This window comes from Loxodonta africana, chromosome 1 (genome assembly GCF_030014295.1).
Source record: "Loxodonta africana isolate mLoxAfr1 chromosome 1, mLoxAfr1.hap2, whole genome shotgun sequence".
In the NCBI taxonomy this organism is placed as follows: domain Eukaryota; kingdom Metazoa; phylum Chordata; class Mammalia; order Proboscidea; family Elephantidae; genus Loxodonta; species Loxodonta africana.
This window is the reverse complement of record NC_087342.1, coordinates 89,579,881-89,637,215: the sequence shown is the minus strand read 5'-3', so window position 1 is coordinate 89,637,215 and position 57,335 is coordinate 89,579,881. Positions and strand designations below refer to the sequence as shown.

Sequence of the window (57,335 nt, the reverse complement as noted above, 5' to 3'; positions counted from 1 at the left end):
CTATAGACCATGCAAATGAAATGACTATAGCCTACTATGCAAATAAAGTGCCTGTGGCCTACCAAGAGGGGTTTGGTCCATTTGTAGCCCTATGGGGAGGGCCATACCTTAAAATTGACAAGGAATTTTTATGTATATGCAGCCAACCCCACAGAGATTTTTCAGACAAGAAGCAAGAACACAGGAAGCAGGAAGAGGCAGAAAGGAACAAAGACAAGAGAGAAGAAGCAGTGCGCCTCCTACAAGAGTTGTAACACTGGTTAAAGGCTGTAACACTAAAGACAACAAAAGGCCCAGAATGGGCCCAGTGGCAGACCTGGTAGAGACAGATGGTAGGGCCAAGAGAAGCCTGTCCTGAGGAGGCTGAGAGAAGGCCTGCAAGGCTGAGAGGGGGCATGCACAGCAGAGAGAATGGCCTGCTTACTTGCAAGAGGAGCTGCCAAGAGGAGCTGAGAGAGCTGTCCTGCACTGAAGAAGGGAGACTTTGCCTACGTGCTTCCTGATCCTGATCCCAAGTTGTACCTCACCTGGTGGGACACATTTTTACTTCTCTTGTGGCCTGATGCCATCTTCACATCTGTGAGCTGAGAAGAGCATCACTCCTGGAGGAAGGTTTAGAGCTATAGGGAGAAAAGGGAGAAATGAACAAGAAGAACAGAAAACCACATTTAAGACTTTCTGTTAGTATCTGAGGAAGAAAGTCAGGAACTATATGCCAGTCTGAGCCTTCTCCAGCCTTGGCTATTGATCAGTGCTCCAGGCCTCTGCTGTGTCTGGAGCCCTCAGTGCTTTCATGGACATTGTTGTTGTTATCTGCCATTGAGTTAACCCTCACCTCAGGTGACCCCATGCACAACAGAATGAAAAGCTCCCTAGCCCTGTGCCATCCCCATGATCAGTTGTGGATTGCACCATTGTGATCCATAGGGTTTTTATTGGCTGATTTTTAGAAATAGATCACCAGGCCTTTCTTCCTAGCCTGTCTTTCTCTGGAAGCTCTGTTGAAATCTGTTCAGCACAATAGCAACATGTGAACATCTACCGACAGACAGGTGGTGGCTGCATATGAGGTGCATTGGGCAGGAATGGAACTTGGGTCTCCTGTATACAAAAAAACCAAACCTGTTGCCGTCTAGTCATAGCAGCCCTATAGTACAGAGTAGAACTGCCCCATAGTGTTTCCAAGGAGCAGCTGGTGGACCTTTTGGTCAGCAGCTGAGCTCTTAACCACCAGGGCTCCAAGGGGAGGCAAGAATTCTACAACTAGACCACCAATACCCTCCTTCATGGATATTCCAGTTACTGTCTGTTGCAACTCATGGTGACAGTGACTTCTTGTGTGTCTGAGTAGAACTGTGCTCCATAGGGTTTCAATGGCAGGTTTTTCTAAGGTGCCTCTGGGTGGACTTGAACCTCCAACCTTTCAGTTAGCAGCCAACCGCACCACTCAATGATTTCTTCACGGATATTACATTCCAGTAATTCTTTTCTTAGACAATATAGGGAGCTTATATATGGGGTATGTGTATGTGTGTGTGTATATATATATACATATACACACATATATATATAAGGTTGTGTGTCAACTTAGCACGACCATGAGTCTCACTGGTTTGGCAGTTATGTAATGATGTAATTTGGCAGTTATGTAATGATGTAGTCTTCCTCTGTTTTGTGATCTGATGTGGTCATCCTCCATTTTCACTTAATGCTGATTTTTGCGTAATGACCTGGTCTTTGGAAACTAACCATGTTGATGAGTGAGGAGTGTGTGTGTGTGTGTGCAAAATAAGACAAAGGATGGGGAAGGGAATGGAACTATGCTGGAGCAAGGAAATGACATCAGGTAGTAACTCAAATTCATAAGAAGGAATGAAGAGTACCAGAAATGCTAAGTAGGAAGTTTAATATAAAAGACTGTATTAAATATACTTTTTTCTCCTTTCTTTTCTTAACTTCTTTAAAAGACATTAAATTGTATAAAGCAACAATTATAATACTATATTGTTGGGTTTATAACACATATATATAATGTACAGGATAATAGTAGCACAAAGAAGGGGAGAGGTAAGAAAGCTATATTGGAGCAAAGTTTCTATGCTTACTAAAATTAAATTAGTGTTTATCTGAGGTTGATTGTGATAAGTTAAGGTACATATTGTAATTCCTAGAGAAACCACTATAAAAAAGCCACAATAAAAATAACTAAAAAATATAGTTAAAAAAATCAACAAAGTAATTTGTATGGTTCACTACAAAATATCTACTTAGTAGAAAAGGAACAGTGAAGAAAGAGCACAGGAACAAAAAAGACATGACACATAAAAAATGAAAAGAAAGATGACAGGCATAAATCAAGCATATCAAAAATAACATTAAATGTGAATAAATTAAGCATTGTAGTCAAAAGGCAGACATTCTATGACTGGATTAATTTAAAAACTAGATCCCACTTAATGCTCTCTGTAAGAGACACACTTAAAGATTCAGACACAAATAGGTTGAAAATAAAAAAATGGAAAAGGATATACTATGCAAACTGTAACCATAAGAGAACTGGAGTGGCTATACTAACATCTGATAAAAATAGGTTTTAAGATAAAACAGTTACTAGATAAAATGAAGGATTATTAACATAATAAAAGTGTCAATCCATCAGGAGGATATAATGATTATAAACATATAAGCATCTAACAACAGAGCCCCAAAACACATGAAGCAAAAACTGATAGAACTGAAAAGAGAAATAGACAGTTCAACAGTAATAGTTGGAGACCTCAGTATTCCACTCTCAATTATGCACAGAACACCTAGACAGAAAATCATCAAATATCACTAAGTATATAGAAGACCTGAGCAATAGTATAAGCTGACTTGACCTGACAACTTGTAAAAATTGTGTGGTGCTGGCCTCTGACCTCCTCTAACTTCACAAGGGGGAAGGAGAATTAAAATCAACAGCCCAAGGCTGATTCCTATGAAGTGGAGGTCAGACATGCCTCCTCTCTCCAACTTTTTTACCAATTCTGACACCAACTGCCTCTCCCACAGCACTCTCTACTTCTGTGCTATATTCAATAATTTATTGCAATGGCCATGCAGAACTCACAGACAATACTCAAAATTATGGAGTTTATTAGGAAAGTAACAGGTTATAATTCAAGATGAGGGAAGACTCAGAGTACAGTTCTTTGGTCAGGACAGCCTCTTCTCAGCCATGCCTGCAGGCAGGACTCTTCCTGGCCTTTGGTCACTTGGCCCTCGGGCCTCATCGGCTGGCCCATCCTCTGCCCTGCTTTGCCAAGTGTTACAGAGCTCTTTAGCTCCACGTGTAAGTGCCCAGGGGCACCCCACTCATCCAGCAAGCCTCAGCCCAAAGGCGCTCAGCTCTCTCACTTCATCTGCCAGGAAGCCTCCTGCCCAAAAGCTCTCAACTCTCTCTCACTCCATGGGTCAGCGAGCCTGGCTCTGACAAGTGTCCAGAAGTACCCCGCTCCACCAGCAAGCCTACTGCCTGAAGGCACTCAGCTTTCTTCCTCCATGGGTCAGAAATCCCACCACACCATCTCCTGCTGGTCTCCTGGTTCAACTGCCTCTGCTGCTGCCATTTCTCTGCCACTGCTTCTTGTTGTCTCTCATCGTCTCTGGTGTTACAGCTCTGTCTGTCTCCTGAGTCTAGGAGGTTTTGAGTGCAGGGATCCTGGGTCCAAAACACGCACTCCATTCCTGGCTCTTCTTTCTTGGTGGTAGATCCCCCTCTCTCTGCTCACTTCTCTCTCCCTTTATCTCTTTTAAGACAAAAGGTGTGACTCAAGCAAGGGTGGTGACTTGGGTAAGGGTGGTGACTTGGGTAACATTGGTAACTTGAGTAAGGGTGATGAATGCGACCCTAATCTTGCCTCATTAACGCATAACATAATCCTGCCTCATTAACATGTTGTTTTAGGTGCCTTCGAGTTGGTTCTGACTCATAATGACACCATGTACAACAGAATGAAACACTTTCTGGTCCTGTGCCATCCTCATAATTGTTATGCCCGAGCCCACCATTGTAGCCATTGTGTCAGTCCATCTTACTGGGGGGCTTCCTCTCTTTCGCTGACCCTCTACCAAGTGTGAAGTCCTTCTCCAGGGACTGGTCCTCCTGATGATATGTCCAAAGTATATACGAAGAGTCTCACCATCCTTATTTCTAAGGAGCATTCTGGCTGTACTTCTTCAAAGACAGATTTGTTCATTCTTCTGGCATCTGTGATATGTTCAGTATTCTTCACTCATTAACACAGTGGTCAGGATTTACAGCACATCACAAAATGAGGATAATTACATCAAATGACAAAATGGAGGACAGCCAGACAATACTGGGAATCATGGCTTAGCCAAGTTGACACACATCCCAACCATCACAGGTTCTATATAACTTATATGCATGATCCCACTCAATCATTACATGGTCCCATTCAGTCATCCCCATGCATCCGTCAGTTTGCCATACTGTGGAGAATTGTGTGTTGCTGTGATGCTGGAAGCCATGCCAACGATATTTGAGTACGAGTAGGATCACCCTTGGGGGACAGGTTTGAGCTTAGCTTCCAGACTAAGACACACAAGGAAGAAGGACCTGGCAGTCTACTTCTGAAAAGAATTAGCCAGTGAAAGCCTTATGAATAGCAGTGGAACATTATCTGATATAGTGCGGGAAGATGAGCCCCTGAGGTTGGAAGGCACTGAAAAGACGACTGGAGAAGAGCTGCCTCCTCAAGTAAAGTCAACCTTAGTGATATGGATGGAGTCAAGCTTTTGTGACCTTCATTTGCTGATGTGGCATGACTCAAAATGAGAAGAGACAGCTGCAAACATCCTTTAATAATCAGAATGTGGAATGTACGAAGTATGAATCTAGGAAAATTGGAAATCGTCAAAAATGAAATGGAACCCATAAACATCAATATCCTAGGCATCAATGAGCTGAAATGGACTAGTATTGGTCATTTTGAATCAGACGATCATATGATCTACTATGCAGGGAATGACAACTTGAAGAGGAATGGTATAGCATTCATTGTTAAAAAGGACATTTCAAGATCTGTCTGGAAGTACAATGCTGTCAGTGATAGGATAATATCCATACACCTACAATGAAGACCAGTTAATAAACTATTATTCAAATTTATGCACCAACAAATAAGGCCAAATATGAAGAAACTGAAGATTTTTACCATCTTCTGCAGTCTGAAATTGATCAAGCATGCAATCAGGATGCATTGATAATTACTGGTGATTGGAATGTGAAGGTTGGAAGTAAAGAAGGATTGGTAGTTGGAAAATGTGGCCTTGGTGATAGCAATGATGCTGGAGATCACATGATTGACTTTTGCAAGACCAATGATTTCTTCACTGCAAATACCTGTTTTCACTGACATAAATGGCAACTGTACACATGGACCTCACTGGATAGAATAAACAGGAATCGAATCGCCTACATCTGTGGAAGGAGACAATGGAAAAGCTCAATATCATCAGTCAGAACAAGGCCAGGGGCTGACTGCGGAACAGACCATCAATTGCTCATATGCAAGTTCGAGTTGAAACTGAAGAAAATTAGAACAAGTCCACAAGAGCCAAAGTACGACCTTGAGTATATCCCACCTGAATTTAGAGACCATCTCAAGAATAGATTTGACGTGTTGAACATTAATGACCAAAGAACAGACGACTTGTGGAATGACATCAAGGACATCATACATGAAGAAAGCAAGAGGTCATTAAAAAGACAGGAGAGAAAGAAAAGAGCTAAATGGATGTCAGAAGAGACTCTGAAACTTGCTCTTGAACGTTGAGTAGCTAAAGCAAAAGGAAAAAATGATGAAGTAAAAGAGCTGAACAGAAGATTTCAAAGGGCGGCTAGAGAAGACAAAGTAAAGTATTATAACGACATGTGCAAAGACCTGCAGATAGAAAATCAAAAAGGAAGAACATGCTCTGCATTTCTCAAGTTGAAAGAACTGAAGAAAAATTCAAGCCTCAAGTTGCAATAGTGAAGGATTCTAAGGGGGAAATTATTAAACAATGCAGGAAGCATCAAAAGAAGATGGAAGGAATACAGAGTCACTATACCAAAAAGAATTGGTTGACATTCAACCATTTCAGGAGGTAGCATATGATCAGGAACCGATAGCACTGAAGGAAGAAATCCAAGCTGAACTGAAGGCATGGGGGAAAAAAAAAAAGGCTCCAGAAATTGACAGAATACTAATTGAGATGTTTCAACAAACAAATGCAGCACTGGAAGTGCTCACTCATCTATGCCAAGAAATTTGGAAGACAGCTACCTGGCCAACTGACTGGAAGAGATCTACATTTATGCCTATTCCCAAAAAAGGTGATGAAACAATATCATTAATATCACACACAAGTAAAATTTTGCTGAAGATCATTCAAAAGTGGCTGCAGCAGTATATTGACACGGAGCTGCCAGAAATTTAAACCAGATTTGGAAGAGGATGTGGAACCAGTGATATTGCTGATGTCAGAGGGATCCTGGCTGAAATCAGAGAACACCAGAAAGATGTTTACCTGTGTTTTATTGACTATATAAAGGGATTTGACTCTGTGAATCATAACAAATTACGGGTAACATTGCGAAGAATGGAAATTCCAGAACACTTAATTGTGCTCATGAGGAACCTGTATATGGAGTGAGAGGCAGTCACTTAAATGGAACAAGGGGATACCGCATGGTTTAAAATCAGGAAAGGTGTGGGTCAGGGTTGTATCCTTTCACCATACCTATTCAATCTGTATGCTGAGCAAATAATCCAACAAGCTGGACTATATGAAGAAGTACAGGGCATCAAGATTAAAGGAAGACTCATTAACAACCTGCATTATGCAGGTGACACAACCTTGCTTGCTGAAAAGTGAAAAGGACTTTAAGCACCTCAACATAAAGAAAACAAAAATTCTTACAACTGGACCAATAAGCAATATCACGATAAATGGAGAAAAGATTGAAGTTGTCCAGGATTTCATTTTACTTGGATCCACAATCAACACCGATGGAAGCAGCAATCGGGAAATCAAAAGACACATTGCATTGGGCAAATTGGCTGCAAAAGACCTCTTTCAAGTGTTGAAAGGCAAAGATGTCACCTTGCGGACTAAGGTGTACCTGACCCAGGCCATGGTGTTTTCAATTGCCTCATATGCATGTGAAAGCTGGACAATAAATATGGAAGACCAAAGAAGAATTGATGCCTTGAATTGTGGTGTTGGCAAAGAATATTGAACATACCAAATATAACAAATGTCTTGGAAGAAGAACAAATAAATGTCTTGGAAAAAGTACAACCAAAACAAAGGTCTTGGAAGAAGTACAACCAGAATGCTCCTTAGAAGCAAGGATGGTAAGACTACATCTGACATACTTTGGAGATGTTATCAGGAGGGATCAGTCCCTGGAGAAGGATGTCATGCTTGGTAAAGTAGAGGGCCAGAGAAAAATGGGAAGACCCTCAATGAGATGGGTTGACACAGCAGCTGCAACAATGGGCTCAAGCATAGCAACAATTGCGAGGATGGTGCAGGACCGGGCAGTGTTTCGTTCTGTTGTGCATAGGGTCACTGTGAGTTGGAACCAACTCCATGGACCTAAAAACAGCAACAACTCAATCTTTGTGTGGGAGTCACAAAAACTATGGCTAGAAGGGCCATATTAAATAATTTGCTGCACCACACCTGTAGAAAAGTCCACCCAAGAAATAAAAAAATATGCATTCTTCTGAAGCATGCATGAAACATTCTCCAGGACAGCCCATAAATTACGTAATTAAAAAGTCTCAGTAGTTTGAAAATATTTGAAATCATACAAAGTGTATTCTCCAACCACAAGGAAATTAAATAAGAAATCAACAATAGAAGGAAATTTGGAAAATCCATACACGTTTGGAAATTAGATGACACACTTCTAAATAACCAATAGATCAAAGAAGAAATTACAAAAATCATTAGAATTTGAGTTGAAAGAAAACAAAAACACAACATACAAAAATATATGGAATACAACTAAGTAAGTACCTAGAGGGAAATTCATAGCTATAAATGTCAACATTGAAAAGGAAGAAATAAATAACCTACGTTTTTTCTCAGGAAAAGGTATCTTTCAGTGCAGTCAGAGAGAAAGAGGCATGACGTGCTGACCATGCTATCTAATTTTCATCTGGATTTCTAGACTAATAGCTATGTTTTTGAGAAAAACATACTTTTCCTCAGTGGTCAAAACCAGGATGTGAAACCATATGCCCTGAGGGGTCTCGACCAAGTGACCATCTACACCCCTCAAAATATATGTACTCAGGAAGTGCATCTGAGTGCTATCGCCAACAAGATATTTTTGCAAGATAGACAAAGAAAATACACCTCGTGACCATGATCTAAGCATCCTGTAAAACTATCTGTAATCACTAGCTATGCTATTAATAATTAGTAACCAATCAGTGTGATTATTACGATATGCATTGATTTTCCTGTAATTGCCCTCCTATGGTTTGGTCCTCTTTTTACCCCAAAGAATACTTGTATAATGAAACTACCCCAGGATGACCTGGTTCAATTTTCAATTGGCTTCGTGATTCCCCATTTGCAATTGTTTAAAACCCTTATTAAAGCTCTCTGTTTTAACTTGAAACAGCGTTCAAGTTTTTCTCTACAATATTTTGGTGTCAGAAGTAGGATCCAAAGGCATAACAGAATAACATAGAACCAAAATTATAATATACACTGTTAAATGTCACCATAATATACACTGTTAAATGTTATATAAAAATAACCACTCACATTTTGACCTCAAGACCTAATGTGATGCCCATGAAAAAGATATGTATAGAGAAACCATCCAGGTTATTGATGACCTTGATGAAACCCCACTTGAGGGACTGAAAGAATAAGTCAGCCCTTTATGCCTCTAGTCCATTGTACCTGACACTGTCACCTCTTTCCCTCCTCCTTTTGAGGCCCACCAGAGTGCCTCCATCTAACGCTTGGTGAAGCTAGGGAAAAGTTTGCAGAGAACAAGTTACTCCTTTGTAAGCGACATGAGGTCAGTCCGGTCTGAAGAGGAGAATTCCACTATGTCAAGGTAAAAGAAAAACACTCAGTGGTGCTCAGTCACAATTGGGGTGTTGCATCCGAGGTCTTAAATGCTTGACAATTCAAGTAGCCGCTAGACTAAACAATAATAGCAAGCATGTCCATGTGAAAGAGGTTACTCAATACATGGGTGATCAAAAGATGCTCTGTGAGGAAGCAGCTCTTCTCTAGACGTATTTTCAGTGCTTTCCAACCTGAAGGGCTTATGTTTCAGCACTACACCAGACAGTGTTCTGCTGTTATTCATAAGGTTTTCACTGGCCAATTTTCTTCAGAAGTAGACTGCCAGGTCCTTCTTCCTAGTCTGTCTTAGTCTGGAAGCTCAGCTGAAACCTGTCCACCAAATACCCTGCTGGTATTTGAAATACCAGTGGCATAGCTTCTAGCATCATGGTAACACACAAACCGCCACAGTATGACAAACTGACAGACTCACGGTGGATTCAATTTATAACACTCCCCAAATTGGCCTACAGACTCTCACAATCCCTATAAAAATCCCAGCCCACTTTGCAGAAAGTCATAAGCTGATCCTAAAATTCATATGGAAATGCAAGGGATCCAGAATAGCCAAAACAACCTTGAAAAGAACAAAGTTGGAAGACTTACTTCCTAATTTTAAAACTTAACTGCAAGGCTACAGTATCAACACAGAAAACACCTGCAGGAAATAATGCCTTAGCCTCAATATTTTGCTTTCTGCTGAGGGCCTGCCTGCACTTTCTTCCTTCTGCATCTCTGGCTTCACCTACAAGTTGCCAATTCATCAGATCCCCTGAATGGCCTTGCACTTAAGAATCGAAGTGATAAGAATTCTTCTCCTGTTGCTGTTCCAGGGAGTCCCTGAGGACATACTTGCCAGTGAGTACAGCATAGGCCTTGAGATAGGGTGGAGTCGGTGCGTGGTAATCGGGGGGAAGTAGGATCAAGGAGATCAGAGAGACGAAGATGAAAGGTGAGAAGAAGTCCTGACTTTTGGTTTCTACTGCCCTCCTAACTTGACCTTTGTCACCTAGGAAACATCATTTTCACTCTCTGGGCCTCAATTTTCTCTGTAACATTGGGACACTGCTCCTTTATGGAGGGTATCATTAGACTGGGTGAAATGACATGTGAGGCCACATGGTACCTGCTAGGGCTCCGTGCACATTAACCTATTTCTTTTAAAAGCTGTTTGGATAATGAGAATTTTGTTTATTTTGCTGAAGAACATTTGCCTTGGGGAGTCAAACAGGTTGTAATAGCAGAGGAAAGAGTACAAGTCAGGTCACTGGATATGAAGCCCAAGATTGTTTCTGTGAAAATCTCATTGTCCCCAAATTATTTCTTCTCTATATAAATGAGTTCATGCATGTGACGCTCTTAGAACAGTGCCTGACAGAGTGAGAGGTGAATAACTGTGAGCCTTGTGAATAACCCAAGAGGAAAAAAAGAAAAGTTTGGTGACTTTTCACATTCTGTTCCTTTACCTGGAAGGCTGCCTCACACCAGCTAGCTTCTAGAGCTAGTGTGTCTGCCCAAACTAAACACTTCATCTCAAGTTTGTCTTCTCAGAAAGCTCACTGTCACCCACACCACCTCTGCCTCAGTTTGATTAGGGCCACTCCCTGGACCCCCCTGACTTTCTTCATGGTACTGGCCACGTGTGTATCATCTCTTTGCAAACTCTCTCACAAGTCTTTGAAATTCTCGAGGCAGGAAGGAACCATTTCCCGGTCCTGAACCTTGCATAAAGTACCCCTGTATAAATGAAAATACATTTTACCCCTCAAAAGAGGCCTGGGAAACTCTGCACATATGATTCAGACTCTTCAGAGGGGGCTCTGCTCTGCTTGCCTTCCTTTTTTTTCTTCACATATTTCCCCACAGCAGGAGGAAATGAGCTAGCATGGCTAGTGCGGTCTGTGACAGAACCAGCCACAAGGGATTGCTAAGCCCCTATTAGGCAAAAAGGCAGCGACGGGTCGAAAGGAGAGGTTTAAAAAAAAAAAAACAAAAAACTTCCGGGTTTCACTTCTTGCCCCAGGCTTCAGTTGCACTATCTTCCTCCCACCACCTACAACCCACTGTGGAGGTTTGAGCCAGTCCCCTTGAACCCTAAGGCGGGGAGCTGAGCTTTCAGCCTAGAGCCCCTTGCTTCTTACTCAGCCCAGAGAAAATTCTCAGTGCGCAAGCCGCGCAGAGAGCCCCCTTTTCCCTATCTCGGAACCCCTATTTTAAGGGCGCTGTAGCTATGGAGGAGGACTCCCACTTTAAAAAATCCTCTTCCTCTGTGGAAAACTGCTTGAGAACCAACAGTAGCAGTCTCTCACTCCGGGGTTACTGTAGGTGGATCCTTGGCCAGAGTCCGCCCCAGATCGCAGATGAAGCCCGGGGTCTGCAGCCAATTATTCAAAAATAAACAAAGCAAACCAGTTTCACGCAGCGGTCAGGTCTGTCCATACCCTAACTCATCTAAGGAAGGACGTAGGAAGGCGCCTTCCAAAGTAACCACTTCAGACATCCATCCATCCACGCATCCATAAATGTTCAAACGTCATAGGAAGTAAATGTACCCAAATTTTACAATTACCTTTGCAAAAAAAAAAATTGTAAATGACCAGTTGAGAAAATTTAATGAGAAAATGTTGTGTCGGACGTTATTGTTGGGCTGTATCCATGTCCCTGTGTATACAGCAAGGCGCTTTCAGTGACAGCTGTGCACACGCCTAAGGGTTAGCTTCCTGCTTCCACAGCCCACGCCGAGCTCTAACAGTCTTCTCTCATTTCCCCAAGAAGTCCCCAGGTAACTGCTGATTCTGAATTCTGAGTTTCAGTGTTACTCAAACAACGGTTCTACTGCACTTTACTTTTTTATTGGACGTTTTAAACAGAGGGGGAAAAACAACGTAGTCAGAAGAGCCAAACAGCCTTTTCATTATTATTATTTGGAATCGCCAGTCTTCTATTCCTGCATATGTGATGTTTTCAAACATACCTACTATCTGTTTTAATAATACACCATCCTCAGTTAACGTGTTTGGTTACCTTTTTTCAGGTTGCTAATCATCCCTTTGGGGGCAGTGGTGGTTCAGTGGTAGAATTCTCGCCTTCTGTGCGGAAGAATGGGCTGGATTCCCAGCCAAAGCACCTTAGCACACCTATCCCCCACCTGGCCACCTGTCTGTCAGTGGAGGCTTGTGTGTTGCCATGCTACTGAACAGGTTTCAGCAGAGCTTCCAGACTAAGACGGATGAGGAAGAAAGGCCTGGAGATCTGCTTCTGAAAATCGGCCAAGCAAAACCCTTTGGATGGCAACCGTCTGATCCTCAACGGATTATGGGGATAGGGCAGGACCGGGATGTTAGATGATTCAGAAGTTGATTTAAGACTTTTGGGATGATGTGATGAGTCGGGAACAACTGGGCGGCAGGTAATGCAATCATTCTTTTAACAGCTCCAAGGTTTTTCATGTATAGCTTTAACATGTTAAAACAAAAATCAAGTCGAAAATAAGTTTTTAGTTTATTCGAACACAACAGCGGTCTGAATCAGGTAGCAACGAAACTGAAAGAAGCTGGAAACTCCGAAGGAAAACAGTGGAGAAAACCTTTTATAGAACGAACGCAGAAGCGAAGCAGCTTTAAAATCGCTTGGTTGGAACTGGGTGCTTAACTTTGAGTCGGGGAGCTTGGTGTTGTGAGTTTAGCTGAATTGTCATCCCTAATTAGCCCGTGATAAGTTTTGCTTATGTAAGGAGTCAGGCTCTAGAGTCCTGCCAGTCTTACTGGTCTATCGAATTTCTTTATCAAACATTATTTGCAATTTGGGGAAAGGAAGAAACCCAGGCTCTGAGGCTGAGAGACCCGCTCAGGGTAAAAAGTCCCTTAAAATGTGTACCGTCTGGACTATCCCTGGCTGCTGGCTGACTCGGTGTGGCACTGGGGTTGGGACAAGCAGCGTTTTCATGTTTTCCGGGAACCAACTCCAACTGAACCCTCCCAGACTTTACAACTGCAGTGTGCTGCCCTGTTCTTGGTTTCACTTCTCAGCCCTTTCAAGCTAAGCATCGGTTTCTATTCTTCCAAAGCCCCTCCCACAGGCCTACTTGCAAGAGCAGGTTTGAGAGTCAGGCTGTGCTGGCGTGTTTGACCGATTTTTGGCGGCCGCGGGAGTGTTGGTTGGCACAGTCTCAATGGCCGACGCGATGGTGTGGGCTCTTCTCGTTCACGTGTTCCTGAGCTTGATGCAGGAGGCGCGAACCAGTGAGTGCGGGCGCTGGGAGGCGGCATGGCTGGGAAGAAGAGCTGGAGAAGCCCGGGGGAGGGGGAAGGGAGAGAAGGTCTCCAAACTGCCATCTCCCGGATCAGGGACGACTTTCCACAGTCTTAGTGGTGACAGCCACTGGCCTCTGCTCACCAGGGGGCAACCTCTGGCAAAAAAAGGGCATAAGGTACAGACCATACGGGGCGGGGGGGGAAAAAACCCAAACCCACTGCCGTCGAGTCGATAGCGACCCTATAGGACAGAGTAGAACTGTCCCACAGTTTCCAAGAAGCGCCTGGCACATTTGAACTGCCAACCTCTTGATTAGCAGCTGTAGCACTTAACCTCTACGCCACCAGGGTTTCCAACCGTATGGAAGCTGGCAGATTTTCTGCAAATGTGGCCAGGAGTCGTGATTGCTGCTGCTTGCTCTGCTTGCAGTAGAGGCTCTTGGTGACCTTTTTTAGCAAAAGGAAGAAGGCCCTGGGTGGCACAGATGTTTGCGTCCCACTAATGGAGCCCCGGTAGCGCAATGGCTAGAGCTGGGTTGCTAACCAAAAGGTCGGCAGTTTGAATCCACCAGCCGCTTCTTGGAAGCCCTACGGGGCAGTTTTATTCTGTCCTATAGGGTCGCTATGAGTTGGAATCCACGCGACGGCGATGGGTATGGTTTTTTGGTTGACTAACCTAAAGGTTGGCTATTGGGACCTACATAACGGGGCTGCTGAATAAAGTCCTGGCGATCTGCTTCCATAAAGATTACAGCCAAGAAAACCCTGTAGAGCAGTTCTACTCTGTAACGTCTGGGATCACCATGCATAGGAATCCACTGGAGGGCAACAGGTTTGTTGTTTGTTTGTTCATTTGTCTTTTTAGAAAAGGGGAGATTTGTTGAACATTTGGAAGAATGAAGCTAGGTATCTGGGAATCAGTGGTCTCCAAGGTTTTAAAAATATGCACCCTTACCATTTAAACTCTATTCATGTTTAAAGTATATACATGTTCTGTTGTACTAATAATACATTATGTGCCTTATAAAACATTTTTTACAATGGAAATTCTAAAAAGATGGGAGAAAGATAAAATATTTTAAATAATGATCTTTCTTGCAAATAGAATATTTTTGCTCTCACAAAGTTAGTTGTAAGGTGTTCAAGTGAAAGCAATGTAATTGAATATGCTTGATTGTTTTGAAAATTATGCTCTGACAGTTTGTGATACAGCCATTTGATGGTCTAGTTCTAAGCTGAGTTCATTTTGATCATCCTGGGTTTTAATAACTGTCATAGCTGAAAGAGATAACATACACACACACACACCCCTCATACATTCAAGTGGACAAAATGCATCACTGATGTACTCATTAAAACATGATTCATTTGGGAAAATCTCACTCCAAATTATATAAAGTTTTTTTTTTTTTTTTTTACCAGCTACTGTATTTCTATCCTTTTATGTAAACTAATGACAAACCATTGACTCAAGCCTCACATCTACGAGCATGGTTGTGCAGCAGCTGTTGTTGAACTTGAGTCTGGAAATGCAGCAGGAAAGGCAGATGGTAGGCCAGGATCACAACTCAGTTGCTGACTGAAATGTTCCCTTACCAGCCAGCCTGATGGAAAATGAAACGAACTCATGACATTCATATCTGGCAGCAGGAGAGTTTGGTGGGGTTTTCCCTGAGAAGTGGGTGAACTACATTGACCACAATTCTTTTTTAAGTTGCACCTATTTGTGAGCAAGAGAGATGGGTTTCAATTAAAGCTTTGCTACTAAGCCTCAGTGTTCTCACCTCTAACGTGGAGTGTTAAGAATTAAAATACAGTGATATGGGTGGTGCTTGCACAACGTGATTAATGTAACTGATATCACTAAATTGTACGCCGGAAAAATGTTGAATTGGCAAATATTGTTTTACTTTTACAACAATAAAAAAGAAAAAAAAAAAGAGAATTAAAAGCCTAGGCCACACAGCAGGTGCTCCATGACAATGATAATAATATTTGGAAATAAATTTTTTTTTTTCTGTGTAAACCTAACTGATCTAGTGAGGAATTTGAATGGTAGAATTGTGTGATCATTTCCACATGTGTACATTTCTTATTGGAGTGTACGGACCCAGTAGCCCATGACCTGGCTGCTGGAATCAGCCTTACAGAGAATGGAGAGCTGAGGGGAGTTTGTCATTAGCATCTTTCTTGTGCCCTTGGTTTTTAGTTTGTTTTTTCTCTCCTCAATCAGACCACAGAATCCAGTGTCTCTGAAGATCTAGCAGCCTCCCTATTATTGAGTAACCATATTGAGGTCCAGGGTCGTGGTGGGCAGGGACCTCTGGTTTGCATGTCTCAGGAAGGACCCTTGATTTGACTTGGCTCAGCAGGGGCTTATCTATGGGATCCAGAGCTGAGTGTGGGCAGAGTCAGTATGCGGTGAGAGGAGCTTGTTCATTAAAGAAGTTCAAGCTTAGGGGAGAATTGGAGGGGCGGGTGTAGGATGCTAGGGAAGCTGCGTTTCTCCTGCTTTCAGGGGCCTATATTGAAGGATGTGCTGTGGGAATGCAAAGAAGAGATGGAAGGGAGTTGTCAAAATAGCTTGGTAGCAAAGGTAAAAAATGGAAACAGCGTCAATATAGACAGCAAAGTTTTTTTTTTTTAATAATTTTTATTGTGCTTTAAGTAAAAGTTTACAAATCAAGTCAGTCTCTCACACAAAAAGCCACACATACCTTGCTACACACTCCCAATTACTCTCCCCCTAATGAGACAGCCCACTCTATCCCTCCACTCTCTCTTTTCGTGTTCATTTTGCCAGCTTCTAACCCCCTGCACCCTCTCATCTCCCCTCCAGGCAGGAGATGCCAACATAGTCTCAAGTGTCCACCTGCTCCAAAAAGCTCACTCCTTACCACCATCCCTCTCCAACCCATTGTCCAGTCCAATCCATGTCTGAAGAGTTGGCTTCGGGAATGTTTCCTGTCCTGGGGCAACAGAAGGTCTGGGGGCCATGACCAGTGGGGTCCTTCCAGTCTCAGTCCGACCATTAAGTCTGGTCTTTTTAGGAGAATTTAGGGTCTGCATCCCACTGCTCTCCTGCTCCCTCAGGGGTTCTCTGTTGTGTTCCCTGTCAGGGCAGTCATCGGTTGTAGCCAGGTACCATCTAGTTCTTCTGCTCTCAGGACGATGTAGTCGCTGGTTCATGTGGCCCTTTCTGTCTCTTGGGCTCGTAATCACCTTGTGTCCTTGGTGTTCTTTATTCTCCTTTGATCCAGGTGGGTTGAGACCAATTGATGCATCTTCGATGGCTGCTTGCTAGTGTTTAAGACCCCAGATGCGACACTTCAAAGTGGGATGCAGAATGTTTTCTTAATAGATTTTATTATGCCAGTTGACTTAGAAGTCCCCTGAAACCATGGTCCCCACACCCCTGCCCCTGCTACGCTGGCCTTTGAAGCATTCAGTTTATTCAGGAAACTTCTTTGCTTTTGGTTTAGTCCAATTGTGCTGACCTCCCCTGTATTGTGTGCTGTCTTTCCCTTCACCTAAAGTAGTTCTTATCTACTATCCAATTAGTGAATGCTCCCTCCCCCTCTCCCTCCCTCCCCCCCTCGTTACCACAAAAGAATGTTTTCTTCTCAGTTTAAAGTATTTCTCAAGTTCTTATAATAGTGGTCTTATACAATATTTGTCCTTTTGCAACTGACTAATTTCACTCAGCATAATGCCTTCCAGGTTCCTCCATGTTATGAAATGTTTCACAGATTCCTCACTGTTCTTTATTGATGCGTAGTATTCCCTTTGGAAACTCTATGGGGCAGTTCTACTCTGTCCTATAGGGTCACTAAGAGTCAAAATTGACTCGATGGCAGTGGGTTTCTTGGTGGGTTAGTATTCCATTGTGTGAATATACCATAATTTATTTATCCATTCATCTGTTGAGGCGCACCTTGGTTGCTTCCATCTTCTTGCTGTTGTAAACAGTGCTGCAATAAACATGGGTGTGCATATATTTGTTTGTGTAAAGGCTCTTATTGCTCTAGGATATATTCCAAGGGGTGGGATTGCTGGATCGTATGGTAGTTCTATTTCTAGCTTTTTAAGGAAGCGCCAAATTGATTTCCAAAGTGGTTGTACCATTTTACATTCCCACCAGCAGTGTATAAGAGTTCCAATCTCTCCACAGCCTCTCCAACATTTAATCTTTTGTGTTTTTTAGATTAATGCCAGCCTTGTTGGAGTGAGATGAAATCTCATTGTAGTTTTGATCTGCATTTCTCTAATGGCTAATGATCGTGAACGTTTCCTCATGTATCTGTTAGCTACCTGAACGTCTTCTTTAGTGAAGTGTCTATTCATATCTTTTGCCCATTTTTTAATTGGGTTATTTGTCTTTTTGCAGTTGAGTTTTTGCAGTATCATGTAGATTTTAGAGATCAGGTGCTGATCAGAAATGTCATAGCTAAAAACTTTTTCCCAGTCTGTAGGTAGTCTTTTTACTCTTTTGGTGAAGTCTTTGGATGAGCATAAGTGTTTGATTATTAGGAGCTCCCAGTTATCACGTTCTTTATAATGTTTTGTGTACTGTTTATGCCATGTATTAGGGCTCCTAATGTTGTCCCTATTTTTTCTTCCATGATCTTTATCGTTTCAGATTTTATATTTAGGTCTTTGATCCATTTTGAGTTAGTTTTTGTGCATGGAGTGAAGTATGGGTCTTGTTTCATTTTTTTGCAGATGGATATCCAATTATGCCAGCACCACTTGCTAAAATAAAACTGTCTTTTCCCGATTTAACTGTTTTGGGGACTTTGTCAAATATCAGCTGCTCATATGTGGATGGATTTATGTCTGGATTCTCAATTTTGTTCCATTGGTCCATGTATCTGTTGTTGTACCAGTACCAGGCTGTTTGGACTACTGTGGTGGTATAATAGGTTCTAAAATGAGGTAAAGTAAGGCCTCCTACTTTGTTCTTCTTTTTCAGTAATGCCTTATTTATCCGGGGCCTCTTTCCCTTCCATATGAAATTGGTGATTTGTTTTTCCATCTCATTAAAGAATGTCCTTGGGATTTGGATCGGAATTACATTAAATGTATAGATCGCTTTTGGTAGAATAGACATTTTTATCATGTTAGGTCTTCCTATCCACGAGCAAGGTATGTTCTTCCACTTATGTAAGTCTCTTTTGGTTTCTTGCAGAGGTGTGCTGTAGTTTTCTTTGTATAAGTCTTTTACATCTCTGGTAAGATTTATTCCTAAGTATTTTATCTTCTTGGGGGCTACTGTAAATGGCATTGATTTGGTGATTTCCTCTTCAATGTTCTTTTTGTTGGTGTAGAGGAATTCAACTGATTTTTGTATGTTTATCTTGTATCCTGATAGTCTGCTGAACTCTTCTATTAGTTTCAGTAGTTTTCGTGAGGATTCTTTAGGGTTTTCTGTGTATAAGATCGTGTCATCTACAAATAGAGTTACTTTTACTTCTTCCTTCCCAATCTGGATGCCCTTTATTTCTTTATCTAGCCTAATTGCTCTGGCTAGGACTTCCAGCACAATGTTGAATAAGAGTGGTGATAAAGGGCATCCTTGTCTGGCTCCCGATCTCAATGGTAATGTTTTCAGGCTCTCTCCATTTAGGGTGATGTTGGCTGTTGGCTTTGTATAAATGCCCTTTATTATGTTGAGAAATTTTCCTTCTATTCCTATTTTGTAGATAGCAAAGTTTTAATACCCAGCCTACATTCAGAACTACAAATCAATTTAAAAAATAAAACAACCTACCACAGCCTCCTCCAGACTGAGTCCAGCACAGCTAGATGGTACCTGACTACCACCACTGACTGCTCTGACAGAGATCACAATAGAGGGTCCTGGACAGAGCTGGAGAAAAATTAGAGCAAAATTCTAACTCAAAAAAAGGCCAGACTTACTTATCTGACAGAGACTGGAGAAACCCTGAGAGTATGGCTCCCAGATACCGTTTTAACTCAGTACTGAAGTTACTCCTGAGGTTCACCCTCCAGCCAAGGATTAGCTAGGCCCATAAAACAAAACAAGATTAAATGGCCACACCAGCCCAGGGGCAAGGACAAGAAGGCAGGAGGGGACAGGAAAGCTGGTAATGGTGAGCCCAAGGTCTAGAAGGGGAGAATGTTGATATGTGATAGGGTTGGCAATGTTGCAAAACGATGTATGTATTAATTGTTTGATGAGAAACTAATTTTCTCTGTAAACCTTCGTCTAAAGTGCTATAAAAAAAAAAAGGAAAAGGAAAACAACCCTGCTAAAAGCATATAGTGATATGAATAAGTAATTTACAAAATAATACATTCAATTGACATATAAATTCATAAAAATATCTTTAAACTTGCCTATTAAAAAAAGTAAATTAAAACTTTTTCTATATGTAGGAGCCCTGGTGGCGCAGTAGTTAAGAGCTCTGCTGCTAACCAAAATGTCGACAGGTCAAAACCACCAGCCACTCCTTGGAAGCCCTATGGAGTAGTTCTGCTCTGTCATTTAGGGGTTAGCAGTTGGAATCAACTTGATGGCAATGGGTTTTTTTGTTTGTTTTTGGTTATAGATACATAACCTTTCCTGTTGATGTGGGTGTAAATGACCTTTTTGGGGAACAATTTGGTAATACCTATTCAAATTAAAAATGTCCATAACTTCTGATTCATCATTTCCACTTAAATTAGGAATTTATAGAAACTCCCTCTAGTGTGCATGAAAATCAGTATAAGAATATTCATTAAGGTATTATGTATATACTAGTGAATAATTGGAAAAAGTACTAGAATAGTTAAACAAGCAACTCTATGTGTTACAGAGTAGAACTGCCCCATAGGATTTTCTTGGCTGTAATCTTTATAGAAGCAGATTGCCAGGCCTTTCTTCCGAGGTGCCACTGGGCAGGTTCAAATCACCAGCCAAGTGCAAATCATTTGTGCCACCAGGGGACCTGAGATATATTCTTATTTGTGGAAGGCACTAAGGCACTAAGAATACAATTATCGACAAGAAAGAAAACCTGGCATTTTCATGTAATTTACTGGTAGGCCAACAGTAAATAACTAATTATGTGATGCTCATTAGCCGTGGAGGCACATAAGTCTGGGTTAGTTTCCTAGAGGCAAAGCATCCCTTAAAAAATAGGAAGTAACATTTCAGTAAAGACTTGAAGGGGACAAGACCAAACCTTGTGGCTGTTAGGTGAGGTAAGAGCATTCCAGATGGGGGGACAATAAGGGATCAAAAGTTCTGGAGTGGAAAGGACATGTGTGAGGAGCAGAACAAAGCCCAGTGTGGCTGGGACAAGATCTGCAGGCTGTCCCTTCTATTCAGGTGCTCCTTCCTCTCTGCGTGCATCATCTCCTACTTGCTCATCTAATGGAATCACTGGGGAGGTTTTCAAAGCTCTAGAATTATGGACTGTTAGAACTGGGAGGGCCCTGGGCCTTCTTGCCCAATGGCTTTGTTCTAGAGATAAAGAAGCTGATGCCCACACAGGGAAGTGGCTTCCCTAGGGTTGTGGTGGTGATGGAACTCTGAGGCCAGTGCATTTCCCACAGTGACACCAAAAGTGATCCAGGGCAGGGGGACACCAGGAGGGGGAGGGAGAGATTGGTCAGAGGTTGAGATGCTACAACAGAAGAGCAGGAGACGTGGGGCAGGGTACTACCCGTAGGCTTCCATGCCTCGGTGGAAGCCATGAGAAAGAATACTCCTAAACTCCTCCACTGCTCCAAATCCTGCCACTTCTTTTAGCCCTGTTCAAGAACAACTTCTTCAGGAACCTTTCTTATTGATGCGCTGTACTAACATTTCTTTCCTGTTTCCTGAATTCTTTCAGTACCTACTCTGTGTGGGATTTTAATTCACTTGTGCTGATGAGTTTTTCCGAAACTGTTTTCCTACTGTTTTATCAGGTGTGCCCTGCCTCTCCTATTTTACACACACACACACAATCATTCCCCTCATGTTGGGAATTGGGTCTTCTTTCAGTAAATACTGTTAGCTTACTCTGAGTCCCCTGTCTATGGCTCCCACCTCAGGACCGCACTCTCTGCAGTATTTCTACATGGCTGTGTCTGAGCCAAGCCCGGGAGTGCCTGCATTTACTGCCTCTGGCTTTGTGGATGACCAACTCTTCATCGGCTATGACAGCGTGCAGATGCAGGCAAAGCCTTTTGCTCACTGGTTGAGGGAGGATTCGGATTACTTTGATGATGAGACCAAGATCTTCACAAGTCGGATGAAGATTTTTCACTTAAATCTGAGAAATGTGCAGCAATACTATAACCAAACCCAGAAGCACAGCCTGAAGGAAGAGCATCTACAAAAACCAGCAGGTGGGTCCTGTGAGAGAACAGTGGGAAGCAGTCCTCACTACCACACCCCAATCTCCTGGGGCAGGAGGCCCTTTTGACAAGTGTTTTCCATAGGGTCAGGCTGGGGACAGGGAGTGTTTGCACATCTATCACTTGAGAATGAACGCTCCACCAATGAGGTCACAAAGAGGAGTAGGTCTACTTGACATGAGTTCATTCGATATTCAGCAGTCTTACTAGTCACAGATGTATGGTTAGTATGTAACTTTTGGGTACTGGGGGTGATGAACCAGAAAAGTGTAAGACCTAGTATTTGCCCTCAAGGAGCTTACAATCTGTATGGGAAAGTTTACTGCCCCTATGATCCTTTGAAGCATACCAAGAGACATCAAAGACCAATACTTTCTTAAATGCCAAATGAGAAGCAGAGAAAATAGTTGACAGAAGTTCCTAGGTGAAAGACCTCAGGGGTCAGGGAGTGTTTCATAAGTGAGGTGGAACTTGATAGAATATGAAGCATGTGTCTGATTTGGGTCAATGAGGAGAAAAAAGAAAGGAGCACCTGGCAGATTCAAACTGCCAACCTCTTGGTTAGCAGCCATAGCACTTAACCACTACGCCACCAGGGTTTTCCAAGATGACACAGTTCATGGCAAAGCCCGTCTGTAACTCCCCATCCATTGCTTTACAATAAGCCCGAGAGCCAAGTGCAGACCACTCCCCACTGCAGAGCTGACAGCAAGGAACAGAGATTAGAATCAGGGGATCCAACTAATTTGTCTAGAGTGCAAATGTCACCTAAGGAGAAACTAGAACTTCGGTGGGGTGGGGTGGGATGGGGGAAGCAGGGACCACTGATGGGGAAGTCCTGGAGGTGGTCCCTGCTCTTATTGACCTTGCCTGGTCCTGGGTGGGGTGGGTAGGCCCCCACATCCTCCAGTTCACCTATGGCTGTGAGCTCCAGGACGACGGTCAGATCATTGGGCACTGGCAGTATGGCTACGACGGTAACGACTACTTGAGCTTAGACATAGACACTCTGCAGTACACGGCCGACTCATTTATCGCCCAGTACACCAAGCAAAAGTGGGAGGCCAATGAGAACTCCATAAAGAGAGATAAGGACTATTTGGAGAAGGAATGCATCTGGTGGCTGCAGAGATACTTGAAGTGTGGATGGGAGAGCCTGACCCGCACTGGTAATGACCTCCCACACCCCACCCACCCAGCCCTCACCCAAACCCTAGCTTGGGCCAGTTCTATCCCCAAAGGGGAGGTGGGGGGACGGTGCCATTCTCCTAGAGCTAATCCTGCACAGAGATGTAGGATATCTACTGTAGGATGGGTGGGGCCAACACGCTGAGGATGGCGTCTCCACAAGCAAGAGATGTGGATTTGGGGCACCTCCCATCTTGGGTCTCCTGGGCAGTCTATTGATCCACCCTTCTTAGGCCCTCCCTGGAGGGAAACTATTCTCAGAAGGCGACTGGGCTTGTTCCTTGGCACTTGGAGGTTTTTCATATTTCTGGCTCTTTCCCTAGGAATCTGGGTAGTTTAAAAGTTAAAAGCAATCAACTACTAATTGGGATTGGCTGTTTGAACCCACCCAGTGGTGCCATGGAAGAAAGGCCTCGCCATCTGCTTCCATAAAGGTCACAGCCAGGAACATACTGTGGAGCAGTTCTACTCTGTAACACATGGGGTCGCCGTGAGTTGGAATCAACTCAACAGCGATGGGTTTGTTTTTTGGTTGGCCCTTTCCCACTAGAGATAGAGCAGCTGTGAGTTTCTATAAAAATTTATCTGGAAAAATTGACCAATGGCTTGATAAGAGGGTAGAAGTCTGTGAAGAGGCCCTTATTCTGGAGAAGATTTGGGCTGAACTCCAAGTGCCTTTTCTAGAATCCCTGCTCTGATTAGTGCTGGGTTCCCTCTACACCTTGCCTGGAGGTGCTCCCTGCCCTGCCCTTGCTGGCAGCCATCTCCCCAGCCAAACCACCAGGAGTTCATGGCATCCTGGTCTTTGGAGTAGTTGCTACTCAGCAAGCCCTTGCCTGAACCCTTGCTGTGTTTCTACCACAGAGCCTCCCCGTACACACGTGACTCACCACCCCAGCCCTGATGGGGAGGTCACTCTGAGGTGCTGGGCCCTGGGCTTCTACCCAGCGGAGATCACCCTGACCTGGCAACAGGATGGGGAGGACCAGACCCAGGATGTGGAGCTTGTGGAGACCAGACCTTCCGGGGATGGGACCTTCCAGAAGTGGGCAGCCATGGTGGTGCCCTCTGGAGAGGAGCAGAGATACACGTGTCGTGTGCAGCACGAAGGGCTGCCTGAGCCCCTCATCCTGAGATGGGGTAAGGAGGGGGATGAGAGTGGAGCCTTTTCTCAGGGAAAGCAGGGGCCCTTATGGGCACCTCCAGGAGTGTCAAGGCTCACTCCTGTGGGTCAGGGTCACTCACTTTTCCTTCCCTTCTCAGAGACACCTTCTCAGCCCACTATCCACATCAAGAAACAGTTTGTTAGCCTGGTTCTTGGAGCTGTGGTCCCTTCAGTTGTGATCATGGTTGCTGTATTTGCGCTCTGCAGGAACAAGTACTCAGGTAGGGAAGAAGGTTCTGGGTTTTCTCGCTGTGACTTAAGGGTGTCTCAGCCCAAGGGATTGAATTGCAATTCCTGCCCCTGTTACTTATAGAGCCAATTTGGAGACTACTATTGTCCAACAAAGCCTGGGAAGGATTCCCTGGCCAACTGAGACATGCTTAGCTGCAGATGAGGTGGGAGGCTGGAGACCTGCTGGACTCCGAGGGGCCCCAACACCACAGGCACGGTCGTCTTTGTGGCTCTGGACTCCAGGATCTTGATTTAAGGCCAGATGGCCTCTGCTCCTTTCTGAGGGTTCAGGACAGGGTAACATGAAATCCAGAAAGTACCAGAATGCCTGGGAAGTGGGTCTCTTTAAAAAAATTCCCTATCCTTCTTCCTCAGGTTCCTAAATTTCTTATAAGAGATTAAGTGGGAGGAAACCAAATCCCCAAACTTAGTTGGCAAATCTGTAGTGAGTGTGTAATGCATGTTTGTGACTGTCTTTGTGTACATGTACATCTATAGATGTGTATGGGCGTTTGTATGTGTATTGTGTGGGTTTATGTATGTGTGTGTGTACGTGTGTATATAGGTGTTTTATGTGCATGTGTGTACATGTGTGCATAAGAACGTATGGCTATATGTGTACGAGTCTGTGTGTGATTGTGTGTGCATGTGTGTGTGTTGCTCTAAGACTTCCTCATCCTTGGCTCCACTCTGGCCTTTTACTGGTAGCTCCCCACTCCCTACGTGGGCTGCTAGGGACAGAGCAGTCTTTCATCTGCAGGTAGGTGAGATGACAGTCAGGATGACAAATGTTAGGGAAGAACTGGTCCTTGTCACACTTGGGCTAAGGAAACAGGAGCTAAATGGGTGGGGACCCCTCCCTTCCAGGGTTCTGCCTTAATTAAAGTATCAGACCCTGTGCTAAGGGCTTTACATGGATTAAATCACTTAAACATCACGAATGTCCTATGAGACAGGGACGGTGCTCAATCCCACTTTACAGACAAGAAAACTGAGGCCACAGAGAGGTTAAGTGGCTCTCAGTCGGCTGAGCCCTGACTCTAAGGAAACAGTCGGACTGTTAAGCCCAAGATAGCTGCTCTGTTATATTGACTCCCACACCTCCTTAAGGGTCACCTTCTCTTGTGGGCTCTGACCAGCTTCTCTTTCTTTGCAGACACTGAGACTGGCCAAGAGTCTACTCATTTCTCAGACCTTAAAGGTGATGGGGTCTGAAGTGACGGGAAAGTTGGCTCTACGTTGGCTGATGGTATGTGTTTGCTCAGGGAAGCAGGGGAAGGGAGAGTCATATCTGGGCTATAGGGAATCAATGGTGTTTGTACTTGGAGTGTGAGGTGGGCCATCTAGAAGGCTGGAAGAGGAAAACTCAGAAAGGGGCAGACAGGGCTTATTCATCACTGTTATATATCACAACCTGAGAGCTCAGACTGCACAGGCCTGGAAGATACCTTCTTCCAAATGATTTTTAGCATCCACCTACACTTCCTCCCACCCTGCCTGCTGTTCCCTACCTGAGGCTTCCTGGAGGATGTGAGAAGAAAGCAACTAAGACAGAAAATGAAATGGACATTTATGATAGTAAAGACAAAGCAGGATACCTGTCTTCAAGAAAGGGAACATTGCCATAGGGGAGAGGAATGAGAGTAGGTTTAAACAGCCCCATTTAACCCAGTAAAAACTGTGGGAGGCTGTATCAGTTATCTATAGCTACTGTATAGCAACTATAACAGAAGTACCACAAATGCATGGCTTTAACAAACAGAAGTTTATTCTCTAAATTCAGGGTACCAGCTCTAGGGGAAGGCTTTCTCTCTCTGTCAGCTCTGGTCTTTGTCAACAATCTTCCCCTTGTCTAGGAGCTTTTAAGTACAGGGACCCTGGGCCCAAAGGACACACTCTGCTCCCACCTCTTACTTCTTGGTGGTAGGGGGTCCTTCTATATCTCTGCTCCCTTCTCTCTTATATTTCAAAAGAGATTGACTCAAGATACAACCTAATCTTGTAAATTGAGTCCTACCTCATTGATATAACTGCCTCTAATCCTGCCTCATTAACATCATAGAGGTAGGATTTACAACACAGAGGAAAATCATATCAGATGACAAAATGGTGGACAATCACACAGTACTGGGAATCATAGCCTAGCCAAGTTGACACAAATTTTGGGGGGACACAATTCAATCCATAGCAGCTACATAACAAATTACCACCAATTTAGCAGCATAAAAAAACACATAACTAATTATCTCACATTTTCTGTATGTCTGGAGTCCAGGCACGGCTTAGCTGGGTCGTATGTTTAGAATCTCTCACAAGGCTGCAATCCATGTGTCAGCCAGGGCTGGAGTCCTACCTGAAGAATTGACTGGGGAAGGATCCATATCCGAACTCATGTAGCTGTCGGCAAGATTCAGTTCATTTGGGGCTGTTATACTGAAGGCCTCAGTTCCTTCCTGGCTATTAGCCAGAGGCTGCCCTCAGGTGTTTGGATTGGAGGAAGACTCATTAACAACCTTCCTTGCTTGCTGAAAATGAAGAGGACTTGAAGTACCTACTGATGAAGATCAAAGACCACAGACTTCAGTATGGACTACACCTCAACATAAAGAGAACAAAAATCCTCACGAACGGACCAATAAGCAACATCAGGATACAAACAAAAAAAATCAGGATAAATGGAGAAAATATTGAAGTTGCCAAGGATTTCACTTTACTTGGATCCGTAATCACCACCCATGGAGGCAGTAGTCAAGAAATCAAGAGACACATTGTATTGGGCAAATCTGGTGGAAAGGATCTCTTTAAAGTGTTGGAAAGCAAAGATGTCACTTTGAAGACCAAGGTGTGCCTGACCCAAAACCAAAAAAAAAACCTGAAACCCGTTGCCATCGAGTCAATTCTGACTCATAGCGACCCTATAGGACAGAGTAGAACTGTTCCGTAGAATTTCCAAGGAGTGCCTCGTGGACCCGAACTGCTGAACTTTTGATTAGCAGCCATAGCACTTAACCACTACACCACCAGGTTTTCCAAATAAGGAAGATCGAAGAAGAATTGACACCTTTGAATTGTGGTGTTGGCAAAGAATATTGAATATACAGTGGACTGCCAAGAGAAGTACAACTAGAATGCTTGGAAGAAGTACAACCAGAATGCTCCTTAGGAGCAAGGATGGCGAGACTGCATTTTACACACTTTGGACATGTTGTCAAGAGGGATTAGTCCCTGGAGAAGGACATCATGTTTGGTAAAGTGCAGGGTCAGAGGAAAAGAGGAAGACCCTTGTCATGGATTGAATTATGTCCCCCCCAAAATGTATCAACTTGGTTAGGCCATGATTCCCGGTATTGTGTGGTTGTCCTCCATTTTGTGATTGTAATTTTATGTTAAGAGGATTAGGGTGGGATTGTAACACCACCCTTATTAAGGTTACTTCCCTGATCCAATGTAAGGGGAGTTTCCCTGCACCACCTTTTATCTCTCAAGAGATAAAAAGAAAGGGAAGCAAGCGGAGAGTTGGGGACCTCATACCACCAAGTAAGCAGCACCAGAAGCAGAGTGTGTCCTTTGGACCTGGGGTCCCTGTGCCTAAGAAGCTCCTTGACCAGGAGAAGATTGAGGACAAGGACCTTCCTCCAGAGCTGACAGAGAGAATAAGCCTTCTCCCTGGAGCCGACACCCTCAATCTGGACTTGTAACTTACTAGACTGTGAGAAAATAAACCTCTCTTTGTTAAACCCATCCACTTGTGGTATTTCTGTTATGGCAGCACTAGATAACCAAGACAACCCTCAACGAGATGGATTGACACAGTGGCTGCAACAGTGGGCTCAAGCATAATGATTGTGAGCATAGCACAGGACCAGGCAGTGTTTTGTTCTGTGGTACATAGGGTTGCTATGAGTCGGAACTGACTCCGTGTCACCTAACAACGACAACAATAGGAAATTTCTATGATTAAGTTTTTGTGTAAGGGGTGAGGTATGGATCTTGTTTCATTTTTTTTTTACAGGTGGATATCCATTTATGCCAGCATCATTTGTTAGAGAGACTGTCTTTTTCCCATTTAATGGATTTTGGGCCTTTTTCAAATAACCAACTGCTTATAGATGGATAAATTTACATCAGGATTCTCAGTTCTGTTCCATTGGTCTATGTTTCTGTTGTATCAGTAGCAGGCTGCTTTCACTACCATGGCTTTATAGTAGGTTCTAAAATCACGTACTGTGAGGCCTCCCATTTTGTTCTTCATTAATGCTTTACTTATCAGGGGTCTCTTCCCTTTCCATATAAAGTGGGTGATTTGTTTCTTCATCTCATTAAAGAATGCTGTTGAAATGTGGATCAGGATTGCATTGTATCTGTAGATTGCTTTGGGTAGTATTGATATTTTCACAATGTTATGTCTTCCTATCCATGAGCATGGTATGTTCTTCCACTTACGTAGGTCTCTTTTGGTTTCCTGCAGTAGTGTCTTGTAGTTTTGTTTGAATAGGTCTTTTACATCCCTGGTTAGTTTTATTCTAAGTATCTTTTGGGGGGCTATTGTAAATGGTATTGATTTGGTGATTTCCTTTTCCAAGTTTTCTTTGTTAGTATAGAGGAATCCAACTGTTTTATGTGTTAATCTTTTATCCTGCTACTTTGCAGGAATCTTCTATTAGTTCCAGTAGCTTTCTTGTGAATTCTTTTTGGTTTTCTGTGCATAAGATATATCATTTGCTAATAGGCATAGTTTTATGTCTTCCTTACCAATTTGATGCCCTTTATTTCTTTTTCTTGCCTTATTGCTCTAACTAAAACTTGTAGCATAATGTTGAATAAGAGTGGTGATAGGGCATCCTTTTTTTATCTGGTTCCTGTTCTCAAGGGGCATGCTTTCGGTCTCTCTCCATTTAGAAATATGTTGGCCGTTGGTTTTGTATAATTGCCCTTTATTATGTTGAGGAATTTTCCTTCTATTCTTATTTTGCTGAGAGTTTTTTTCAGGGATGGGTGTTGAACTTTGTCAAATGCCCTTTCTGCATTGATTGATACGATCATGTGATTCTTTTGTTTTATTTATGTAGTAGATTATGTTGATTGATTTTCTAATGTTGAACCACCCATGCATACCTGGTATGAATCCCACTTGGTCATGGTGTTTTATTTATTTGTTTATTTTTTTTATGTGCTGTTGAATTCTATCAGCTAGAATTTTGTTGAGAATTTTTGTGTCTATGTTCATAAGGGATATTGGTCCATAGTTTTCTTTTTTTTGTGGTGTCTTTGCCTGGCTTTGGTGTCAGGGTTTTGCTGACCTCATAGAATGAATTTGGGAGTATTCTTTCCTTTTCTATGCTCTAAAATAGTTTGAGTAGTATTGATGTGAATTCTTCTCTGAAAGTTTGGTAGAATTCCTCAGTGAAGCCATCCAGGTTCATTGAGCTTCTTGGATAGATATTTTCCCATCATTCAAGATATTAGGAAAGTTACCTGCCAGCAAATCTTCAACAATTATCTCTGTGTTTTCCATTATCGCCCCTGTTCTGGAACTCTGATCACTCACAGGTTTCTCCTCTTGAGAGTATCCCACATAATTCTTAGGCTTTCTTCATTTTTATTCATTCTTCTTTCTGATTCTTCCTTAAACAAATTGGTGTCAAGGGATTTTCTTCAGTCTCACTAATTCTGACTTCCGTTGTCTCAATTCTGCTTCTATGATCTTCTGTTGAGTTGTCTAATTCTGAAATTTCATTATTAATCTTTTGATTTTCCAGTTGCTGTTTTTTTTTTTTTATGGTTTCTAGCAGCCTGTTTATTCTGTCGTTTTGTTCTTGTATTGTTCTCCTGAACTCTTCTATTGCTTTGTCTGTGTGTTCCTTGGTTTGGTTTGTGTTTTGCCTGATCTTCTTGATCTCTTGGAGAGCTCTGTATACTAGTCTTTTGAATTCTTTATCAGGTAGTTCCATTGTCTTATCTTTCTCTGGAAGGTTTTCTGGTTCTTTGTTTTGATTGCTTGCTGGAACCATTTTATCCTGCTTCTTTATGTGATTTGATATTGACTATTGTCTCTGAGTTATTACATTTATTTATTTATTGCATCCTGAATTTTTGTTTTGATATGTCCAAGTAGACTTCGCATGTGTGCTACTCTGGTTGTTAATCTGGCCTTGTTGAAGCTCTTACCTCCTGTCTCCAGGTGCTCAGAACAGCTACTAGGTGTGTGAGCCCAGGAGCCTGTTCATTGTTTTTGTGGTGCTGCTGAAGATGTGGGCAGCTTTTTTTGTGAGATGATGAATCTGTCCTGCTGGTCACCTGGTCATGGGTATACGGGATGTTTCCCTGGTCATTGGATTTGGTGTTGTGCGTGTGCTCTGCCACTTACTAGTTGGTCAGGGTGCAGGAACCTAGGTCATCCTTCACTGAGTGTATGGTTTGGAGACTCTCACCTTGAGTCCTGGGAGAGCAGGGCTGCATGAGTGTTCAGAGCAGGCTCAGGAGTCTGGCTGCATTTTCTCCTCCAGCAGCCAATGGGAGCTGTATTCTGTTGGATCACCTTTCTTGGGAATGGGCACAAATATGGAGTTCTTCTAGTCAGTTGGCCAGGTAGCTGTCTTCCAAATTTCTTGGCACAGACAAGCGAGCACTTCCAGTGCTGCATCCATTTGTTGAAACATCTCAATTGGTATTCTGTCAATTCCTGGAGTCTTGTTTTTCACCAACATTTTCAGTGCAGCTTGGTATCCTTCCTTCAGTACCATCAGTTCCTGATCATATGCTACCTCCTGAGATGGTTGAATATTGACCAATTATTTTTGATATAGTGATGCTGTGTATTCCCTCCATCTTCTTTTGATGCTTCTTGTGTCTTTTAATATTTTCCCCATAGAATCCTTCAATATCACAACTCGAGGCTTGAATTTTTTCTTCAGTTCTTTCAGCTGGAGAAATGCCGAGCATGTTCTTTGCTTTTGGTTTGCTATCTCTAGGTCTTTGCACATGTCATTATAATACTTTGTCTTCTCAAGCCACCCTTTGAAATCTTCTGTTCAGCTCTTCATCATTTCTTCCTTTTGCTTTAGCTACTCAATGTCCAAGAGCAAGTTTCAGAGTCTCTTCTGACACCCATTTTGGTCTTTTCTTTCTTTCCTGTCTTTTTAATGACCTCTTGCTTTCTTCATGTATGATGTCCTTCCACAACTTGTCTGGTCTTCAGTCATTAGCGTTCAGTGTGTCAAATCTATTCTTGAGATGGTCTCTAAATTCAGGTGGGGTATACTCAAGGTCATACTTTGGCTCTTCAGTTTTAACTTGAACTTGCATATGAGCAATTGATGGTCTGCAGTCAGCCCCTTGCCTTGTTCTGACGGGTGATATTGAGCTTTTCTATCATCTCTTTCCACAGATGTAGTCAATTTGATTTCTGTGTATCCACTTGGTAAGGTCCATGTGTATAGTTACCATTTATGTTGTTGAAAAAGGTATTTGCAATGAACAAGTTGTTGATCTTGCAGAATTCTATCACGCGGTCTCTGGCATCATTTCTATTACCAAGGCCATATTTTCCAACTACCAATCTTTCTTCTTTGCTTCCAACTTTCGCATTGCAATCACCAGTAATTATCAGTGCATCCTGATTGCATGTTCAATCAATTTCTGACTGCAGATTGGTAAAAATCTTCAATTTCTTCATCTGTGGCCTTAGCGGTTGGTGTGTAAATTTGAATAATAGTTGTATTAACTGGTCTTCATTGTAGGTGTGTGGATATTATCCTATCACTGATAGGGTTGTACTTCAGGATAGATCTTGAAATATTCTTTTTGATGATGAGTGTGACACCATTCCTCTTCATGTTGTCATTCCTGGCATAGTAGACCACATGACTGACTGTCTGATTTAAAATGGCCAAATACCAGTCCAATTCAGCTCACTAATGCCTAAGATATTAATGTTTATATGTTCCATTTCATTTTTGATGGTTTCCAATTTCCCTAGATTCATACTTCATACATTTCATGTTTCAGTTGTTAATGGATGTTTGCAGCTGTCTGTTCTCATTTTGACTCAGATCACATCAGCAAATGAAGGTCCTGAAACCTTGACTCCATCTACATCATTAAGGTCAATTCTACTTTGAGGAGGCAGCTCTTCCCCAGTCATATTTTGAGTGCCTTCCAACCTCAGGCACTCATCTTCGGCACTATATCAGTGTTCTGCTGCTATTCATGAGGTTTTCACTGGTTAATTCTTTTTAGAAGTAGACTGCTGGTTTTTTCTTCCTAGTCTGTCTTTGTCTGGAAACTCAGCTGAAACCTGTCTGCCATAGGTGACCCTGGTAGTATTTGAATACCAGTGGCATAGCTTCTAGCACCACAGCACCTTTTAAGCCCCCACAGTATGAAAAACCAACAGACCCATTGGGGTTGGTTTTGTTTGTATGCCCTTAATTATGTTGGGGGAATTCCCCTTCTACTCCTATTTTGATTAGACTTTTTGTCAGGAATGGGTGTTGGACTTTATCAAATGCCTTCTCTGCATTGATTGAGATGATCATGTGATTCTCTTCCTTGTCATATTTATGTGGTAGATTATGTTGATTGCTCTTCTAATGTTGAACTATCTGGTATAAATTCCACTTGGTTGTGATGTATTATTATTTTTTTAATATGCTGTTGGATTTTATTGGCTAGAATTTTGTTGAGAACTTATATGTCAATGTTCATGAAGGATATTGATCTATAATTTTCTTTTCTAGTGGTGTCTTCCCCTGTCTTTGGTATCAGGGTTATGCTGGCTTCATAGAATGAATTCAGGGGTATTCCTTCCTTTTCCATGTTCTGGAATAGTTTGAGTAATACTAGGGACAACTCTTTTTTGAATGTTTGGAAGAATTCTCCAGTGAAACAGTCTGGGTCAGGGTCTTTTGTTGTTGGTAGTTTTTTATGACCTCTTCAGTTTCTTCTTTTGCTATGGGTCTGTTCAGATTTCCTACCTCAGTTTGTGTTAGTTTAGGTAGGTAGTGTGTTTCTAGAAATTTGTTCATGTCCTCTAGGTTTTCAAATTAGTAGGAGTATACTTACTTAATTTTTTGTAGTATTCTTTTATGATCCTTTTTCTTTCAGTTGGGTCTATTGTAATGTCATCCATCTCATTTCTTATTTGGTTTATTTTCATCTTTTCCTTTTTTTCTTGTCAATTAAGACAGTGGTTTCTTGATTTTATTGATCCTTTCAAGGAACCAGATCCTAGTCTTGTTGATTGTTTCAGTTGTTTTTCTAATTTATATCTGCTGTATTCTTTATTATTTCCTTTCTTCTGGTGACTGTGTGTTCCTTTTGCTGCCTTTTTTCTATTAGTTCAAGTTGTAGGGGTAAGGAATTGATTTTGGCCCTTTGTTCTTTTTTGATGTGGCCGTTCATGGCTATAAATTGATCTCTGAGCACTGCTTTTGCTGTGTCCCAAAGGTTTTGGTATGTTGTGTTTTCATTCTTGCTTGATTCTAGGAATTTTTTAAATTTCAATTTTAATTTCTTCTATTACCCAGTGGTTTTTAAACATGTTGTTGTTCAGTTTCCAAGTATTCGATTTTTTCCCCTTGTTTTCCTGTTACTGATTTCTAATTTTATTGCGTTGTGATCTGAGAAGATGCTTTGTACTGTTTTGATATTTTTGAATTTATTGAGGATGCTTTGTGGCCTAGAATATGATCTATACTAGAGGATGATCCATGTGCACTGGACAAGAATGTATACAGTGCTCCCGTTGGTTGGACTGTTCTGTATGTGTCTATGAGGTCAAGTTGGTCAATTGCGTTATTTAGATCTGTGTCTTTGTTGAGTTTCTTTCCTGTTGTTCTTTCCATCACCGAAAGTGATGGTTAAAGTCATCACCGAAAGTGATGTGTTAAAGTCTCCTACTCTTATTGTAGAACTATTTCTCTTTTCATTTCTGTTAGGCTTTGTTTTAAGTATTTTGGAGCTCTGCCATTGGGTGCGTAAGTATTTATTATCGTTATGTCCTTTTGGTGGATTGAACACTTAATCATTATATAATGTCCTTCCTTGTGTCTTATGATGGAGCTTGATTTAAAGTCTGCTTTATCAGAGATTAATATTGCCACTTCTGCTGTTTTTTGGTTGCTGTTTGCTTGATATATTTTTTCCATTCTTTGATTTTTAATTTAGTCTTGTTGATTGTTGATGTCTGTGTCTAAGGTGTGTCTCTTGTATGCAACATACTGAGGGATCATGGTTTTTCTTCCCCCATTCTGCTACTTTCTGTCTCTTAACCTGTGTATTTAAACTGTTTCCATTCAGTGTGATTATCAATAAATATGAATTTACTGCTGTGATTTTGTTACTTTTTTTTTTTTGTGGTGTTGATGGTTTCTTTGTTCCACTTAACCTTCTGTGCTGAGTTCTTTTTGTTCGTGGATCATCTTTTCCCTTCCTTCGTTTTTGTTGATTTTGTGTTTACTGGGTCTTTTTTATTTTCTTCTTTATTTTGGTGGGTAGGTTTGTGAATTTTCTTTGTGGTTACTGTGAGGTGTACCTTTATCATCTTATGTTTAAAACAGTCTGTTATTTTTTGATATTGCCTTGACTTCCACTCCATATGGGAGTTCTATAATTACACCATTCATTACCCCTTTTGATTTTGAAGTTGTCATCAATTTCAGAATGACATTTCTAATTCCCTGTTTTCAGCTTGGTAGCTTTATTTTGAGAGTTTTTGAGTTGGTATCTGGGTGATGTTGGGGTGTGTCTTGGTCTCAGGTTATCTGGTGTCATTCGTTCTCTGTCTGAAGGACTCCCTTTAATATATCTTGTAAGGTCGGTCTGGTTTTTACAAATTCTCTTAATTTCTGTTTATCTGGGAATGCCTTAATTTCACCACTGAATTTGAGAGACAGATTTGCTGGATATATGATTCTTAGTTGGCAATTCTTTTCTTTCAGGGTTTTATATATGTCATCATACTGCCTCCTTGCCCGGATGGTTTCTGTCAAGAAATCAGAGCTTAGTCTTACTGTTGTCCTTTGTATGTGATATTTCATTTTTCATGAGCTGTTCTCAGAATTCTTTCTTTGTCTTTGGCGTTGGAAGTTTGCTTATGTTATGCCTTGGTGACTTTCTTTCTTTCTTTTTTTTTTTTAAATAATTTTTATTGTGCTTTAAGTGAAAGTTTACAAATCAAGTCAGTCTGTCACACATAAACTTATATACACCTTACTACACACTCCCATTTACTCTCCCCGTAATGAGTCAGCCTGTTCCCTCCTTACAGTCTCTCCTTTCGTGACCGTTTTGCCAGTTTCTAACCCTCTCTACCCTCCCATCTCCTCTCCAGACAGGAGATGCCAACACAGTTTCAAGTGTCCACCTGTTACAAGTAGCTCACTCTTCATCAGCATCTCTCTCCAACCCATTGTCCAGTCCCTTCCATGTCTGATGAGTTGTCTTCAGGAATGGTTCCTGTCCTGGGCCAACAGAAGGTTTGGGGACCGTGACCGCTGGGGTTCTTCTAGTCTCAGTCAGACCATTAAGTCTGGTCTTCTTATGAGAATTTGGGGTCTGCATCCCACTGTTCTCCTGCTCCCTCAGGGGTTCTCTGTTGTGCTCCCTGTCAGGGCAGTCATCGGTTGTGGCTGGGCACCATCTAGTTCTTCTGGTTTCAGGATGATGTAAGTCTCTAGTTCATGAGGCCCTTTCTGTCTCTTGGGCTCATAGTTATCGTGTGACGTTGGTGTTCTTCATTCTCCTTTGATCCAGGTAGGTTGAGACCAATTGATGCATCTTAGATGGCCGCTTGTTGGCATTTAAGACCCCAGACACCACACTTCAAAGTGGGATGCAGAATGTTTTCTTAATAGAATTTATTTTGCCAATTGACTTAGAAGTCCCCATAAGCCATAGTCCCCAAACCCCCGCCCTTGCTCCGCTGACCTTCGAAGCATTCAGTTTATCCTGGAAACTTCTTTGCTTTTGGTCCAGTCCAGTTGAGCTGACCTTCCCTGTATTGAGTATTGGGTGACTTTCTTTTGAGGTCTATCCCATATGGGGTTTGCTGAACTTCTTGGATGGAAACCTTCTCATCTTTCATGATATCAGAGAAGTTTTCTGCCAGCAATTCTTCAAAAATTCTCTCTGTGCTTTTTCTTGTCTCTTCCTGTTATGGAATTCCAATCATGCATAGCTTGTTCTTCTTGATAGTGTCCCACATAACTCTTAGGCTTTTTTCATTTTTCTTTATTCTTTTTTCTGATTGTTCCTCAAATAAATTAGTATCAAGAGATTGTTCTCTATTTCACCGCTCCTTTTTTGCATTGGTTCAATTCTGCTTCTATGTCCTGCCATTGAGTTATCTATTTCTGATATTTTATTGTTCAGCTTCTGAATTTCTAGTTGCTGTTTTTGTATGGTTTCTAATTGTCTATTTGTCATTATGTTCTTGTGTTGTTTTCCTGAATTATTCTAGAGTTTTGTCTGTGTTTTCCTTCATCTCTTTGAGGACTCTATATGTAAATCTTTTGAATTCCTTATCAGTATCTCCATTGGCATTTCTTCATCAGGAAAATTTTCTGCCCCTTTATTTTGGTCATTTGCTTGAGCAATGTCTTGCATCTTTATATAATTTGATATTTTCTGTTGTCTCCAAGGCACTGAGGTGTTATTTTATTTATTGATTGTATGTTTGTTTGCTTTGTCTGGATTTTTTATTTTGTGGTGACAAATGTTGGAATGTCTGGCTTCCTCCATGTCCTTGTATGACTGTGGGATCCTTCTGGGTTGGTGCTAGCAGTTAATCCATTCACGGGAGAGCAGAACAGGTTGTCTTCCTAGCCACGGGTTAGCAATGCTATCCAAATGGACAGGGTAGGCCCTTTATGTGGGCACAAATTGGTGTCTCATTAGGTGGTGGGAGATCAAGGGGTCTCTGTGCATCTGGGGTCTGCCTGCAGGAACTGGTTGTGTGTAGGATGGGTGACATTGCAGCCAGGTGGTCATTGACTGTTGACACACGGAGTGCCTGTTTGTTGTTGGAGTCTGTCAGGATGTACCTGGTCTTCACTGGTGATGGGATGTGCCTGCCGAGCTGTGCCGGGTGGATGCTGGAAGAGTACACAGAAGTGCATTTGCTAGTCGCTGGGCTTGGGCATAGGGCACACCTGTTGGTTGCTGGGGAATGGCACGTGGTATGTTTTCCGTTACTGTGTGGGCTTGGAGGGATTGCACTGGAGGCTGGGCAGCTGATGCGGGGGTGCTACTGCTGGTTGCCAGGCTGCACATGCACTGGTTGCCTGACTGCAGGTGTGCTTGCTACAGTCGCGAGGTTGCAGGTGTGTTCCTGCCAGTCACTGGGCAGCAGGCACTGTCCTGTCAGTCGCCAACTTTACGCGTACTCCTGCTACTCGCTGGGAAGTGGGTGTGCTCCCATCAATTGCTGGAGTGCAGGCGCACTCCCACTGGTGTCTGGACAGTGGGTGTGGGCTCACCCACACTGGTCACAGGTGCAGGGGTGTTCTCCTGCCTGGCCACCCCAGGCAGCTTTGGTTGGCTGTTTACATATGGGGGGTAGTGCACGGAGGCTGGCTAGGGAGGGCCTCCAGTTGCTGTTCTGCGGTTTTACTATTCAGTGGGTATTTCCTGGCCAAACAGTCAGGCCTTGCCATTGGTTAGTAGTCCCTTCCCCAGTTCCTGGCTCTCTCTCTTCACAGGAGCTCCTGACCTGTTTTCCTGTAATTTCCCTTTTTAGCCCTGGCTTGTGTTCTGCTTATCTAGTTTCATTCCAGGTTTGTTTGCACAGTATCTCCTCCTCCTGTTGTGAGTTCCATATAGCTGCCTTCCTGTGCTCCTCACCCAGGAACACTGCATGCTTTGTCCCAAAATGGCCACCTTGTGCTGAGCTGGTGGGCAAGGTACCAAGGGTCTGTATCTCTCTGCATTCACTCTTTTCTTCCTGTCTCTCTACTTGGAGCTTAGTCTAATTCTTCATCCTTCCATTTCATGTTCAGGGTCCCAAGGTTGCCATTTTATCTGTTTCACTTGGTTTCTTGGGTCTTTGATATAGGGAGAAGTTCTAGTGCGTCAGTCTAAGTAGCCATCTTGGACTCCTTCTTTATATAATTTATAGTTTCCTATGTTCTGCAGGCATTTTAAAGCTTGTCATTTTTTCTTTATACATAATCACCATGGTTACGTTATATTCTTTGTCCCATAATTCTAAAATTGAAATTTTATGAGACTCTTTTTACTGTCTATTGTTTCTTCTGGTTCTCAATCATGTCTTTTTTTCCACTCGTACATATGTATTTCGTGCTATGAGATGCTCTTTTTCCTTGTGAAATTATTTCTATAAATTCTTTTGACATGTAGGTTAAACATGGATTTCTCTAGAGATTTGTGTTTTGGGTCACCACCAGTACTGGCCTATTATATACTAAATTCATGACTTTAGGTTATTTTGGCTCACGATGGTGAAGTGAATTTGGACAACAAACACAAGAGAGGCTGTCTGATGGTTACAAATTCTCAGACACAAAGGTTTTTTTTTTTTTTGCTGGTTCAAAGGCAAATCTCCTTAGAATACTCTTGCATTAGGGGTTAAAGCAGATTTTCTTCTGCCTCACTTTACTCGGAGGGTATGAACCCTTGGTTTCCCAGATTTTCCAGGGTGAGGAGTCTCCTATTACACTTCCCACCTGAACAAGCTCTGGGCATCATCTCCTGTCTTCTACAGGTTGTGAGCCTGAGAAATTCAAAGCTATGATTTTCCAGATTTGGCAAATGCCCTCAGGGTAAACACAACTTTTCTCTCTGAATTCTTGCCCACATTTATATTTTGGTCTAAATGATTATTTTCTTGTTTGTTCTTCTATGCTTTTTGGATGCTTTCTATATTTTAGCTATGATTTTTAGTTGTTTTTAGTGGAAGAGGCAACCTTAACACTCAGCCTACCATATTACTGGAAATGGAAGCCCCATTAACAACTGGTTATTTCCTGTTTTCCACCTGACACCAAGTGCTAGAATAAAACTCTATGATCGACGGCTCTGGGCTGGAGTCCCATGCTACAAGAAGTGTGGTCTGTGGACTAAGGCTGCTCTGTGAACTGTTTGTTACCAGCCCACAGTGAGATATACATAGAATTGAGAGTGAGGATAAGCAAGTAAACCTTTATCTTGTCCCAGACTGGTAACAGCTAAGCAAAAGATAAGCATTTATATCACATCCTTGGGCCTGCTAAAATAAGTTTGTTGACCGATTGTTCATGGACAAGATGTTGAGTACCACTGTGTCTAAACTAGGATGTTTTTTAGACTTTTGTGGGAGTTATGGATTGAATTGTATCCCTCAAAAATTTGCATTGTAAATCTTAATCCCTATACCTGTGGTTATAATCCCATTTGGGAATGGGTTTTCTTTGTTATGTTAATAAGACAGTATTAGGGTAGAGTGTGTTTTAAGTCAATCTGTTTTGAGATACAAACGAGCAGATTAAGCAAGCAAAGAAGAAGCACAAGGGGAAATGGGGGAAGATAGATAAAGAAGATCATCAAGAAACCAAGAAACAGAAGCTAAAAAGAGACAAAGACCTCTCCCCAGAGCTGGTAGAGAGAGAGAGAGAGAACACGAGAGAGACAAAGTATTCCCTTAGAGCCTGTCCTCTGATTTCAGACTTCTAGCCTCCTGAAGAGTGAGAAAAGGAATTTCCGGTCATTAAAGCCACCCACTTGTGTTATTTCTGTTATAGCAACACATGATAACTAAGACAGTGAGGTTCACATAAAAACTGGTAAATGTTATGGATCCTTTCCCCAGAAATACGTGCATATACCGATACTTAAAAATTAATATAAAATGTCAGTGAAACATAGATCCTCTAAAGTAATAAAAAAAAAAAAGACCTAGATTTTTTAATCCTAGTAAAAGACAAAGTCAAGAAGACATTTTGAATACTCATTTCATCATCCTGCAATGCCATGGCATTTATTGAAGAGTATAACCTCATATAGACAAAAACTGGACCCTGTAACAGACCATCAAGAAAATCAGTGAAATGATGTCATTTACTAGTCACTCTTTCATCCAACCGTATCCAAGTGCCTACAACATGGAAAGTAAAGTTACAGTCTCAGATCACCGCTCCAGGAACTGACATTGGTCATTCATTTTCTATCCCTAACCTCCCCCTTCCCCCTGTCCCTGGACCCTCCTCCTACCTTATGAGAAATTCCTCACTTAAAGAGTCTAGGTAGGAGGCAGAGACTACCTCCCTCCATTAAAGAAGAAAACTCACTTTCCCAAACACTCCTGCAGTTGGACATAGGCATGGGGCTTAGGCTCCACCAGTCACACGACCACATGCCAGACTGACCCAGGACATGGTGACACAGAGAAGCTGGGATTGTGCAGAGTGCACCTTGGCGAGGGAGGCATGAGTGGCAGTAGTGACATCCAGTTGTCAGGAGCAGCAGTGAGAGCATCCTGGCCACAGGTCCCAGTGTCTAGCATGAAGGGTGTCAGTGGTGTGGCCAGTAGCCTCTGACCCAGCAGCAGGAGCTAGCTGTAGTTTCTATACAGGACCAGAGCGAGAGCAGGAATGCGGATTCTGTTCCTGGATGTGTAGTTTCAAGCCTGGTTCTGTGGAATTCCCCAAAATGAGATGAGCCCCCAATATCACATATATAAATTCCTTTATGTTTAAATTAGAAAAATCTGGATTCTATTGTTTGTACAAAGTAAGTGAGAAGTCAGTCTGGGGAACAGTTTCAGAGAGCAAGCATTCAGAGATTTTCTTTATGCTGAGCTGTGAACCACTTCCTAAATCTTCCACCGGGCTGCATTGCTTGGTATAGAAAAATGACATGTGTAAGGATTTATCAAACCCCCACTTTACTGCCACTTTGTTGCAACATCAGTTGTACATCCAGCACTTCTTTCTCTGACTCTAACTGCCTGGAGCCAGGTCAGATCTCACACAAGTTAAAGGACACAGCCTCCAGACTGCCAAAGATGTCGAATGCCATCTGCAAGCTTGGGAATCCCCACATCACCCTCACTTCTGAGCCACTGACTACAAATTCTGGGTTTTCCCACTATCCCTTCAGGATGTCAGCTGCAAGCTCAGGGACCACCCCTGGGTTCTCTCACTTCTGGCCTTAGGGCTACAAACTTGGGGGGGGGTCCCATCTGCCCCCTCAGAATACCAGCTACAAGCCAGGGGTCCCCAGACCCCTCACTTTTGATCCCACAACTCACTTGAGTCTTATAATTTGCTAGGATGACTCACAGAACTCACAGAAATGTTATACTTATGATTACTGTCTTATTGTAGGAAAAAGTTGCAAATGAAGAGACACATAGCACAAGGTCTGGGAGGGTTCCCAACGTGAAACTTTCAAGACCCAAAAAGTGATGCACTACCTTCCCACGTGCATTGATGTCTTTCATCAACTAGGAAGCCCATGGAGCTTCAGTGTCCAGAACTTTTACTAGGGCCTCATTACACATTCATGATTGACTGAATCAGCCGATATTTCTTGAGGTCAGCTGATTATCATGAAGGGGTCTTTCTGGCCTGCTCGCCCCCACCTGAGTCGCCTAACTCTCAGGTGTGAGCTGGAGGCTTGTAGATAGCAAAGGCACCTCAATTACTCAGGAAATCCCAAGGATTTAGAGTTATCTCTCAGGAACCAAGAACCAAGACCAAATTCTTTGGGTAAAGTTAATATTAACCTCACAACATGTACCTTCCAACATCATGTTTCATAATATATGCTTTTCCTTTTCTTCTCTAGAAAAAACAACTTTTAAATGTGGTTTAAAGACCTTGGAGTTCCTGGGTGGCACAAATGGTGAAGTGCTCATGGTTAAGCACTGGGTTACTCACTGAAGGGTTGATAGTTTGAACTCACTCAGCAGCTCCACAGAAGAAAGAGCTAGTGATCTTCTTCTGTAAAGATTACAGCCTAAGAAACCCTAACGGACAGTTCTACACCGTCATGTGGGGTCACTATGAGCTGAAAATCAACTCAAGGCACCTAACAATAACAACACAGATGGGGATGATGCAGACCATGTAAGAATCTCTGGTCTACATTCTTGCTTTTAAGTGTGATCTGCAGACCAGCAGCATCAGCTCCAGCCTTGTTATAAATATACAATCTCATTCTCTACTCCAGACCTTCTGAATCTTAGTGAGATTTCCAGGTGATCCCGATGCATAGAAAGTTTGGGATGCCCTGGTCTCCATGCTATCTAGATGCGGTGCCAGAACTCATCAATCTGCTCCTAGTGTGTGGTCTGGTAAAATCATTTAGTATTGGAGGGTGCAGGGATCAGTCCTTGTTCTTTTCTCTTCTCTAGCTAATTGCTCCCTTGGAGATCTCATCCATTCTCAAGCCTTTAAATATAATTTCTATGGCATTGTCTCCCAAATCTGTTTCTCTAATCAGTCATTATTCCTGAACTCCAGACTCATCTATCTATCAATAACCTCACTTGCATTTCTAATTGACATCTCAGATTCAACATTTCCTAAACCACATGCCTGTGATACCCCTCCTGATATAGGCTCTATCTTAGTTATCCAGTACTGCTATAACAGAAATACCACAAGTGAATAGCTTTTAACGAAGAGAAATTTATTCTCTCACCATCTAGGAGGCTAGAAGTCCGAATTCGGGGCACCAGCTCCAGGGGAAGGTTTCTCTCTCTCTGTCGGCTCTGGGGGAAGGTCCTTGTCATCAGTCTTCCCCTGGTCTAGGAGCTTCTCCACACAGGAATCCTGGGTCCAAATGTCATGCTCTGTTCCTAGCTCTGCTTTCTTCGTGGTATGAGGTCTCCCTGTCTCCTTTATATCTCGAAAGAGATTGACTCAAGACACAACCTAATCTTGTAGATTGAGTTCTGCCTCATTAGCACAACTGTCTCTAATCTGGCCTCGTTAACTTCATACCAAAAACCCAAACCCGTTGCCGTTGAGTTGATTCCGACCCATACCCTATAGGACAGAGTAGACTTGCCCCATATAGTTTCCAAGGAGCACCTCGTGGATTCGAACTGCCAACCTTTTGGTTAGTAGCCATAGCTGTTAACCACTATGCCACCAGGGTTTCCATTAACATTACAGAGGCAGGATCTACAACACATGGGAAAATCACATCAGATGACAAAATGGTGAAAAATCACATAATACTGGGAATCATGGCCTAGCCAAGTTGACACACATTTTTTGGGGACACAATTCAATCCATAACAGGCTCCTTCCAAAGTCTTTTCCACTTCTGCTGACAGCAGCTCCATCTTCCTCTTTACACAGTCTGATATCTTGGGTGACCTCTTTGATTCTTCTCATATCCCATATTCGATCCATTAGAAAATGCTGTAAAGTTCATTCAAAATGTATCCAGAATCTAATGTCTTCATTGTTCACATGCCAGGAAAAGTAACTGAATCTCTAGGTAAAATACCACCTGAATTTCCGATCATTTTTCCTGCTGCCTTGCTCACCCCTTGCCCCTCTTGATCCTATTCTTAGCACAGCAGCCAGAGGAGTCCACCATGTCCTCTTCTGCCCAAAAGTGTCTTGTAACTTATCTTCCAGAAGTGTCAAAACCCTTCTGTCTTAGTCATCTAGTGCTGCTATAACAGAAATGCTACAAGTGGATGGCTTTAAGAAGTAGAAATTGATTCTCTCACAGTTTAGGAGGCAAGAAGTCCAAATTCAGGGTGCCAACTCCAGGGGAAGGCTTTCTCTCTCTGTCAGCTCTGGGAAAGGTCTGTGTCATTAATCTTCCTCTGGTCTAGGAGTTTCTCAGTGCAGAGACCCTGGTTCAAAGGACCCTCTGCTTGCTGCTCCTCTTTCTTGGTTATAGTAGGTCCTTCTCCTCTCTGTTTGCTTCTCTCTGTTATATCTCAAAAGAGATTGACTCAAGATACAATCTAATCCTGTAGATTTTGTGTTGCCTCATTAACGTGACTGCCTCTAGTCCCACCTTATTAACATTATAGAATTTAGGATTTACAACACGCAGAATAATTACATCAGATCACAAAATGGTAGACAACCACACAATAGTGGAATCATGGCCTAGCCAAATTGACACACCTTTTTTGGGGATACAATTCAATCCATAACACCTTCCAATAACTGCAACAGCTATATAATCTGACTGAACCTCTGACCTCATCTCCATGACACCACTGCAGCCACACTTGTCTCCTTATTGCTCCCAAAACACAGACACACTCTTGCCATGGTGCATTTGCACAGGACATTGCCCCTGGAAGAACTTCCCCAGATAACTTCATGATTAATTCCTTCATGTGCTTCAAATCGTTCCTCAAAGATCATCTTCACCATAAGACCTACACTGACTACTGACTTACAATAGTCATCTTCCCTCTTCCCACATACTCACGCTCTGGGTCCCCTTCCCCATAGCATTTCCCACCTTCTAATGTAAATACTTTCCTTATTTACCACGCTTATAGTTTATGGTCTGTCCCTCCCTGACATAACACATGCTCCACAAGGCAGGAAATTTTAGCCTGTCTTTAGTTCTTTTTTTTTTTTTTTTTAGTTCACTAGAAGCCCTGGTGGTACTGTGGGTAAAGCACTTGGCTGCTAACCAAAAAATCTTCAGTTCAAACCCACTAGCTGCTCTGTGGGAGAAAGATATGGCAGCCTTGGAAATCCCATGGGGCTGTTCTACTGTATCCTATAGGGTCTTTATGAGTCGGAATTGATTTGATGGCAGAGTTTGGTTTGGGTTTGGGTTTAGTTCACTGAAGTTTCCCAGATGTATAGCCTGCACTCTACAAATATTGGTTAAGTGAATAATCAGTGTAGTGTAGAGCACCTCCCTATTCTAGAAACAGTATCTTTATTAATGTCACCTCAGACCAAATGCTGTTTTGTGACAGCTACAGCACAACAGCCACTCACACTGACATGAAAGTCACATGAACTTTTTTCACCAGGGCTGATCTCCCCACCTTCCTCTCTGCTCTCTCCCAATCCCACCCACCTGTACACAATTACATATGTCTTTTCAGAAAGGAACAATTCTAGGTATATCAGCCCTGTTTTCCAACCATCTGTGAATCTAAATTAGACTCTCTTTATAAATCCATGAATTTGAACTGAAGCCAGCTCTGGGATTTCTGATGCTAAGGACGTGGAGAGAGGGTAGGTGAGCAGAAGATAGAAACATAACATGAGTTTAACTAAGACAAGAAACTATCAAGTCCCTCCTCCTTGCTACTTCCATAATCTGATTCCTTAAAAAAAGCTGGGGGAAAAGATGTAAAAAACAATCCAACAGACAGCTCTAGAAGGAGGGCAAAAGCCGGACTAGACTGAAATTTTGTCTCTCAATACCATAGACAGTCCTGTGTACAGAGACTGCCCTGGGCCTTGTGGGGAAAGTGACAGGTAAAATGACTTCTGCTTCCATTACAGACAGGGGACACTCAGACGAAAATGAGACCAAAACTCATGCACAAAAACAAGAACAGGCATACTCCTCTATAAAAACAAATACACAAAAAATAAACACACAGACCATGGGAGCTGAGAGTTTGGTCAGGTCTGAGCCCAGGGTGACATGGCAACATTAGCCCTAATTGCCCACTGTTCTGCAGACAGGACAGGGCCTGGGTGATGTCTGAGTCCTTGTGATCACAGGTCCTGGTGGGAGAAGGTTCTGCTGACGGGGTAAGGACAACAGAGCAGCAAAGGTGACCCAGCTGAGGAGTGGCCATGTCAAAGCCCATGACATACTGAGCATCCACTGGGCACAGGGCTCATCCATGCTTGGCTCCTCCGTGGCATTCTCCTAGAAGAACACACTAGACGTGGATTTCTGAGAAGTTTCCAGAACTGTGACTGCATACTCATGGCAGGAACAAGAAACAAGAATAAAGGAAATATTCAGGAACTAGACCAATCATCCTTCTAGAAGCCTGTCCTCAGCAAGGGACCTTCCCTTCTGACCTGTCACTGTTAGGAATCAGTTTCCCCATAAAAAGAATCATCAAAGTGAAAGATTTGTCCTTCATTTCCACATGTGCTTTACAAGACAGTGTTAGCACGTAGGGGGCCAGACAGGGTCAAAACATGCATGGAGGGTATCTCCCAGGTACAACACAGGAGATGGGAAAACCCCTACCTAGGGCTTGAAACCCTCCAGTGGAACCAGAAAACTCAGACTCCACTGGCTTCTCTACATGAGCTCTTCTTCCTCCAGATCACAACTCCAGCAACCACAGGTCCAAGGAGAACCAGGCCAGCAATGATTCCCATGATGGGGACAGTGAGATGGGAATGTTGGTCTGGGAAGGGAAGGGAAGGTTAGGGGCCCTAACCTTCAGGTCTCAGCCCTGACCCTGATAGAGGTCTCCGGAAGGGCTCCTGCTTTCCCTGAGAAGAGGCTCCACCCTCATCCCACGCCTTACCCCATCTCAGGGTGAGGGGCTCCAACAGCTCCTCATGCTGCACATGGCATTTGTATCTCTGCTCCTTTCCAGAGGGTATCGCTATGGCCACTCACTTCTGGAAGGTCCCGTCTCCCGTAGGCCTGGTCTCCACAAGCTCTGTGTCTTGGGTCTGGTCCTCCCTGCAGCATGATCTCTGCCAGGTAGAAGCCCTGGGCCCAGCACCTCAGACTGACCTTACTGTCAGAGATAGGGTGGTGGGTCTTTGGGGGGTCTGAGAGGGAGAGTCAGAAAATTCAGGAACTTTCCATCGTCTCCTATGGGCCACTTGAGCAGGGGCCATGTGATCATTCTGAGAGTGGACAGGACAATGGGGGTGGGGGAGGAAGTGCCAAACCCAGACACCAGCCTGGACCCAGGAATCTGGAATAGTCTCCTATTCCTTGGAAAGTTCTTGAATCAGTGGTAGGCTCCAGGTCTCTGAAGGGGAAAACTGAGACTCCTGGTCCTGACCTGGGGGGAGGCTGAGATTCAGAAATGCTGGAGTCAAGACCTCCAAAGAGGTTGGGTGTTAGTAAGAGAACAAGGCCTGAGAGAGATGTCCCCTGTGGTTCCCAAGGCCACTGCCAGAGGCAAAGTAATGCCATTGGTTATTTCAGGAACCTTCTCCCTTTTCATCCCCAAAAAGACTGGATCCCTTATTGTGCCTGAGAAGAGAAACGTCTCTGGAAACCTGGGTGGCTCTTCCCATTCTCGATCCATGGGAAAGGAGTATTCTGACATCCACCTCCTTCTCCTCCCCTACTTTTGGGATACCAGCTGAGGGAACTACCCCAGCCCAAGGGAAGATGGGGAGACCGCCATTGTACCTACCCGCTACAGGGTCTCCTTCCCCTTTGCCAGGTACCTGACGAGCCACTTCATACACTCCCCCTCTAGGAAGACCCTGTAGAGCTAGGCCACACCGGCCTCCTCGCACTTGCACTTCGAGACCTGAGCAGCCTCATCCGCTGCAGTCCAGGAACGCAAGTCCTCCTTCAGGTTCAGTGCGAAGTAATCAGCGCAGTCCTGGGCATGCTGCTCAGACAACAGGAGGCGCTATTCCAAACCACATGGAAACCATAAACAATGTAAACAGTGAGAGATCCTGGCCCCCGCCCCCCGCCCCCCTAAGTCTCCGAAGGGCGGTGATCGGTCAGAGCCGGTTTGGGTCTAAATTGAAAAGGAAACCAGAGCTCTTCCCGGGTCAAAGGGCCGGTTGGGTCTGCGGCCTAGGGGTGAAACTCTGGAGACTCGGGGCGACCACAGCCGGCCCATGGAGGACTCGAGGACTTGGAGACTCATCACCTGCGACCCGGGTCCAACGTCAATCACCGTCCTCCCTCTGGTTGTAGTTGCTGCGCCGGATCTGTAGGTTCCCTGGGAAAGACTGTGCGTTGCCCTTGGCGATTCGTGTCTCCCAGTCCCAATACTCCCAGCTCCTCCTGCTCCATCCATAGTACCCTCAGCTCCATCCTCAGATTTGCGGAGTCGCCATTGAACCGCACCAACTGTGTGTAGTCCACCTAGCCGAGATGAAGCAGGGCTCACCCTTCTTGACTCATCTTTCATTGACTCCCAGTCCTTCGGGTAGTTATGTATGACTGCGCACCCCACGCAATGTCCCAGAATATTTTATGATTGGAGGCCGCTAGGCTCAGAGCTCAGGAGGCCATCAAGGGGCTGTGTGACCTAACTGCCCAAACCACACTAAGGGCCATTCATCCAGAGTATATTTCAAGGCTTCCAGTGAATTAGGAAATTTTAAAGACACTGGAGAAAATGTACAGGGAAGACCCTGATGATAAGGAGCTTGCACATATGATGGTGATGGGCATTACAAAGATAAATGTGAAATTACTACTGAACTAAGTGCTGAGAGGGAAAACTTCATGATATCATGAAAGCAGATAACCAGGAGATTGAACAGGTCCCCTACCACTATCGTCAGTAATATCTAAAAGATACAAGAAAATATATGACATTCATGAAACAATAACAGAATTATGTACAATTACACCCAAACAGAGTACAAGAAAGAGCTCTTGGAAATTAAAAATATGGTTATAGAAATGAATAATTCAATGGATTAATTAGAAGATAAAAACTGTACTCCCACAAAGTAGTACAAGTGGAAAAGTGAAGGCAAACAGGAGAGAAAAATTACAAGAACATTATGCTATCTGTGTGGCAATGAATTAATAAATTGGCCTTTTGTTCTTGGTTTGTGAGAGATAATCCTTGGGGGTTTTCCTGGGTAACAAAGGTACCTTTATTATGTAAAATCTCCCAACAGAACCTGAGAATGTGTGCAAATGAGTGGGGGCATGATTAGCTAACCTGCATGATTAGCTAACCTCTGCATGATTAGCTAACCTCCGGAAGAGAGTAGGGCATGATGCAATCAATTGTGTACATTCAATGATTCAATCAGTCATGACTATGCAAAGAAGCCAATACTAGGGTTTGCACAAGGAGTTTGGGGTGGGAGCTTCCTGGATTGGAGAGAACATCTGATCTCTTGGGAGGGTAGTGCATCCCTGGGAACAATGGAGGGATTCCTTCATTTGCATCCTTTCTGTTTATAATAAATGAAGAACTGTAAGTGTAGATGCTCTCCATGAATTCTCTGAGCTCTTCAGTGAATTGAGGAACCTACAGCAGGCAGTGTGGGCCAGCAGGGGCTGGGATCTGCCTATTTGACAGTCAGAAAAACTGAGACCTTCTAACTTGTGAATTCTGACTTAGCTCACAGTGACTAATTCAGAGAAGGGCTGCACAGGCAGTCAATCTGAAAGATGATGCCCTTTAACTTGTAAGGTCTGACCTAACTCTGGGTGGTTAAGGTCAGAGAGAGAAAGTGCCACGTGGGTGCCTGGCAACAACAATAATGGGGAAATGAGAAGGCGAAGACTGGATCCATTTCCATGTAGGAATATGATGCATGCTGATCCCTACCGGGCAGTTAGCAGTGAATGTGGGATTTACCCACCTTGCCCCTTTAGAAATGCACTATCAGTCAAGGAATTACAACAACCTAATAATATAAGTGCAACCCTGGTGGCATAGTGGTTAAGAGCTATGGCTGCTAACCAAAAGGTCAGCAGTTTGAATCCACCAGACGCTCCTTGGAAACTCTATGGGGCAGTTCTACTCAGTCCTATAGAGTTGCCTTGAGTTGGAATCGACTCCACAGCAGTGGGTTTTTTGGGTTTAAGAATATAAGTTTCAAAAAGAATGGAGAATCCATGCCCCACACTCACATAAAAAAACAATTAAAAATGGATCAAGGATCTAAATGTGAAAACTAAAACCATAAAATTCCTAGAAGAAAATATTGCTGTTGTGGAAGCTGGTAAGTCCCATACTCTGTACGTCAGGCATCAGCTGGAGGTGTCTCCTGACTCACATGGTTGCAGGGGGTGGAGAACCCAGAACTGGCAGGTCAGACAGCATGCTGCTAGCTCACAGGGCTGTAGAAGCCAGAGAGTCCGAAAGTGGGCAGGCAAGATGTGCAGTGTAATGGATCGCTCTTCTGTGGCCTTTCTAGTCACGGTCTTGGCTAGATTGGGTGAGACTGTGTGATAGGGTAATTATGTCCACCAAAGGGATTGGTCAGTTTTGCCATCCTGCTGGGCTTGTAATGAGCCATCCCAGAGGTGGAAGAGAGAGAATCCCACCACTGCCAGGGAAGAACAGCCAGTAGCCAGTGTGTCCTTTGGACCTGGGATCCCTGCGCTGGGAGGCTCCTGGGATGAGTAGACAGAGAGAGAGTGAGCTGTGACTCTGAAGATAGTGAGAAGCAGTGGCAGGGTAGACCCAGCAGCAGAGACCTGTCAGCAGCAGACTGCATGGTGGGCTTCCTGTCCCATTGAGAGAGAAAGCTGAGTGCCTTTGGGCAGAGGCCTAGGGCCAGGGAGAGGTATGCCTGCAAGCATGGCTGGGAAGAGGCTGTCTTAACGGAAGAACTATATATTGAGTGTTCCTGAGCCTGAAGAGTAACTGTTACTTCCCTAATAAACCCTATAATTGTGAGTATGGGCTGTGAGCTCTGTATGGCCATTGCAACGAATTATCAAACCCAGGAGAGAAGTAGAGAGTCCCGTGGGAGAGACGGTTGGTGTCAGAATTGGTAAAGGTGGTGGAGAGAGGAGGCATGTCTGACCCCTGCCCCATAGGAATCAGCCTTGGGCTATTGATCTCGATTCTCCTTTCCCCTTGTGAAGTAAGAAGAGGTCAGACACTGCTCTCATGTCATTTTTACAGACGACAAGCTGCTGGCTCAAGTCCCAAGAACTGCAGGTCAGATGACGACCAGCCAGAAACAGGACCCAGAGCACCATGACTTTGTTCATCAGAGGACTTTATCAATAAAATGAAGAGACAACCTACAGATAGGAAGAAAATTTGGGGGAACCATGTATCTGATAAGGGTCTAATATCATATATATATATATGTGTAAACACTTCTATAGCTTAACAAAAGACAAACCAATCAAAAAATGGGCAAAGGACTTGGACTGACATTTCACCAAAGAGAATACTCAAATGACAAACAAGCACATGAAAATGTTACTGCAATTGCAAGAGTTAGAGCCGCCTGCCGCAAATAGCCAATTCTTGAGACAGGGGTGAGGTGGGTAGCAAGAGCTTTATTAGATACACAGGTATATGGAGACAGAGGGGAATGATCTCCTCCTAAAGTTGTCTGTCTCACCAGATTACCTATCAGCTCGGGTTTTTAAGGGAAAAGGGGCCATAAGTTTTAGGGACTTGTGGAATGTGCACTCTCTTTCTTCTGTTTGGTTTCGGTGGTTGTATCTCAAACATGATCTTTTCCTGCCATTATCCCAACAGCTCAGCGGGTAGCTGGCGCCATCCTTCGTCTTATTCGTCAATAATACTTGTTTTCCACAGTCTTAGAGGAAACATTGGTTAACACTTAACCATTTGGGGAGCTAACATCAGGATCTTACTTGGAGGCAGGGATGGGCTAGGGGAGAGAAAGGAGAAAGAAGGAAAAAAGAATTGGGTCAGGTAAGGTTCAAGATATGGCTGAGCATCCTGTTTCAAAAAGATTCTCAATGTCCTTAGCCATTAAAGAGATGCAAATCAAAAATCACAATGAGATACTTCCTCACCCATTAGAATAACAATAACAAAAACAAAACAGAAAATAACAAGTGTTGCCAAGGATGTGAGAAACTAACCCTCATTTATGGTTGGTGAGAATGTAAAATGGTACAGCTGCTGTGGAAAAGTCTGGCTGTTCCTAAAAAGGTTGCAGAGAGCTGCCAATGTCCAGCAATCCCAATCCTAAGTATATACCCAGTGGAAGTGAAGGTAGTAATACAAACAGAAAACTATATACCAGTATTCATTGCAGCACAGTTCACAATAGCCAAAAGGTGGAAACAGCTGACATGTCTGTGACCCCAATACCCCCCAGTGTATTTTCTCCTTTTTCAAAATGGCCAGCTGAGAGCTTAACATAACAAAATATCATATAATGAAACAAAGGCTATGATAAACCTATAAGTTGTTCTTCCTCTGCCTGCCTCCTTCACATACCTCTGTTAATGACCAAATGTTAATGACTTTGTTCCTTGTTTTAAAACTGATGCAAGTAAACTTTTCTTCTGTCTGGACTACCTGTGGCATACAAACCCCACAGGAAAGTTGGAGCCCAGGTATCAGGTATGTATGTCTTTAGCCTAATAAAGAAATGTCTGGCAGGGGACTACGAAGACACTTGTAACCCTTGTAAGATTCTATATAAGCTCTAATGTAAAACTGCTCTTTGGGACTCCACAGAGGCAGCCTGTGTTGCTGCTGGGTCCCTGGTGATGTATGCATCTCCTTAATAAACTTTCTCACTCTTTCTGACTTGGAGTATGTTTCATTGGCTGGACTGCTCCAGGGCACGGACCCTAATCGGGTAACGTGCCCATCAACAGATGAATGGATAAACAAATTGTGGTATAGTATACATATAGTAGAATATTACTTACAAAGAGAAATGAAGTCCTGATGCATGCTATGACACAGATGAACCTTGAAACTGTTATGCTGAGCAAAATTAGTCACAAAAGGACTAATATGAAATAAGCAAATATGTACAAACCAAAAACCAAAAATTATGAGTGGTTACCAGGGGTGGGAGGAAGCGGAAAAAAGGAATTTATTTTTAAAAATCCTAAAAAGCAAAGATGTCACTTGATGTCTAAGTTGTGCGTGACTCAAGCCATGGTGTTTTGAATCACCTCATATGCATGCGAAAGCTGGACAAAGAAAAAAAGCAAGACTGAAGAAGAAATGATACATTTGAATTGCGATGTTGGTGAAGAATATTGAATATAACATGGGCTACCAGAAGAACAAACGAATCATTCTTGGAGGAAGTACAGCCAGAATATTCCTTAGAAGTGAGGATGGCGAGACTTTAGACATTTCTTGCGAGGGCGGGGGGGCGGAGAACGATCGCTGGAAAAAGACTCGGCTAATGCTTTTTTTTTGGTAAAGTAGAGGGTAAGTGAAAAAGAGCTAGACTCTCACTGAGATGGGTTGACAAGGCGGCTGCAACAATGTGCTCAAACATAACGGCGGAAGACTGGGCAACCTCTGTTGTGCATAATGAGGTTGCTGTGAGTCAGACAGCACCTAACAACAAGCCTTGGTTTTCAGCCTACACACTGAGGATAATAAGCCCCCATTTTACGAGGTTGTTAGGTTGTGACAGGATGGTGTTCATTGACCCTCTAATCCCTTCCACCCCTCCCCTCACTCAGTGGAGATGGGGCTTTCTGTACAAAATCAATCAGTGTTGTGCTGTGAATGACAATCTGTATCAGCCCCTGAGAGGATACTTTTGTCCTGAAGGGAATGGCTCTGAGGAACATGAAGATCCAGGCAGATGGGCTTTGCCATGCCCTGTGCAAGCACTAGGTGAAGCAGCAGAATAAAGCTGAAAATTTGGGGTTAGGGGTAGATGAGGAAAAGGGATGGAGACTAAGGAAGAGGGGACACCTGGGTGCCCATGTGAGGTGCAACGAGCACTCCTGACAGTTAAAGGCAGGGAAACAGTATAGGGATGCCTAAACTACCCTCTGAACTGTGAGTGTATTCCTGACCAGCCAGGAGTCCCCAGCTCTAAATGGGGAATCTAATCCGAGCTCTTCCCTACATTAAGCTATTTCTCCTCCAACACACACTCTCTGGGTATGGATGAACCTGAAGAAAACTGGCTCTCACAAGGACTTGCAGCTGCCATTCATGTCACCTAAGTGGTCCAAAATGGGAAGGAACTGATGCTGTCTGTCCATCCATCCACTGTGGGTGTGGGCTGGGCTGTGTAAGGGTGATATGAGATCAGGAGTGTGAAGCACAGAGTTTGTAATATGGCAGATGTACAATGACTGTTCCCTTTCTTCTAAAGACAAAACACTGACAGTAAATGGCTTAAGCCTTGGGAATCACACAGACCTGGGCACACACCCCTCTCCTCCATCAATTTCCCACTCTACTGGCTCTTATATTCCTGCATACAGACGCACTGTTAAATCTCCCATTAAGACAAACAAAACGAAATAAATCAAAGCAAAGTCCTATAAAAATCCATCACCTCATCCCACGTCTCTTTCAGGTTACTGTCCCATTTCTATGCACTCCTTATAGTACCATCCTGAGTCTATTCTCTCACCTACCATATTGTCTTCTAAAAATGTTGAGTTTTTATTTTTACCAAACGAGTATATGCACATAGTTTAGAAAGTCAAATACTTCTACAAGGGTTGTTTTGAAGACAGCCATCCTCAATCTTCCATGCACTCCATTTCCTGAACTCCAGGGGAGTAACCACTTTTAATTCTTTTAGTTGATTCTCTTAGTGTTATCGCTATTCTTCTAAATAATATACTTATACTGCTCGTTCTTTGTTTTTTCAGTTTTATGGGTCATCTATAATTGATTACCTCTCCTTCACACACCCCCACCCTCCCAACATAGTTATGTTATACTTTTGGTTAGCTCAGTGTTCAGTGTTTATATTATTGTTATTCAGTGCCCTTGAGTTGATTCCTACTCATAGTGATCCCATAGGACAGAGTAGAACTGCCCTGTAGGGTTTCCAAGGATGTAATCTTTATGAAAGTCATTGCCACATCTTTCTCCTGTGGAGCCACTGGCGGGCTCTGATTTAGGAAATAATACTGGAGTCATTATTCCCTGTCCTTGAGCAAAGACAATGTGACCCAGCTGGAGCTGGGCTCACAAGGACTCACAAGGGCCAAAAGGGCTCACAAGGACACATCAGCTGGGCCCTGAGGCATAAAGACAATAGATAGAATAATCTCGGAAAATACCTTTTAGGGAACTTTTCACATAAGCCAGAACACAAAAGACTTTCCACTCTTATCTTTTTCTATTAACATTTAGTAAATTGAAATTTGTTGGACCAATGAAAACCCTCCTGACTGTTGCTGAAACCTGCACCAATGATCGTTAGGAAACACAATTCAAAATGTAAGATCACAGTTTCTAGCCAATCTGTGAAAAGGTGAAGCTTTCAGTGGTCTTGCCCATTTGTAATGTTAATATATACTGATGACTGTAATCTTCCTCAGACTCAGGGAGACATGGCTGGGGCAGCATGCTTGTCTGTTTTCCCATTCTTGTTTATTCTGTAATAGTCTCTGGACTTGGACAGATGTGTCTGTGGCAGCAGGCTTGTTGCTTTTCCCATTCTTGTTTATTCTGTAATGTTCCTTGGAGTCGGGCAGACATTAACTCTGGCAGCATGCTTGTCCACTTCTCACTTTCTTTTTGCTTTACTGAACTCTGATGTTTTTTCCCCTACAAAGGTTCAAACCACTGACCTCTTGGTTAGCAGCCCAGCACTTAACCATTGCGCAACCACGGCTTGTTTACATTCTTGGCCTAGTTCTCCTTGTGGTCGTTGGAGCTGTGGTGGCTGGAGCTGTGATCTGGAGGAAGAAGAGCTCAGGTAGGGAAAGGGGTATGCTCTGATTTTTTTTGTCCCACTGCCGAGTTTCAAACCCCAGGTGGGAGCTTGCCTGCCTTTTGCCTTTACTGTGAAGCACTATCCACACACCTGTACATACCCAGTCTGGGGCCCTGTGTGCTAACACTTACTCTTTTGTAAAGCATATGTGAACATGAAGACAGATTTTTTACCTTGATGGTTCTGGTGATGGGACCTGATCCCCACAGTCGCAGGACAGAGATGAAGCTCCCTGTTGCGGACAGAGCTCTAGGAGGGTGATAGGTCCAGTCCCTGCACGTCTCTTATTCTGGTTTCCTAATCCTGCCCTGGGTTTAGGAGTCCAGGACTAGCTGACTTCTCTAGGACCTCATGGTCCTGCATCCTCCCCAGTCTCTGAAAGAACATTTTCTTCCCACAGGTGGACAAGGAGGGAACTATGCTCAGGCTGCAATTAAGTATGGAGGCATGTGATCCCTGAGACCCTTGGGATAGATGGGAGCCCATAGGGAGCTCACCCACCCCATAATTCTTCCTTTAGTCTCACCTCCTCCTGTGGGCTCTGGCCAGATCCTGTTATTGTTCTTCTCCAGGCAGTGGCAGTACCCAGGATTCTGATGTGTCTCTCATGGCTTCTAAAGGTGAGACCCTGGGGGCCTGACATGGGGGAGGGGTTGGGGCAGAGGCGACATGACTTGGTTATGGGAATTCTTTTTATTTGGGCATTTTGAATATGTGGTGGGCTGTTCAGTGTATCAACACTTAACGATGACTGACCCAAATTTTTCACGATTACTTTCTTCTGTAGCGTGAGACTGCTGCCTTGTGTGGGACTGAGTAATACAAGATTTGTTCACCCCCCACTTGAAGACCCCTGACTTCTCTTTCTGGGACTGAATGTGTTTGCGTTCCTATCAGTATAATGTGAGGACATGGAAAGACCAGCCCCGCCCCACCCACCAGGATGCCCCCCCCACACTGACCTGTGTCCCTTGTTGATCAACATTCCTGTTCCAGCAGAGGCAGGGCTGGGAAATCCCCAACCCTATTGTAACTTCCTGTTGCTCTGAGTGGCAGTGTCACACTTCCTTGTTGAAAATGAAAATCTGGGTATTATTATTTTTTTTTCTTCAAAATTTTGCCATAAGGTATGGTTGATAAGGAAGTTAAAGGAGAAGAAAATTCTGAAAATTTAAGAAAGGCAATAAATGAAGACTTGAGAACCAGAATCCTGTGTTTGCTGTGTCAAGTCTGTCGCAGGCAGGACAGGAGAAGGCCATGGAGTAGCTGAATGTGGATGGGGCCTGTGCCCAGTAGGTGCTCAGTGTGCCTGGGCTGGTTACCTCTTGGCTGGGTCATCTTCACTGCTCTGTTGTCCTTGTTCCCTTAGAAGTACCATATCCCACCAGGATCCGTGGTAACAGGGACTCAGACATCGCCCATGTCTTGTCCTGTCTGCAAAGCAGCAGGTGGCAAGGGCTAATGTTGCCGTGTCAGCCTGGGCTCAGCCCTGGCCCAGCTCTCAGCTGCCAT

General features: G+C 43.3%; 1 protein-coding gene across 16 annotated transcripts; it reads left to right on the top strand.

Moving 5' to 3' along the window:
* Nucleotides 1–13,179: 13,179 nt before the first annotated feature.
* Nucleotides 13,180–57,031, top strand: LOC100671814 (HLA class I histocompatibility antigen, B alpha chain-like). 16 transcript variants are annotated; one of them, XR_010321589.1, is made up of 9 exons: nt 13,185–13,391; nt 21,450–21,746; nt 22,649–22,924; nt 23,808–24,083; nt 24,207–24,329; nt 25,496–25,588; nt 56,224–56,256; nt 56,396–56,443; nt 56,611–57,031. XR_010321589.1 is itself a non-coding variant. In XM_064282886.1 (8 exons), exons 3-7 carry the CDS (start codon nt 21,476–21,478, stop codon nt 25,552–25,554), a joined length of 1,005 nt encoding a protein of 334 aa, XP_064138956.1. In that variant the 5' UTR covers nt 13,185–13,391; nt 14,151–14,235; nt 21,450–21,475; the 3' UTR covers nt 25,555–25,588; nt 51,071–51,263. The 16 variants fall into 16 exon arrangements, 8 of the variants coding, with proteins under 8 accessions (XP_064138970.1, XP_064138966.1, XP_064138960.1 ...); XR_010321588.1 differs by having other exon boundaries at nt 56,224–56,257; nt 56,345–56,443; XR_010321585.1 differs by lacking the exons at nt 56,224–56,256; nt 56,396–56,443; nt 56,611–57,031 and adding exons at nt 46,859–46,968; nt 47,454–47,668; nt 51,071–51,263.
* Nucleotides 57,032–57,335: the final 304 nt, after the last annotated feature.

Excerpts from the sequence above, each read along its gene's own strand:
- LOC100671814 (XM_064282854.1), top strand. The coding sequence starts at position 13,322 with ATGGCCGACGCGATGGTGTGGGCTCTTCTCGTTCACGTGTTCCTGAGC. Across the intron at positions 24,084-24,206 it reads GCCCCTCATCCTGAGATGGG|AGACACCTTCTCAGCCCACT; the intron begins GTAAGGAGGGGG and ends TTCCCTTCTCAG. Across the intron at positions 24,330-25,495 it reads CTGCAGGAACAAGTACTCAG|ACACTGAGACTGGCCAAGAG; the intron begins GTAGGGAAGAAG and ends CTTTCTTTGCAG.